Here is a 69,641-nt window from a genome sequence, read left to right on the forward strand (position 1 = left end):
TTGTCCCACGTGGGGCTCACTATCTTAATCCCCATTTTACAGATGAGGGAACTGAGGCACAGAGAAGTTAAGTGACTTGCCCAAAGTCACACAGCTGACCATGGTGGAGCCGGGATTTGAACCCATGACCTCTGACTCCAAACCCGTGCTCTTTCCACTGAGCCACACTGAGGATTTAGTGAAGACTGTAAACTCGTTGTGGGCAGGGAATTTGTCTGTTTAGTGTTGTATTGGAAGAGAAGTAGCGTGGCTCAGTGGAAAGGGCATGTGCTTGGGAGTCAGAGGTCATGGGTTCGAATCCAGGCTCCGCCAATTGTCAGCTGTGTGACTTTGGGCAAGCCACTTCACTTCTCTGGGCCTCAGTTCCCTCATCTGGAAAATGGGGATTAAGACTGTGAGCCCCACGTGGGACAACCTGATCACCTTGTAACCTTCCCAGCACTTAGAACAGTGCTTTGCGCATAGTAAACGCTTAATAAATGCCATTATTATTATTATTATTATTATTTTAGCAATGTTGTGAAGGTTGAGCCGTTAGGATTTAGTGAAGACTGTAAACTCGTTGAGGGCAGGGAATTTGTCTGTTTAGTGCTGTATTGGAAGAGAAGTAGCGTGGCTCGGTGGAAAGGGCACGTGCTTGGGAGTCAGAGGTCATGGATTCAAATCCCAGCTCTGCCAATTGTCAGCTGTGTGACTTTGGGCAAGCCACTTCACTTCTCTGGGCCTCAGTTCCCTCATCTGGAAAATGGGGATTAAGTCTGTGAGCCCCCTGTGGGACAACCTGATCACCCTGTAATCTCCCCACCGCTTAGGACAGTGTTCGGCACATAGTAAGCACTTAATAAATGCTATCATTATTATTATTATCATTGTGCTCTCCCAAGCACTTAGAATAGTGCTCTGCATACAGTAAGCGCTCAATAAATACGACTGAACGAATGAATGAATTAATAAATACTAATAATGGTATTTGTTAAGCGCTTACTATGTGCCAGACACTGTTCTAAGCGCTGAAATGAATAGTGGTAGATTGAATATGTGGGTTGAATGAGAGAGAGGAGTCAAGGATCACTCTATTTATTTTACTTGTACATACTTACTATTCTATTTATTTTCTTTTGTTAATATGTTTTGTTTTGTTGTCTGTCTCCCCCTTCTAGACTGTAAGCCCGTTGTTGGGTAGGGACCGTCTCTAGATGTTGCCAACTTGGACTTCCCAAGCTCTTAGTCCAGTGCTCTGCACACAGTAAGCGCTCAATAAATACGATTGATTGATTGAAGGATAACGCCAAGGTTACGGGCTTGTGAGCCGGTGGTGGTGCCGGCTACAGTGATGGGAAAGTCAAGATATTTTTGTTATTCTGGTCCGCGTCAGGGGGCCGGAGGGTCGACTCATTGCCAGCGGGCCTGCGACGGGGGGTGAGGGGGAACCTGTGTGACTGTTTTGTTTTGTTCTGACGGCTTGACACCCGTACACATGTTTTGTTTTGTTGTCTGTCTCCCCCTTCTAGACTCTAAGCCCGTTGTTGGGTAGGGACCGTCTCTATCATCATCATCATCATCAATCGTATTTATTGAGCGCTTACTATGTGCAGAGCACTGGACTAAGCGCTTGGGAGGTACAAATTGGCAGCATATAGAGACAGTCCCTACCCAACAGTGCACTCACAGCAGTCTAAAAGGGGGAGACAGAGAACAAAACCAAACATACTAACAAAATAAAATACTTTTTTTATTTATTATTATTTATATATTTATATATTATATATATAATATATAGTTATATATTATATTATATATTTATATATTATATATTATATATAATTATATATGTATATATAATTTATATTTTTATACATTATATATAATATAATATATAGTTATATATTATATTATATATTATATATTATATAATTATATACATTATATTATATATTATATATAATATAATATATATATAATTATATATATTATTATTTATAAAGTCTCTATATGTTGCCAACTTGTACTTCCCAAGCTCTGCACACAGTAAGCGCTCAATAAACACCATTAAACGAACGAAAGTCAGGGGGATGACAGAATTTGGGCGGGAAGATACGGAGCTCTGTTTGTGACCTGTTAAGCTTGAGGTGACGGCAGGACCTTTTAGACTGCAAGCCCACTGTTGGGTAGGGACTGTCTCTATATGTTGCCAACTTGTACTTCCCAAGCGCTTAGTACAGTGCTCTGCACACAGTAAGCGCTCAATAAATATGATTGATTGATTGATTGACATCCAAGTAAGGATGTCTTGAAGGCAGGAGGAGATGTGAGACTGCAGAGAGGGGGAGAGAGATCAGGGTGGGAGATGCAGATTTGGGAATCGCCCTCATAGAGGTGGTAGTTGAAGGCGTGGGAGCGAATGAGTTCTCCAAGGGAGTGGGTGGAATTGGAGATGAGAAGGGGATCCAGAACTGCACCTTGAGGGACCCCCACAATTGGGGGGTGGGAGGCAGAGGAGGAGCCCCCAAAAGAAATCTAGAATGAGAGGCCAGAGATAGGAGGAGCACCAGGAGAGGACAGGGGCAGTGAAGCCGCCGTTGGGTGACGTTTCCAGGAGACGGGGATTGGTCCACAGCGTCGAAGGCATCTGAGAGGCCACAGATGATTAGGATGGAGTATAAACCGTCAATCAATCAATCAATCGTATTTATTGAGCGCTTACTGTGTGCAGAGCACCGGACTAAGCGCTTGGGAAGTACAAGTTGGCAACATCTAGAGACGGTCCCTACCCAACAGTGGGCTCAAAGTCTAAAAGGGGGAGACAGAGAACAAAACCAAATATACTAACAAAATAAAATAAATAGAATAGATATATGTACAAGTAAAATAAATAAATAGAGTAATAAATATGTACAAACATATATACATATATACAGGTGCTGTGGGGAAGGGAAGGAGGTAAGATGAGGGGATGGAGAGGGGGACGAGGGGGAGAGGAAGGAAGGGGCTATGTACATATATACATATATACAGGTGCTGTGGGGAAGGGAAGGAGGTAAGATGGGGGGGGTGGAGAGGGGGACGAGGGGGAGAGGAAGGAAGGGGCTAAGTAAGTACGATTGATTGATTGACTGATTTGGGGGTCGGGGGCGATTTGGCATGGAGGAGATCATCTGTGACCTCTGAGAGGGCAGTTTCTGTGAAGTGGAGGGGACAGAAGCCGGATCGGAGGGGATCAAGGAGAGAATTGGAGGAGAGGAACTTGAGACAGCGGGCGTAGACAACTCGCTCAAGGAGTTTGGAGAGGAACGGTAGGAGGGAGATGAGGCGGTAACGGGAGGGAGCTTTGGGGTCAAGGGAAGGTTTTTTTAGGCCGGGGAGACAAGGACACGTTTGAAAGCCATGGGAAAGAAGCCATTGGAGAGCCAACAGTTGAATGTGCACCTAGCTTTACTTCTATTTATTCCGATGACTTGACACCTGTCCACTTGTTTTGTTTTGTTGTCTGTCTTCCCCTTCTAGACGGTGAGCCCGTTGTTGGGTAGGGACCGTCTCTATATGTTGCCATCTTGGACTTTCCAAGTGCTTAGTACAGTTCTCTGTACACAGTCAGTGCTCAATAAATACGATTGAATTAATGAAGGAATGAATGAATGAAGGGGATTGGTCGAAGGCGTCGAAGGCATCTGAGAGGCCACAGAGGGTTAGGATGGAGTATAAACCGTCAGATTTGTCATGGAGGAGATCATCTGTGACCTCTGAGAGGGCAGTTTCTGTGAAGTGGAGGGGACAGATGCCGGATCGGAGGGGGTCAAGGAGAGAACTGGAGGAGAGGAACTTGAGACAGCGGGTGTAGACAACTCGCTCAAGGAGTTTGGAGAGGAACGGTAGGAGGGAGATGAGGCGATAACTGGAGGGAGCTTTGGGGTCAAGGGAAGGTTTTTTTAGGCCGGGGAGACAAGGACACGTTTGAAAGCCGTGGGAAAGAAGCCATTGGAGAGCTAACAGTTGAATGTGCATCTAGCTTTACTTCTATTTATTCCGATGACTTGACACCTGTCCACATGTTTTGTTTTGTTGTCTGTCTCCCCCTTCTAGACGGTGAGCCCGTTACTGGGTAGGGACCGTCTCTATACGTTGCCAACTTGGACTTTCCAAGCGCTTAGTACAGTGCTCTGCACACAGTAAGCACTCAATAAATACGATTGAATGAATGAATGAATGAAGGGGATTGGTCGAAGGCGTCGAAGGCATCTGAGAGGCCACAGAGGGTTAGGATGGAGTATAAACCGTCGGATTTGGCATGGAGGAGATCATCTGTGACCTCTGAGAGGGCAGTTTCTGTGACGTGGAGGGGACAGAAGCCGGATCGGAGGGGGTCAAGGAGAGAATTGGAGGAGAGGAACTTGAGACAGCGGGTGTAGACAACTCGCTCAAGGAGTTTGGAGAGGAACGGTAGGAGGGAGATCAGGCGGTAACGGGAGGGAGCTTTGGGGTCAAGGGAAGGTGTTTTTAGGCCAGGGAGACAAGGACACGTTTGAAAGCCATGGGAAAGAAGCCACTGGAGAGCCAACAGTTGAATGTGCATCTAGCTTTACTTCTATTTATTCCAATGACTTGACACCTGTCCACAAGTTTTGTTCTGTTGTCTGTCTCCCCCTTCTAGACGGTGAGCCTGTTATTGGGTAGGGACCGTCTCTATATGTTGCCGACTTGGACCTCCCAAGCGCTTAGTACAGTGCTCTGCACACAGTAAGCGCTCAATAAATATGATTGAATGAATGAATGAATGAATGAATGAATGAATGAATGAATGAATGAAAGACTGGTTAGGGTGGGAAGAAGGCAGGGAGCAGGTGTTTTGATACGGTGCGAAGGGATGGGGTTGGAGGTACCAATGGAGGGGGTGGATTTGAGAGAAGGCAGATCATTTTTTTTCTCTTGCTCTACTGGAAAGAGCCCAGTCCCGAGAGTCAGAAAACCTGGGTTCTAATCCCAGTTCTGCGATTTGTGGGCCGTGTGACTTGGGTAAATCACTTAATTTCTCTGTGTCTCATTTAACTCACCTGTAATATGGGGAGAAGATTCCTGTTGACCCTGCCTTTTAGACTGTGAGCACAATATGCGGATAAGGGATTGTGTCCAGTTTCGCTTAGTACAACCCCGGAGCTTGGTGCAAACTAAGCGCTTAACAAATGCCATTATCCCCCTCTCCATCCCCCCATCTTACCTCCTTCCCTTCCCCACAGCACCTGTATATATGTATATATGTTTGTACAGATTTATTACTCTATTTATTTATTTATTTATTTATTTTACTTGTATATATCTATTCTATTTATTTTATTTTGTTAGTATGTTTGGTTTTGTCTCCCCCTTTTAGACTGTGAGCCCACTGTTGGGTAGCGACTGTCTCTATATGTTGCCAATTTGTACTTCCCAAGCACTTAGTACAGTGCTCTGCACACAGTAAGCGCTCAATAAATACGATTGATGATGATGATGATCATTATCATTCTCCAATCACCTGTTCCTGCTCCTCTACTGCCCTCTCTTCTTTGACTTTTCTCTGCAAAAAGACCAAAGGTGCGGAGCTGAGAAAGTGGAAATTGATTGATTGATTGACAGAGGCAAGCTAACGGTGTTTGTTAAGTGCTTATTATGTACTTGGCACTGTACTAGGCACTGGAATAGATACAAAATAATCAGATTGGACATAATCCTTGTCCCACAGCTAACAGTCTTAATCCCCATTTTACAGATGAGGTAACAGACACAGAGAAGTGACTTGCCTAGGGTCACACGGCAGACAAGTGTCAGAGCTGGATTTGAACCCGACACCCAGCCCGTGCTCTTGGATTAGGCCATTCTGCTTCAGAAGCAATTAGGAGTACTAATTATGTGTGTAAGTGTGACCTACACATCAAACTACCCACTTATCCAGGGTCTGGGAGCTAAAAGGTACATCCAAGAAATGCCTGGTTGAAGTGTGTGGGGGAGGATAAAAATAAGATAATAATAATGACTGTCGTAGTTGTTAAATGCTTACTATGTGCAAAGCACTGAGCTAAGTGCTGAGGTAGATACAAGAAGACTATAAGCTCATTTTGGGCAGGGGATCTGTCTAATAATAATAATAATAATAATAATAATAATAATAATAATAATCGTGGTATCTGTTAAGGACTTACTATGTTCCAGGCACTGTACTAAGCGCTGGCGGGATACAGGCAAATCAGGTGAGACACAGTCCCTCTCCGACGTGGGGCTCACAGTCCCAAACCCCATTTAACAAATGAGGGAACTGAGGCCCAGAGAAGTGAAGTGATTTGCCCAAGGTCACACAGCAGACGAGTGGCAGAGCCAGATTTATTCATTCATTCATTCAATTGTATTTATTGAGCGCTTACTGTGTGCAGAGCACTGTACTAAGCGCTTGGGAAGTACAAATTGGCAACATATAGAGACAGTCCCTACCCAACAGTGGGCTCACAGTCTAAAAGTCTCTCCCCACTGCAGTTCATACTTCACTCAGTTGCCCTGGTCGTTTTTCTACAGAATCAATCGATCGTATTTATTGAGCGCTTACTGTGTGCAGAGCACTGTACTAAGCGCTTGGGAAGTACAAGTTAGTACAGAAATGTTCAGTCCACGTTTCCTCACGCCTCAAGAACCTCCAGTGGTTACCATCCACCTCCTCCTCAAAGAGAAACTCCTTCCTATTGGATACAGCGCTCAGAACAGTGCTTTGCACAGAGTAAGCGCTTAACAAATGCCATTATTATTATTATTATTATTATTTAAAGCACTGGGTCACTTGTCCCCCTCCTACCTCACCTCACTGGTCTCCTATTTCAACACCGCCCGCCCACACTGCTCCTCTAATGCCATCCTCCTCACGGTCCCTCGATATCATCATCATCATCATCATCATAATGGTATTTGCTAAGCGCTTACTATGTGCCAAGCACCGCTGTAAGCAATGGGGGTAGTTAAAAGGTCATCAGGTTATTCATTCATTCATTCATTCATTCAATCATATTTATTGAGCGCTTACTGTGTGCAGAGCACTGTACTAAGCCCTTGGGAAGTACAAGTTTACAACATGTAGAGACGGTCCCTACCCAACAGCAGGCTCACAGTCTAGAAGGGGGAGACAGACAACAAAACAAAACATATAAACCAAATAAAATAAATAGAATATGTACAAGTGAAATAAATAGAGTAATAAATATGTACAAACATATATACATATATACAGGGGATCACAGTCTTAATCCCCACTTTACAGATGAGGTAACTGAGGCACAGAGAAGTTAAGTGACCTGCCCAAGGTCACACAGCAGACAAGTGGTGGAGCCGGGATTAAAACCCACCTCCTCTGACTCCCAAGCCCGGGCCGTTTCCGCTAAGCCACGTTGCTTCTCTAAAGATAATGATGGTATTTGTGAAGCGCTTACTATTCATTCATTCATTCAATCGTATTTATTGAGCGCTTACTGTGTGCAGAGCACTGGACTAAGCGCTTGGGAGGTACAAGTTGGCAACAGATAGAGACGGTCCCTACCCAACAGCGGGCTCACAGTCTAGAAGGGGGAGACAGAGAACAAAACAAAACATATTAACAAAATAAGTATAATAAATATGTACAAGTAAAATAAATAAATAGAGTAATAAATCCGTACAAACATATATACATATATACAGGTGCTGTGGGGAAGGGAAGGAGGGAAGGCGGGGGGGATTAGACTGTGAGCCCACTGTCGGGTAGGGACTGTCTCTATATGTTGCCAATTTGTACTTCCCAAGTGCTTAGTACAGTGCTCTGCACACAGTAAGCGCTCAATAAATACGATTGATGATGATGATGATGATGGAGAGGGGGAGGAGGGGGAGAGGAAGGAGCAGGCTCAGTCTGGGAAGGCGTCCTAGGTGCCTTCTAGACTGTGAGCCCACTGCTGGGTAGGGACTGTCTCTCTATGTTGCCAACTTGTACTTCCCAAGTGCTTAGTACAGTGCTCTGCACACAGTAAGCGCTCAATAAATACGATTGATTGATTGATTGCCAGGCACTATTCTAAGCGCTGGGGTAGATACAAGGTGATCAGGTTGTCCCACGGGGGGCTCCCAGTCTTAGTCCCCATTTTACAGATGAGGTCACTGAGGCCCAGAGAAGTTAAGTGTCTTGCCCAAAGTCACCCAGCTGACAAGCGGCAGAGCCGGGATTTGTCTAGTCACAACCCCTGACTCCCAAATCCCTGCTCTTTTAGACTGTGAGCCCACTGTTGGGTAGGGACCATCTCTCTATGTTGCCAACTTGGACTTCCCAAGCGCTTAGTCCAGTGCTCTGCACACAGTAAGCTCTCAATAAATACGATTGATGATGATGATGATGATGATGGTCTCTGGGCTCTCGGCCACAACCTGCCTCTGGCCTGGAATGCCCTCCCTCTCAGCGGAAAGAGCCCGGGCTTTGGAGTCAGAGGTCGTGGGTTCGACTCCCGCCTCCACCACAAGTCTGCTGTGTGACCTTGGGCAAGTCACTTCACTTCTCTGCGCCTCAGTTCCCTCATCTGTAAAAATGGGGATGAAGACTGTGAGCCCCGCGGGGGACAACTTGATCACCTTGTATCCCCTCCAGAGCTTAGAACAGTGCTTTGCACATCGTAAGTGCTTAACAAATGCCATCATTATTATTATTATTCACGTCTGACAATTACACGCCTCACCTTCAAAGCCTTATTGAGGTCACACCTCCTCCAAGAGGCCTTCCCCGACTAAGCCCTCATTTCCTCTTCTCCCACTCCCTTCTGTGTCATCTTGATTTGTTCGCTTTATCCACCCCTCCCTCAGCTACACAGCACTTACATCCAAATCTGCCATTTATTCATTTCTATTAATGTCTGTCTTCACCTCTCTACTGTGAGTTCCTGGTGTTAAGGAAATTCATTCATTCATTCAGTCGTATTTATTGAGCGCTTACCGTGTGCAGATATTTATCTTTTTATTTATTTATTTTACTTGTGCGTATCTGTTCTATTTATTTTGTTTTGTTGGTATGTTTGGTTTTGTTCTCTGTCTCCCCCTTTTAGACTGTGAGCCCACTGTTGGGTAGGGACTGTCTCTGTATTTTGCCAACTTGTACTTCCCAAGTGCTTAGTACAGTGCTCTGCACACAGTAAGCGCTCAATAAATACGATTGATGATGATGATGATGATGCAGAGCACTGGACTAAGCGCTTGGGAAGTCCAAGTTGGCGACATACAGAGACGGTCCCTACCCAACAATGGGCTCACAGTCTAGAAGGGGGAGACGGGCAACAAAACAAAACATGTGGACAGGTGGCAAGTCGTCAGAACAAAAAGAATTAAAGCAAAATGCACCTCACTGACAAAATAAATAGAAAAATAAATATGTACAAGGAAATGTGTCGACCCGTCCTGTTGCATTGTACTCTCCCAAGCGCTTAGTACGATGCTCTGCACACAGTAAGCGCTCTATAAATACGACTGATTCCCTTCTAGACTGTGAGCCCACTGTTGGGTAGGGACTGTCTCTATGTGTTGCCAACTTGTACTTCCCAAGCGCTTAGTACAGTGCTCTGCACACAGTAAGTGCTCAACAAATACGACTGATTGATTGATTGACTGATTGGAGACTGGTATTGAATCCCCATTCTGCAGATGAGGGAACTGAGGCCTAGAGAAGGAAAGTGATTTGCCCAAGGTCAGTCGATCGGATTTACCGAGCAGCGTGGCTCAGTGGAAAGAGCACGGGCTTGGGAGTCAGAGGTCATGGGTTCTAATCCCGGCTCCCCCACATGTCTGCTGTGTGACCTTGGGCAAGTCACTTAACTTCTCTGTGCCTCAATTACCTCATCTGTAAAATGGGGATGAAGACTGTGAGCCCCCCGTGGGACAACCCGATCACCTTGTAACCTCCCCGGTGCTTAGAACAGTGCTTTGCACTTAGTAAGCGTTTAACAAATACCATCATCATCATCATTATTATTATTATTATTATTATTATTATAAATACGATTGAGTGACTGATTGGAGACTGTGAGCTTGCTGTTGGGTAGGGACTGTCTCTATATGTTGCCAACTTGTACTTCCCAAGCGCTTAGTACAGAGCTCTGCACACAGTAAGTGCTCAATAAATAATAATAATAATAATAATAATGGCATTTGTTAAGCGCTTACTATGTGCAAAGCACCGTTCTAAGTGCTGGGGGATACAAGGTGATCAGGTTGTCCCACGTGGGGCTCACAGTCAATCCCCATTTTACAGATGAGGTACCTGAAGCTCAGAGAAGTTAAGTGCCTTGCCCAAGGTCACACAGCAGGCATGTGGCGGAGCCGGGATTCGAACCGATGACTTCTGGCTCCAAAGCCCGGGCTCTTCCCACTGAGCCACGCTGCTTCTCATAGAGAAGACTGTGAGCTCCCTGTGGGACAACCTGATTACCTTGTATCCTCCTCAGCGCTTAGAACAGTGCTTTGCACATCGTAAGCGCTTAACAAATTCCAACATTATTATTATCATCATCATCATCATCAATCATATTTATTGAGCGCTTACTGTGTGCAGAGCACTGTACTAAGCGCTTGGGAAGTACAAATTGGCAACATATAGAGACAGTCCCTACCCAACAGTGGGCTCACAGTCTAAAAGACTATATATTTTTATAGTCTAAAAGACTATTTATTATAGATAAATATGATTGAATGAATGAATTGGAGACAGGTATTGAATCCCCATTCTGCAGATGAGGGAACTGAGGCGCAGAGAAGGAAAGCGATCTGCCCAAGGTCAGCCGATCGGATTTACCGAGTGCTTACTGTGTGCAGAGCACTGTACTAAGCGCTTGGGAAGTACAAATTGGCAACATATAGAGACAGTCCCTACCCAACAGTGGGCTCACAGTCGAAAAGACTATTATAGTCTAAAAGACTATATATATTTATATATTTTTATAGTCTAAAAGACTATTTATTATAGATAAATATGATTGAATGAATGAATTGGAGACAGGTATTGAATCCCCATTCTGCAGATGAGGGAACTGAGGCGCAGAGAAGGAAAGCGATCTGCCCAAGGTCAGCCGATCGGATTTACCGAGTGCTTACTGTGCGCAGAGCACTGTACTAAGCGCTTGGGAAGTACAAATTGGCAACATATAGAGACAGTCCCTACCCAACAGTGGGCTCACAGTCGAAAAGACTATTATAGTCTAAAAGACTATATATATTTGTATATTTTTATAGTCTAAAAGACTATTTATTATAGATAAATATGATTGAATGAATGAATTGGAGACAGGTATTGAATCCCCATTCTGCAGATGAGGGAACTGAGGTGCAGAGAAGGAAAGCGATTTGCCCAAGGTCAGCCGATTGGATTTACTGAGCGCTTACTGTGCGCAGAGCACTGTACTAAGCGCTTGGGAAGTACAAATTGGCAACATATAGAGACAGTTCCTACCCAACAGTGGGCTCACAGTCAAAAAGACTATTATAGTCTAAAAGACTATATATTTTTATATATTTTTATAGTCTAAAAGACTATTTATCATAGATAAATATGATTGAATGAATGAATTTGGAGACAGGTATTGAATCCCCATTCTGCAGATGAGGGAACTGAGGCTCAGAGAAGGAAAGAGATCTGCCCAAGGTCAGCCGATCGGATTTACCGAGCGCTTACTGTGTGCAGAGCACTGTACTAAGCGCTTGGGAAGTACAAATTGGCAACATATAGAGACAGTCCCTACCCAACAGTGGGCTCACAGTCGAAAAGACTATGTATATTTATATATTTTTATAGTCTAAAAGACTATTTATCATAGATAAATATGATTGAATGGATGAATTGGAGACAGGTATTGAATCCCCATTCTGCAGATGAGGGAACTGAGGCGCAGAGAAGGAAAGCGATCTGCCCAAGGTCAGCCAATCGGATTTACCGATCGCTTACTGTGCGCAGAGCACTGTACTAAGCGCTTGGGAAGTACAAATTGGCAACATATAGAGACAGTCCCTACCCAACAGTGGGCTCACAGTCGAAAAGACTATAATAATCTAAAAGACTATATAGTTTTATATATTTTTATAGTCTAAAAGACTATTTATTATAGATAAATATGATTGAATGGATGAATTGGAGACAGGTATTGAATCCCCATTCTGCAGATGAGGGAACTGAGGCGCAGAGAAGGGAAGCGATCTGCCCAAGGTCAGCCGATCGGATTTACCGAGCGCTTACTGTGCGCAGAGCACTGTACTAAGCGCTTGGGAAGTACAAATTGGCAACATATAGAGACAGTCCCTACCCAACAGTGGGCTCAGAGTTGAAAAGACTATATAGTTTTATATATTTTTATAGTCTAAAAGACTATTTATCATAGATAAATATGATTGAATGGATGAATTGGAGACAGGTATTGAATCCCCATTCTGCAGATGAGGGAACTGAGGCGCAGAGAAGGAAAGCGATCTGCCCAAGGTCAGCCGATCGGATTTACCGATCGCTTACTGTGCGCAGAGCACTGTACTAAGCGCTTGGGAAGTACAAATTGGCAACATATAGAGACAGTCCCTACCCAACAGTGGGCTCAGAGTCTAAAAGACTATAATAATCTAAAAGACTATATAGTTTTATATATTTTTATAGTCTAAAAGACTATTTATCATAGATAAATATGATTGAATGGATGAATTGGAGACAGGCATTGAATCCCCATTCTGCAGATGAGGGAACTGAGGCGCAGAGAAGGAAAGCAATCTGCCCAAGGTCAGCCGATCGGATTTACCGATCGCTTACTGTGCGCAGAGCACTGTACTAAGCGCTTGGGAAGTACAAATTGGCAACATATAGAGACAGTCCCTACCCAACAGTGGGCTCACAGTCGAAAAGACTATTATAGTCTAAAAGACTATATATTTTTATAGTCTAAAAGACTATTTATTATAGATAAATATGATTGAATGAATGAATTGGAGACAGGTATTGAATCCCCATTCTGCAGATGAGGGAACTGAGGCGCAGAGAAGGAAAGCGATCTGCCCAAGGTCAGCCGATCGGATTTACCGAGTGCTTACTGTGCGCAGAGCACTGTACTAAGCGCTTGGGAAGTACAAATTGGCAACATATAGAGACAGTCCCTACCCAACAGTGGGCTCAGAGTCTAAAAGACTATAATAATCTAAAAGACTATATAGTTTTATATATTTTTATAGTCTAAAAGACTATTTATCATAGATAAATATGATTGAATGGATGAATTGGAGACAGGCATTGAATCCCCATTCTGCAGATGAGGGAACTGAGGCGCAGAGAAGGAAAGCAATCTGCCCAAGGTCAGCCGATCGGATTTACCGATCGCTTACTGTGCGCAGAGCACTGTACTAAGCGCTTGGGAAGTACAAATTGGCAACATATAGAGACAGTCCCTACCAAACAGTGGGCTCACAGTCGAAAAGACTATGTATATTTATATATTTTTATAGTCTAAAAGACTATTTATCATAGATAAATATGATTGAATGGATGAATTGGAGACAGGTATTGAATCCCCATTCTGCAGATGAGGGAACTGAGGCGCAGAGAAGGAAAGCGATCTGCCCAAGGTCAGCCGATCGGATTTACCGAGCGCTTACTGTGCGTAGAGTGCTGCACTTGGGAGAGTACAACCTAAAATATTACACATTCCCTGCCCACAACAAGCTTACAGTCCAGAGGGAGCGTACGGCCTCACACAGCAGGGATGCGGCCGAGGCCGGAGTCGAATTCGGGTCCTCTGACTCCCAGGAACGGGCTCTTCCTTCCCACTTTGGCTATGAATGCGGAAGGGGAGATAATGGGGATAACAAGGATGTGAAGAGGAGAATGAGGCGAAGTCAAAGATTATTCAGAGGGCGTAGGGGGGAAGAGACTCGGGCAAGGAGGACGAGGATGAAGTGGAGAAGAATGAAGAAGAGAATGACGCCGAGGAGACGGAGGACGAGAAGGATGGGTTTGTCGATCTTTACTGAGCACTTACAGTGTGCAGAGCACTGTACTGAACACTTGAGAGCGTACAATATGGACAGACTGTAAGCTTAATGTGGGCAGGAAATGTGTTTACCAACTCCCCACTGTCCCGATCTGCTCCCTTCGCTCTACCCGCCCCCCTCTCCACAGCACTTGTGTATCCATGTACCTATTTATATATACATATATGTACATATGTACATGATCATCATCATCAATCGTATTTATTGAGCGCTTACTGTGTGCAGAGCACTGGACTAAGCGCTTGGGAAGTACAAGCTGGCAGCACATAGAGACGGTCCCTACCCAACAGTGGGCTCACAGTCTAGAAGGGGGAGACAGAGAACAAAACCAAACGTACTAACAAAATAAAATAAATAGAATGGATCTGTACGAGTAAAATAAATAAACAAATAAATAGAGTAATAAATATGTACAAATAAATATGTTCAATAAATATGCTCAAAAAATACAAAAAAAAATATGCTCAATAAATACAATTGATTGATTGATTGATTTATAATTACAATTCTATTTGTTTGTATTAATGTGCATATATCCATAATTCTATTTATTTATAATGATGCTTCTGATGCCCGTTTACTTGTTTTGAGGTCTGTCTTCCCCCTTCTAGACTGTAAGCCCGCTGTTGGGTAGGGACCGTCTCTATGTGTTGCCAACTTGTACTTCCCAAGCGCTTAGTACAGTGCTCTGCACACAGTAAGCGCTCAATAAATACGATTGATTGATTGATTGATTGATTCTAGACTGTGAGCCTGTTGTGGACGGGGATTGTCGCTATTTGTTGCTGCATTGTACTCTCCAAGCGCTGAGAAGCAGCGTGGCTCAATGGAAAGAGCCCGGGCTTTGGAGTCAGAGGTCATGGGTTCAAATCCCAGCTCTGCCACTTGTCAGCTGTGTGACTTTGGGCAAGTCACTCCACTTCTCTGGGCCTCAGTTCCCTCGTCTGTAAAATGGGGATTAAGACTGTGAGCCCCACGTGGGACAACCTGATCACCCTGCACTTAGAACAGAGCTTTGCACATAGTAAGCGCTTAATTAATGTTATCATCATCATTAATACGGTGTTCTGCACACAGTAAGCGCTCAATAAATATGATTGAATGAATGAATGACCACTGTACTCTCCCAAGCATATAGTCCAGTGCTCTGCACACAGAAGCACTCAATAAATCACCTGGCTGTTGCAAGCACCTCTGTGTTTCCCCCCCTGCAATAAAATAGAGTAATTTCTGGCTGAAAAATGCTCCTGATCCCCTCTTTCCCCCATTTCCTGGCCTCAGCTCGGCCATACTCCGTCTCATTTAGTTCTCCGAAAGCTTGTTACATCTAGATCAGTTCCCTCATTTGTAAAACGGGGATTAAGACTGTGAGCCCCCCGTGGGACAACCTGATCACCTTGTAACCTCCCCAGCGCTTAGAACAGTGCTTTGCACATAGTAAGCGCTTAATAAATGCCATCATCATCAATAAATACCACTAGTTGATTAGGGGGAGTGAGAGGAAGATAATGGAAAGAAGGAAGATCATTTCCTAGATGAGAGACTGACAAATATCATCCTTCCAAGTTTCTACATCGCTGTTGGCCCAGGAGGCCAAAGTTGGGTAGCAATCAATCAATCAATCAATCGTATTTATTGAGCGCTTACTATGTGCAGAGCACTGTACTAAGCGCTTGGGAAGTACAAATTGGCAACACATAGTCACTGGTAGCAGTGACTCAGAAGGTGGAAACTAGGCCCAGTTGCCAAAGAGGAGGCCACAGAAACAATGAGCCCTTGAAGGACTAAAATCCCAAAAGCCACACCAAGAAATACAAAGATAAAAAGGCAAAGAGAAAGATGTCCTTTAAGGATACCAGATGTGAGGGAAAAGTTTAATGCTGCCTTTTTATTAGAGGAGAAGGGATTAACACATGGCTCAAAGGCAGAGAGGTTTAATCCTTTTTTTTAAAAAAAAAAGCTCATTCTTTATAAAAGGGATCAGCAGGGATTAGAGAGGGTCACGGGACTGCAAGAGACCTTGAGAAATCGTCTAGCCCATCCCACTAGCCCAGCTAGCCCAGAGAAGCAGCGTAGCATAGTGGAAGGAGCACGGGACCGGGAGTCTAATCCCAGCTCAGTCAATCAATCGTATTTATTGAGCACTTACTGCATGCAGAGCACTGTATTAAGCACTGGGGAGAGTACACTACAACAATAATAATAATAATGATGGTATTTGTTAAGCGCTTACTATGTGCAAAGCACTGTAGATGCTTTCCCTGCCCACAACGAGCTCACAGCCTAGAGGAGGAGGCAGACATTAATAGAAATAAATAAGTTCCGGATATGGACAGAGGTGCTGTCTATTACTCTATTTATTTATTTATTTATTTTACTTATTACTCTATTTATTTATTTATTTATTTATTTTACTTGTACATATCTATCCTATTTATTTTATTTTGTTGGTATGTTTGGTTTTGTTCTCTGTCTCCCCCTTTTAGACTGTGAGCCCACTGTTGGGTAGGGACTGTCTCTATGTGTTGCCAATTTGTACTTCCCAAGCGCTTAGTACAGTGCTCTGCACATAGTAAGCGCTCAATAAATACGATTGATGATGATGATGATGCTGTGGAGCTGAGGGAGGGGTGAATACGGGGAGCAAATCGGGGCGATGCAGAAGGGAGTGGGAAAAGAGGAAATGAGGGCTTAGTCGGGGAGGCCTCTTGGTGGAGGTGTGCCTTCAGTAAGGCTTGGAAGGTGGGAAGAGGAATTATCTGTTGGATGTGAAGAGGGAGGACGTTTCAGGCCAGAGGCAGGACGTGGGGGAGTTAGATGAGCTCAAGATACAGCGATTAGGTTGGAAGGTATAGTCAGTAAGTTGGCGCGATGGTATATATTGAGTGCTTACTGGACACAGAGCACTGTACTAAGTGCTTCGGAGGGTACACAGCGAGCATGCAGTCTAGAGTGGGTGACACACGTAAATAGAAATAAATAAATTATAGATCAATCAATCAATCAATCAATTGTATTTATTGAGCGCTTACTGTGTGCAGAGCACTGTACTAAGCGCTTGGGAAGTACAAGTCGGCAACACATAGAGACAGTCCCTACCCAACAGCGGGCTCACAGTCTAGAAGGGGGAGACAGAGAACAAAACCAAACATACTGACAAAATAAAATAAATAAATCCTGTGGGGCTGAAGGAGGGCTAGATAGAGGGAGCAAAGCCAAACGTAAGGATAATAATGGTATTTATTAAGCGCTTACTATGTGCAAAGCACTGTTCTAAGCGCTGGGAAGGTGATCAAGTTGTCCCACGGGGGGCTCCCAGTCTTAATCCCCCATTTTACAAATGAGGTCAGTGAGGCGCAGAGAAGTGAAGTGACTTGCCCAAAGTCACACAGCTGACAATTGGGGGAAGCCAGGATTTGAACCCATGACCTCTGACTCCATAGCCCGGGCTCTTTCCACTGAGCCACGCCGCTTCTCCAGCACGACGGAGGAGGATGACGTAGGAGGGAGTGGGAGAAGAGGAAATGGAGGGAGTGGGAGAAGAGGAAATGAGGGCTGAGTCAGGGAAGGCCCCTTACAGGAGACGTGCCTTCCAGAAGGCTTTGAAGCGTGGGGAGAGTAATCATCTGTTGGATATGAAGAGGGAGGGCATTCCAGGCCTGAGGCAGGTTTGTGGGTGAGAGGTCAGAGGAGAGCTATCTATTAAACTATAGATAGATAGACAGATAACGAGGTACGGTGAATAGTTCGGCATTAGAGGAGCCAAGTATGTGGGCTGGGTTGTAATAGGAAAGCTCTGAGGGCTTTGGAGCCGATGGTGAGGAATTTCCATTTGATGTGGAGGTGGATGGTTTATGCGCACTCATGCGCAAATCTGTCCATATCTGTCACTTCTTTATTTATATTAATGCCTGTCTTCCCTCTAGACTGCAAGTTCGTTATGGATGGGAAATGTGTCTGCTTATTGTTCCATTGTACTCTGCACACAGTAGACATTCAGTAAATATGATTTGAATTGAATGAAAGGAGGAGATGCGGATTTGGAATCAGCTAAGTAGAGATGGTAGTTGAAGCCAGGAGAGCAACCACTGGAGGTTCTTGAGGAGTGGGAAAACTTGGGCTGAGAGTTTCTGTAGAAAAACGATCCGGGCAGGAGAATCAACTGGAATGGAGGAGGCAGGGAGGTCGGCAAAGAAGTTGATAGGAGTAATCGAAGCGGGATAGGATAAATGCTTGGATTAACGTGGTAGCAGTTTGGAAACGATCTGGGCAGGAGAATCAACTGGAATGGAAGAGGCAGGGAGGCCGGCGAAGAAGTTGATAGAGTAATCGAAGCGGGATAGGATAAATGCTTGGATTCACGTGGTAGCAGTTTGGAAACGATCTGGGCAGGAGAATCAACTGGAATGGAGGAGGCAGGGAGATCAGCAAAGAAGTTGATAAGAGAAATCGAAGCGGGATAGGATAAATGCTTGGATTAACGTGGTAGCAGTTTGGAAACGATCTGGGCAGGAGAATCAACTGGAATGGAGGAGGCAGGGAGGTCGGCAAATAAGTTGATAAGAGTAATTGAAGCAGGATAGGATAAATGCTTGGATTAACGTGGTAGCAGTTTGGAAACGATCTGGGCAGGAGAATCAACTGGAATGGAGGAGGCAGGGAGGTTGGCAAATAAGTTGATAAGAGTAATTGAAGCGGGATAGGATAAATGCTTGGATTAACGTGGTAGCAGTTTGGAAATGATCTGGGCAGGAGAATCAACTGGAATGGAGGAGGCAGGGAAGTCGGCAAAGAAGTTGATAGAGTAATCGAAGCGGGATAGGATAAATGCTTAGATTAACGTGGTAGCAGTTTGGAAACGATCTGGGCAGGAGAATCAACTGGAATGGAGGAGGCAGGGAGGTCGGCAAAGAAGTTGATAGAGTAATCAAAGTGTGATAGGATAAATGCTTGGATTAACGTGGTAGCAGTTTGGACGGAGAGGAAAGGGCAGGTTTTAGCGATGTTGTGAAGGTTCATTCATTCATTCATTCATTCATTCAATTGTATTTATTAGGCGCTTCCTGTGTGCAGAGCACTGGACTAAGCGCTTGGGAAGTACAAGTTGGCAACATCTAGAGATGGTCCCTACCCAACAGCGGGCTCACAGTCTAGAAGGGGGAGACAGAGACCAAAACAAAACATATTAACAAAATAAAATCAATAGAATAAATATGCACAAATAAAATAGAGTAATAAATACGTACAAACATATATACATATATACAGGTGCTGTGGGGAGGGGAAGGAGGTAAGGCGGGGAGGGTGGGGAGGGGGAGGACTGACAGAATTTAGGGACAGATTGAATATGAGGGTTGATGAGGTTACAGGCTTGTGAGACAGAAAGGAGCCCCACAGCACTTATGCACAAATCTGCCCATATCTGTCACTTCTTTATTTATATTAATGCCTGTCTTCCTTCTAGACTGTAAGTTCGTTATTGGTGGGAAATGGGTCTGCTTACTGTTCCACTGTACTCTGCACACAGTAAACATTCAATAAATACGATTTGAATTGAATGAAAGGAGGAGATGCGGATATAGAATCATCCACGTAAAGATGGTAGTTGAAGCCAGAGCAGCAAATGAGTTCTCAAGTCTGCCCCTTGTCTACTTGTGACCTTGGGAAATTCACTTCATTTCTCTGTGCCTCAGTTACCTCATCTGTTCATTCATTCATTCATTCAATCGTATTTATTGAGCGCTTACTGTGTGCAGAGCACTGGACTAAGCGCTTGGGAAGTCCAAGTTGGCAACATATAGAGACGGCCCCTACCCAACAATGGGCTCACAGTCTAGAAGGGGGAGACAGACAACAAAACAAAACATGTGGACAGGTGTCAAGTCATCAGAATAAATAGAAATAAAGCTAGGTGCACATCATTAACAAAATAAATAGAAGAGTAAATATGTACAAGTCAAATAGAGTAATAAATCTGTACAAATATATATACAGGTGTTGTGGGGAGAGGGAGGAGGTAGGGCTTTTAGACTGTGAGCCCACTGTTGGGGAGGGACTGTCTCTATATGTTGTCAATTTGTACTTCACAAGCGCTTAGTACAGTGCTCTGCACACAGTAAGCGCTCAATAAATACGATTGATTGATTGACTGATGATAGGGTGGGGGGATAGGGAGGAGGAGAGGGAAAAGGGGGCTCAGTCTGGGAAGGCCCCTGTAAAATGGGGATTAAGACTGTGAGCCCCACGTGGGACAGGGACTGTGTCCAACCCGATTTGCTTGCATCCACCCCAGAGCTTAGTACAGCGCCTGGCACCTAGTAAGCGCCTAACAAATATCATATTTTTTTTTACTTTTATTATGACCTCATCTGTAAAATGGAGACTAAGACTGTGAGTCCTATGTTTCCTACCTGAGTATATTGTGTGTGCCCCAGCACTTAGTACCACTAGCTGGCACACGGTAAGCACTTAACAAATACCATTTACGATAAAAAATATCCCACTCCTTCTAAGCAAGATCACCCCTAAACTTTAGTAGGCAGATGACAATAATAATAATGGTATTTGTTAAGCGCTTACTTTGTGCCAGGCACTGTACTAAGCACTGGGGTGGATATAAGCAAATTGGGTTGACACAGTCCCTGTCCCACATGGAGCTCACAGTCTCAATCTCCATTTTACAAATGAGGGAATGGAGGTCCGGAGAAGTGAAGTGACTTGCCCAAGGTCACACAGGGGACAAGCGGCGGAGCCGGGATTAGAACCCATGACCTTCTGACTCCAGGCCCGTGCTCTATCCACTAAGCCATGCTGTTTCTCTTTTATGCTTCATCATCCCCGGGAAAGGCAAACCCCATAACCTTCCCCTCCTTGCCCCAGTTACCTAATCCTCACCACCAGGAAGTTCTTCCCTAGATCTAACCTAAATCCCTTCTAATGCAATGTAAACCCATCTCCTTCCATATAGCATTTGATATATCATTCGAGAAGCAGCGTGGCTCAATGGAAAGAGCGCGGGCTTGGGAGTCAGAGGTCACGGGTTCAAATCCCAGCTCTGCCACTTGGCTGTGTGACCTTGGGCAAGTCACTTAACTTCTCTGTGCCCTGGCTACCTCATTTGTAAAATGGGGATTAAAGATTGTGAGCCCCACATAGGAGAACCTGATCACCTTGTATCCCCCCCAGCGCTTAGAACAGTGCTTTGCACATGGTAAGTGCTTAACAAATGCCATTATTATTATTATTATTATATTTGTGAAGTACTTACTATGTGCCAGGCACTGTTTAAAGAGCTGGGGTAGATACAAGATTATCGGGCTGGGCACAGTTCTCCCTGCCTCACCTGAGGCCCATAATCTTCATCATTATATATATATAATATATATTTATATTTATATATATATATCTTCATTATATAGATGTATAAATATAAATATATATTATATATATGTATACACACACACACACACACACACACACACAGTGTAGCAGACGGAGCACGGTCCTGGGTTTCAGAAGGTCATGGGTTCTGATCCCAGCTCTGCCACTTGTCTGCTTGTGTGACCTTGGGCAACTCACTTTACTTCTCTGGGCCTCAGTTCCCTTATCTGTAAAATGGGGATTGAAACTGTGAGCCCCATGTGGGACAGGGACTGTGTCCAACTCGATTTGCTTGCATCCATCCCAGCACTTAGTACAGTGCCTGGCATATAGTAAGTGCTTAACAAACACCTGTCTAGTTGCTTTGTTTTGTTGTCTGTCTCCCCCTTCTAGACTGTGAGCCCATTGTTGGGTAGAGACCATCACTATATGTTGCCGATTTCTACTTTCCAAGCACTTTTCTACACAATTTCTACTTTCCAAGTTCCCTCATCTGTAAAATGGGGATTAAGACTATGAGCCCCACATGGGACAACCTGATCACCCTGTAACCTCCCCAGTGCTTAGAACAGTGCTTTGCACATGGCAAGCGCTTAGTACAGTGCTCTGAACACAGTAAGCACTCAATAAATACGACTGAATGAATGAATGAATAATAAATGCCATTATTATTATTATTAATCCCCATTTTACAGATGAGGCTCAGAGAAGTTAACTTCTCTGTTAACTTCTCAGTCGACTGGTAACTGAGGCTCAGAGAAGTTAAGTGACTTGCCCAAGGTCCATTATTATTACTATTATTATTATTATTATTATTAATCCCCATTTTACAGATGAGGCTCGGAGAAGTTAACTTCTCTGTTAACTTCTCAGTCAACAGGTAACTGAGGCTCAGAGAAGTTAAGTGACTTGCCCAAGGTCCATTATTATTATTATTATTAATCCCCATTTTACAGATTTGGCTCAGAGAAGTTAACTTCTCTGTTAACTTCTCAGCTTCTCTGAGGCTCAGAGAAGTTAAGTGACTTGCCTAAGGTCCCGGAGCAGACAAGTGGAGGAGGCAGGATTAGAACCCGTGACTCTCTGCCTCCTAGACTCCTACACATCAGGTTCAATCAATCATCAATCGTATTTATTGAGCGCTTACTGCGTGCAGAGCACTGTACTAAGCGCTTGGGAAGTACAAGTTGGCAACATATAGAGACAGTCCCTGCCCGACAGTGGGCTCACACTGCAAGGGCGTGCGAGAACAGGTTTCTTAGGCCTTTTTTACAAATGGGTCCCCAGCTTTTTCCTCACCCCTCAAGTCTCTCTCCTCTTGCCCTCTTTCTCCCACTCCCACCCCCAACATCTCCACCCTTCAGGCTCCGGTCCAAGAGGTCGGGTGACTGTGCTGACCGCTCAGTTTCGGTTCCTGGCCTAGCCTGTCCCGTGACCCGCCAGTCCTCCGGACGGACAGCAGCGTCTTTGAGAAAATGCTGAAAATGCTGAGCTGTTCCCTCCAGAGAAGGGGGATCCTCTGCAGGGAGGGGGAAACAGAGGAAGGAGAAGCAGGCGGAGGCAGGGAACGGGGGGAGGAGGACATGGGCCTCGGATATTCCCACGGGAACCTTCTGGGCCGGAGGGAAAGCGGGAGAGCGGCCGGAGGTTTCAAGATTGAACTGGAAATCTGGTTCCGATGTTCACATCATCATCCTCATCATCAATCGCATTTATTGAGCGCTTACCGTGTGCAGAGCACTGGACTAAGCGCTTGGGAAGTCCAAGTTGGCAACATATAGAGACAGTGGGCTCACAGTCTAGAGAGGCAGCGTGGCTCAGTGGAAAGAGCCCGGGCTTTGGAGTCAGAGGTCATGGGTTCAAATCCCGGCTCTGACAATTGTCAGCTGGGTGACTTTGGGCAAGTCACTTCACTTCTCTATGCCTCGGTTACCTCATCTGCAAAATGGGGATTGAAACTGTGAGCCCCATATAGGTCAACTTGATCACCCTGTAACCTACCCAGCGCTTAGAACAGTGCTTTGCACATAGTAAGTGCTTAATAAATGCCATCATTATTATTATTATTATTAAAAGGGGGAGACAGAGAACAAAACCAAACATACTAACAAAATAAAATAAATAGAATAGATATGTACAAGTAAAATAAATAGAGTAATAAATATGTACAAACATATATACAGGTGCTGTGGGGAAGGGAAGGAGGTAAGATGGGGACGATGGAGAGGGGGACGAGGGGGAATTGGGGTCCGTTCCCATACCGGGAGTCGAATCCGGGCCGCCTGGGTGAAAACCAGGAATCCTAACCGCTAGACCATATGGGAGACATCTTCCATATGGGTCACATCTTCCCAAAGAGTAGGGGTCTGAGCCTATGGACGCTTCAGTGAGGAAGGGGCCAGAGAGTGGGGGGGGCGGGGGCCCACTGTTGGGTAGGGACTGTCCCTATATGTTGCCAACTTGTACTTCCCAAGCGCTTAGTCCAGTGCTCTGCACACAGTAAGTGCTCAATAAATACGATTGATTGATTGATTGATTGATTGGGGGAGACCACCGGGGCAGGAAGGGAAATGAGGGGCAGGTCAAACCTTCACGGCTCTCTGTCTTCTGTGTCTCTCTGGGCCCCTTGTACTGTTGGAGGGTCTCTGGGTCTCTCTCCACCTCTGTCTTTTATTCATGTTACTCCCCTCCTCAAAAATCTCCAGTGGCTGCCTGTCAACCTCTGGAATCAAGCAAAAACTCCTCACTCTGGGGTTCAAGGCTGTCCATCCATCCCCTCGCCCCCTCCTACCTCACCTCCCTTCTCTCCTTCTCCTTCTCCTCTGCTCCTCTGCCACTAACCTCCTCACTGGGCCTCGTTCTCACCCATCCCGCCGTCGACCCCCGGCCCACGTCCTCCCCCTGGCCCGGAATGCCCTCCCTGTAAGTCACTTAACTTCTCTGAGCCTCAGTTACCTCATCTGTAAAATGGGGATTGACTGTGAGCCCCACGTGGGACAACCTGATCATGTTGTATCCTCCCCCCCAGCGCTTAGAACAGTGCTTTGCACATAGTAAGCGCTTAACAAACACCATCATCATCACACAGCCACCAAACTAGCTCCCTTCCTCCTTTCAAAGCCCTACTGAGAGCTCACCTCCTCCAGAAGCCTTCCCAGACTGAGCCCCCTTTCCTCTCCTCCTCCCCACCCCCCTGCCCTCCCTTCAGTAAGCGCTCAATAAATACGATTGAATGAATATATATGTTTGTTCATATTTACTACTCTTTGTACATATTTATTCTATTTCTTTTATTTTGTTAATATGTTTTGTTTTGTTGTCTGTCTCCCCCTTCTAGACTGTGAGCCCTTTGTTGGGTAGGGACCGTCTCTAGATGTTGCCAACTTGTACTTCCCAAGCGCTTAGTCCAGTGCTCTGCACACAGTCAGCGCTCAATAAATACGATTGAATGAATGAATGAATGAATGAACAGTGCTTGTATATATGTATATATGTTTGTACATATTTACTACTCTATTTATTTATTTTATTTGTACATATTTATTTTATTTTGTTAATATGTTTTGTTTTGTTGTCTGTCTCCCCCTTCTAGCCTGTGAGCCCGCTGTTGGGTAGGGACCGTCTCTAGATGTTGCCAACTGGGACTTCCCAAGCGCTTAGTCCAGTGCTCTGCACACAGTCAGCGCTCAATAAATACGATTGATTGGATGAATGAACGAATGCTTGGCACATAGGAAGTGTTTAACAAATGCTGTAATTATTACTACTGTTATTATTGAGCCCCTTGCCCGGTTTGGCACTGCCCAAGTAGCCCGGCTGGAGAGATTCTGCTTTTCTCAGAGGGCAAATGAAGCCACCCTCAGAAATTGAAGGGGGTGGGATGGTGGCTCTCTGAGGGGTGATCAGCTCAGCTCCCCGGAGGCCTCGGGGAAATGACTTCGCTCGGGTGGGTTTGGGGGGGATCCATGTGAGCGTGTGGATGAGCCCACGTGGGGATACCCATAGCCCACGAGAAGCAGTGTGGCCTATTAGAAAATGCCCCAGACCGGATTGGCAATCAATCAATCAATATATATATATATAGAGAGAGAGATGGCATTTATTAAGCGCTTACTATGTGCAAAGCACTGTTCTAAGCACTGGGAAAGTTACAAGGAGATCAGGTTGTCCCACGTGGGGCTCACAGTCTTCATCCCCATTTTACAGATGAGGTCACTGAGGCACAGGGAAGCTAAGTGACTTGCCCAAAGTCACCCAGCTGACAAGTGGCGGAGTTGGGATTTGAACCCATGACCTCTAACTCCAAAGCCCGGGCTCTTTCCACTAAGCCACGCTCCCTGGCTATCAATCATATTTATTGAGCGCTTACTGTGTGCAGAGCACTGTACTAAGCGCTTGGGAAGTCCAAGTTGGCAACATATAGAGGCGGTCCCTACCCACCAGTGGGCTCACAGTCTAGAAAACTTGGCAGGACTCCTGGTTTCATTTCCTGCTCTGCCACTTGCCAGCTGTGACAACTGGAACACGACGCCCAATTAATTAGTTCATTCATTCATTCAATCGAATTTATTGAGCACTTACTGTGTGCAGGGCCCTGGACTAAGCGCTTGGGAAGTACAAGCTGAATGTCCCTTTGCCTCTGCTTCTTCATCTGTAAAATGGGAGAAGCCGCGTGGCTCAGTGGAAAGAGCCCGGGCTTCGGAATCAGAGGTCACGGGTTCAAATCCCGGCTCCGCCCCTTGTCAGCTATGTGACTTTGGGTGAGTCACTTCACTTCTCTGGGCCTCAGTTCCCTCATCTGTAAAATGGGATTAAGACTGTGAGCCCCCAGTGGGACAACCTGATCACCTTGTATCCTCCCCAGCGCTTGGAACAGTGCTTTGCACATAGTAAGCGCTTAATAAATGCCATCCTCATCATCAATTTGGCACCTGCGTCCCTCCTCCTTAAATTGTCTGATCTGATTTATCTTTAACAAATCAGTGGCATTTTCTGAGTGCTTACTGTGGGCGAAGCACTGTCCTAAACGCTGGTATCTATCCGGCTCCACCAATTGTCAGCTGTGTGACTTTTGTCAAGTCACTTAACTTCTCTCTGCCTCAGTTCCCTTATCTGTAAAATGGGGATGAAGACTGCGAGCCCCCCGTGGGACAACCTGATCACCTTGTATCCTCCCCAGTGCTTAGAACAGTGCTTTGCACATAGTAAGTGCTTAACAGACGCCATAATATAATAATAATAATAATGCCATCATTGTAATAATAATAATGATGGCATTTATTAAGCGCTTACTATGTGCTAAGCACTTCCACAGCCCTGCTTCACTCTGACAGTGACAGGTAAAGGGTTAGGCCTGGCACTTTCAACTCTGATTCTATTATAGCCTACTCTTTCAAGCGCTTAGTATAGCGTTCTGCGCACGGTAAGCACCCAATAAATAGGATTGATTGAAAACCCAGGTCCTCTGATTCCCAGGCCAGGGTGCTTGCCTGGAGCCCCCAGTGTTGAAAGAAATAATGATAATAATAATAATAATAATAATAATAATAATAATGGTATTTGTTAAGCGCTTACTATGTGCAAAGCACTGTTCTAAGTGCTGGGGGGGATACAAGGTGATCAGGTTGTCCCACGTGGGGCTCACAGTCTTAATCCCCATTTTACAGCTGAGGCAATTGAGGCCCAGAGAAGTGAAGTGACTTGCCCAAAGTCACACGGCTGACAAGTGGCGGAGCCGGGATTAGAACCCACCACCTCTGGCTCCCAAGCCCGGGCTCTTTCCACGGAGCCACGCTGCTTCTCAAAGAAATGAGACGCAGCATGGTCTATAATAATAATGATGGTGTATATTAAGCACTTACTATGTGCAAAGCACTGTTCTAAGCGCTGGGGAGGTTACAAGGTGATCAGGTTGTCCCACGGGGGGCTCACAGTCTTCATCCCCATTTTACAGAGGAGGGAACTGAGGCCCAGAGAATTGAAGTGACTTGCCCAAAGTCACACAGCTGACAATGGGCGGAGCCGGGATTAGAACCCACGACCACCAAGTTAGCTTTCTTCCTCCCTTCAAGGCCCTACTGAGAGCTCACCTCCTCCAGGAGGCCTTCCCAGACTGAGTCCCTTCCTTCCTCTCTTCCTCGTCCCCCTCTCCATCCCCCCCATCTTACCTCCTTCCCTTCCCCACAGCACCTGTATATATGTATATATGTTTGTACATATTTATTACTCTATTTATTTTACTTGTACATATCTATTCTATTGATTTTATTTTGTTAGTATGTTTGGTTTTGTTCTCTGTCTCCCCCTTTTAGACTGTGAGCCCACTGTTGGGTAGGGACTGTCTCTATATGTTGCCAACTTGGACTTCCCAAGCGCTTAGTACAGCGCTCTGCACACAGTAAGCGCTCAATAAATACGATTGATTGATTGATTGATTGACCTCTGGCTCCCAAGCCCGGGCTCTTTCCACTGAACCACGCTGCTTCTCCAAGAAATGAGGCAGAAGGACTTGGGTTCTAATCCAGACTCTGCCACTTGTCTTCTGGGTGACCTTGGGCTACTAACTTCACTTTTCTGTGCCTCAGTTGCCCCTCAGTAACATAGGGATTAAGACGGAGTCCCATGTGGGATCAGGACTGCGTCCAACGTGCTTATCTTGTATTTACCCCAGAGCTTAGTACCGTGCTTGGCACAGAGTAACTGCTTAACAAATACAGAAAAAAAAAGTGGCTCGCTCTCCCCCAGGGCCTCTGTATGATGTGCCTATAGCTATAATTTTATTTCTTCTGACAATTTTGACGCCTGTCTCCGTGTTTTATTTTGCTGTCTGTCTCCCCCTTCTAGACTGTGAGCCCCGTCTCTGTATGTTGCCGGCTCGTACTTCCCAAGCGCTTAGTCCAGTGCTCTGCACACAGTAAGCGCTCAATAAATATGATTGAATGAATGAATGTGCCTATAGCTCTAATAATAATAATAATAATAATGTTGGCATTTGTTAAGCGCTTACTGTGTGCAGAGCACTGTTCTAAGCGCTGGGGGGGATACAAAGTGATCAGGTTGTCCCATGTGGGGTTCACAGTCTTAATTCCCATTTTACAGATGAGGGAACTGAGGCTCAGAGAAGTTAAGCGACTTGCCCAAAGTCACCCAGCTGACAATTGGCGGAGCCGGAATTTGAACCCATGACCTCTGACTCCAAAGCCCGGGCTCTTTCCACTGAGCCACGCTGCGATTTTGACACCTGTCTCCGTGTTTTGTTTTGCTGTCTGTCTCCCCCTTCTAGACTGTGAGCCCGCTCTGTATGTTGCCGGCTTGTACTTCCCAAGCGCTTAGTCCAGTGCTCTGCACACAGTAAGTGCTCAATAAATACGATTGAATGAATGAATGTGCCTATAGCTCTAATTCTATTTGTTCTGACGATTTTGACACCTGTCTCCGTGTTTTGTTTTGCTGTCTGTCTCCCCTTTCTAGACTGTGAGCCCGCTCTGGATGTTGCTGACTTGTACTTCCCAAGCGCTTAAGCCAGTGCTCTGCACACAGTAAGCGCTCAATAAATACAACTGAATGAATGAATGATCTCAGTAAACGCTCAATAAATACAATCGATCGATGGATCGATTCCCAGGTTAATACCTCAAGCCTCCATCTCTCCTGCGTGACTTAGTGGGAAGAGCCCGGGGCTGGGAATCAGAAGGACATGGGTTCTAATTCCGGCTCTGCCATATGTCTGCTGCGTCACCTTGGGCAAGTCACTTCACTTTTCAGGGCCTCGGTTACCTCACCTATAAAATGGGGATTAAGAGTCATCATCATCATCATCATCATCATCAATCGTATTTATTGAGCGCTTACTATGTGCAGAGCACTGTACTAAGCGCTTGGGAAGTACAAATTGGCAACATATAGAGACAATCCCTACCCAACAGTGGGCTCACAGTCTAAAAGGGGGAGACAGAGAACAAAACCAAACATACTAACAAAATAAAATAGAATAGATATGTACAAATAAATTAAATAAATAGAGTAAAACAATATGTACAAACATATATACATATATACAGGAGCCCCATGGGGTCAGGGGCCGTATCCAACCTGATTCACTTGTATCTGCCTCAGCCCTCAGAACAGTGCCTGGCACATATTAAGTGCCAGTAGATCCAGCACAGGCCCGGGAGTCGGAAGTTCACGGGTTCCAATCCCGTCTCTGACACTTTGCTGTGTGATCTTGGGCAAGTTATTTCACTTCTCTGGGCCTCGGTTACCTCGTCTGGAAAATGGGGATTAAGACTGTGAGCCACATGCGGGACAGGGACTGTGAGCTCCTTATCTTCCCTCCCAAACCCTGTCCTCCCCCTTTCCCGTCACTGTAGACGGCGCGACCGCCTTTCCCGTCTCCCGAGCCGCCCGCAACCTCGGTGTCATCCTCGACTCCGCTCTCCCGTTCACCCCACACATCCAATCCGTCACCAAAACCTGCCCATCTCACCTCTACGACATCGCCAAGACCCGCTCTTTCCTCTCCATCCAAACCGCTACCATGTTAGTACAATCACTCATCCTATCCCGACTGGATTACTGCATCAGCCTCCTCTCTGATGTCCCATCCTCCTGCCTCTCCCCGCTTCAGTCTACACTTCACTCTGCTGCCCGGATTATCTTTGTACAGAAACGCTCTGGGAATGTCACTCCCTTCCTCCAAAATCTCCATTGGGTGCCTATCAACTCTTCCGATCAAGCAAAAACTCCTCACTCTCGGCTTCAAGGCCGTCCATCCCCTCGCCCCCTCCTCCCTCCCCTCCCTTCTGTCCTTCTCCAGCCCAGCCGGCACCCTCCGCTCCTCTGCCACTAATCTCCTCACCGTTAGGCCTCGTTCTCGCCCGTCCCGCCATCGACCCCCGGCCCACGTCATCCCCCGGGCCCGGAATGCCCCCAATCCCTCTGCCCATCCGCCAAGCTCGCTCTCTGCCTCCCTTCAAAGCCCTGCTGAGAGCTCACCTCCTCCAAGAGGCCTTCCCAGACTCAGCCTCCCTTTTCCTCAGCCCCTCCTCGTCACCTCAACTCCTTCCCTTTGCTCTCCCCCCTCCCCACCCCACAGCACTTGTGCATATATGTACCTATCCATCATTCCATTTATTTATATTAATGCCTATTTACTTGTTCTGATGTGTATAGATCTCTAATTCTATTTATTTATATTGATGCTACTGATGCCTGTTTACTTGTACTGATGTCTGTCTCCCCCTTCTAGACTGTGAGCCCTTTGTGGGCAGGGATTGTCCCTCTTTATTGCCGACTTGTACTTCCCAAGCGCTTAGTCCAGTGCTCCGCACACAGTAAGCGCTCAATAAATACGACTGAATGAGTGAACTTCTCGGGGCCTCAGTGTGGGGTAGGGACCGTCTCTGTTGCCAACTTGTACTTCCCAAGCGCTTAGTCCAGTGCTCCGCACACAGTAAGCGCTCAATAAATACGACTGAATGAGTGAACTTCTCGGGGCCTCAGTGTGGGGTGGGGACCGTCTCTCTCTGCTGCCGACTTGTACTTCCCAAGCGCTTAGTACAGTGTTCTGCACAAAGTAAGCGCTCGATACATACGATTGAATGAATGAATGATTAGCTTGAAACTCCCCCAGCGCTTAGAACAGTGCTTGGCTTAGTACAGTGTTCTGCACAGAGTAAGCGCTTGATACATATGAGCCCACTGTTGGGTAGGGACTGTCTCTATATGTTGCCATCTTGTACTTCCCAAGCGCTTAGTACAGTGCTCTGCACACAGTAAGTGCTCAATAAATACGATTGATTGATTACATATGATTGAATGAATGAATGATTAGCTTGAAACTCCCCCAGCGCTTAGAACAGTGCTTGGCTTAGCACAGAGCTTTGCACAGAGTAAGCACTCGATACATACAATTGAATGAATGAATGAATGATTAGCTTGAAACTCCCCAAGCGTTTAGAACAGTGCTTGGCATCGTGGCTCAGTGGAAAAGAGCCGGGGCTTTGGAGTCAGAGGTCATGGGTTCAAATCCTGGCTCCCGCACTTGTCAGCTGTGTGACTTTGGGCAAGTCACTTCACTTCTCTGGGCCTCAGTGACCTCATCTGTAAAATGGGGATGAAGACTGTGAGCCCCATGTGGGACAACCTCATGACCTTTTATCTCCCCAGCGCGTAGAACAGTGCTTTGCACATAGTAAGTGCTTAATAAATGTTATTATTATTATTATTATTATTATTATTATTATTATTCTGTAGTGAGCGCTTAACAAATACCATGATGCTGATGATGATGATGAATAAAGAATGCTGCAATGATTATTGTTAGATGGGTTAGTAAGTTGTCAGTTAGAAAGAGAAGCAGCGAGGCTCAGTGACCACAATGACCACACAGTCTAGAGGGGAGGGACTGCCACGTGCTACCCTTGAAGGGGTGGGCACTTCCCAAGCGCTTAGTACAGTGCTCTGAATACAGCAGAGAAGCAGCGTGGCTCAGTGGAACGAGCCCGGGCTTGGGAGTCAGAGGTCATGGGTTCAAATCCCGGCTCCGCCAATTGTCAGCTCGGGGACTTTGGGCAAGTCACTTCGCTTCCCTGGGCCTCAGTTCCCTCATCTGGAAAATGGGGATGAAGACTGGGAGCCCCACTTGGGACAACCTGATCACCCTGTAACCTCCCCAGCTCTTAGAACAGTGCTTTGCACCTAGTAAGCGCTTAACAAATGCCATTATTATTATTAGAACAGTGCTTTGCACATAGGAGACGCTTAACAAATACCATTATTATTATTATTATTAGTAGTAGTAGTAGTAATAGTAGTAGTAGTAGTAGTAATAGTAGTAGTAGTAATAGTAGTAGTAGTAGTAGTAGTAGTAGTAGTAGTAGTAGTAGTAGTAGTAGTAGTGTGGGAGAAGCATGGCAGCCGTGGGAGGGGAGGGCCCGCCCCCTCGTCACTCATAACCACGCCATTCATTCATTCATTCATTCATTCATTCAATCGTATTTATTGAGCGCTTACTGTGCGCAGAGCACTGGACTAAGCGCTTGGGAAGTCCGAGTTGGCCACATCTGGAGACGGTCCCAGCCCAACAGCGGGCTCACAGTCTGGAAAGGGGGAGACAGACGACAAGACAAAACGTATTAACGAAATAAAATAAATAGAATGTGTAGAAGTAAAATAGAGTAATCAATCAATCAATCGTATTTATTGAGCGCTTACTGTGTGCAGAGCACTGTAGTAAGCGCTTGGGAAGTCCGAGTTGGCCACATCTAGAGCCGGTCCCTACCCAACAGCGGGCTCACAGTCTGGAGGGGGGAGACAGACGACAAGACAAAACGTATTAATGAAATAAAATAAATAGAATATGTACAAGTAAAATAGAGTAATCAATCAATCAATCGTCTTTATTGAGCGCTTACTGTGTGCAGAGCACCGTAGTAAGCGTTTGGGAAGTCCGAGTTGGCCACATCTAGAGCCGGTCCCTACCCAACAGCGGGCTCACAGTCTGGAAAGGGGGAGACAGACGACAAGACAAAACGTATTAACGAAATAAAATAAATAGAATATGTACAAGTAAAATAGAGTAATCAATCAATCAATCGTCTTTATTGAGCGCTTACTGTGTGCGGAGCACCGTAGTAAGCGCTTGGGAAGTCCGAGTTGGCCACATCTAGAGCCGGTCCCTACCCAACAGCGGGCTCACAGTCTAGAAGGGGGAGGCAGACGACAAAACCAAACGTATTAACGAAATAATAAAATGAATAGGATAAATATGTACAAGTAAAATAGAGTAATAAATCCGTACAAACATGTATACATTTATCCAGGAGCTGTGGGGAAGGGAAGGAGGGAAGGAGGGGGGGATGGGGAGGCGGAGGAGGGGGAGAGGAAGGAGGGGGTTCAGTCTGGGAAGGCCTCCTGGAGGAGGTGAGCTTAATGTTACAGTGGCGCCCCCCGACTCTCCCGGCCCCGCCCCCTCGACGCCCCCAACCCCTCCCCTCGGGGATCCCGGCCCCGCCCACTAAGAGCCCCGGCCCCGCCCACTGAGAGCCATGGCCCCGCCCCCAGGCTCTCCAGGCCCCGCCCCTTCGATGCACCAGGCCCCGCCCCTCCCACTAAGAGCCCTGGCCCCGCCCCCTCGGCGCTCCAGGCCCCGCCCCTCGACACTCCAGGCTCCGCCCCCTCGACGCTCCAGACCCCGCCCCCTCGGCGCTCCAGGCCCCGCCCCTGCGCTCCTATCCCCGCCCCTCGACGTTCCAGACCCCGCCCCCTCGGCGCTCCAGGCCCCGCCCCTTCGATGCGCCAGGCCCCGCCCCTCGGCGTTCCCTCCCCCTCCCCTTCGACGGTCCTGGCCCCGCCCATCGGCGCTTCAGGGCCCGCCCCCTCGACGCTCCAGGCCCCGCCCCCTCGGCGCTCCAGACCCCGCCCCTCGACGATCCAGGCCCCGCCCCACGGCGCTCCTATCCCCGCCCCTCGACGGTCCAGGCCCCGCCCCCTCGGCGCTCCCGGCCCCGCCCCCTCGGCGCTCCAGGCCCCGCCCCCTCGGCGTTTCCCGGCGGCCGATTGGCGGCGGCGCGGTGACGTCACGGCGCTGGGGTGTAGCCCCTCCCCGCTGCCCCGGAGCCCGGGCCGCCGGCAACGGACCCCCTCCCCCCCCCCCCGACACACACACACACACACACACATTCTGACACCCGACCTTCGACCTCCGACCCCTGCGGCCCCTCCGACCCCCGACATGGTGTCCCCGGTCACCGTGGTGAGACCCGACGAGGGCCCGCGCGCCCGTGTGTGTGTGTCTGTGTGTCTGTGTTGTGTGTCTGTGTTTGTGTGTGTGTGAGTCACTGTGTGTGTCTGTGTTTGTGTCTGTGTGCGTGTGTGTGTGTGAGACTGTGTGTCTGTGTTTGTGTCTGTGTGTCTGTGTTTGTGCGCGTGTGTGTGTGTGTCTCTGTGTTTGTGCGTGTGTGTGTGTGTGTGTGTGTGTCTGTGTGCTGTTTGGGGGGGGCCTCCGGGGGCCGGGGTGGAGGGGGGCGATCCCCGGGGGGACCCCGGGACCGCTGCGGTGTGTGTGTGTGTGTGTGTGTGTGTGTGTGTCTGTGTCTTTGTGTGTTTGTGATGTGTGTGTGTCTGTGTTTGTGATGTTTGTGTGTGTGTTGGGGGGGGGGACGGGTCGGAGGGCCATCCCCAGGGGGAGCCTGGGGCCAGTGCGGTGTGTGTGTGTGTGTGTGTGTGTGTGTGTGTGTTTGTGATGTGTCTGTGTCTGTGTTTGTGTGTGTCTGTGTTTGTGATGTTTGTGTGTGTGTGTGTCGGGGGGGGGGGGACGGGTCGGAGGGCCATCCCCAGGGGAGCCTGGGGCCAGTGCGGTCTGTGTGTGTGTGTGTGTGTGTGTTTGTGATGTGTGTGTGTGTCTGTGTTTGTGTGTGTCTGTGTTTGTGATGTTTGTGTGTGTGTGTCGGGGGGGGGGGACGGGTCGGAGGGCCATCCCCAGGGGGAGCCTGGGGCCAGTGCGGTCTGGGTCTGTGTGTGTGTGTGTGTTTGTGATATGTGTGTCTGTGATATGTGTGTCTGTGTGTGTGTGTGTGTGTCCGTGTTTGTGTGTGTCTGTGTTTGTGATGTTTGTGTGTGTGTGTGTGTGTGTGTGTGTGTGTGTGGGACGGGTCGGAGGGCCATCCCCAGGGGGAGCCTGGGGCCAGTGCGGTCTGTGTGTGTGTGCGTGTGTGTGTGTGTTTGTGATGGGTGTGTGTGTGTGTGTGGGGGGGGGGGTCCTCCCGTCCGGGGCCGGGTGGGTCCGTGACCCTTGGGAAGAACGGGGGAGGTGGGCGGGGGACGGTTGCCTTGGCAACGCGGCGGCCCCCTCCCTCCGTCCGTCCGTCCGCCCGCCCGCCCGTCCGTCCAAGCGGTTCCCACGGGCCGGGCGCCGTTTTGGAAGGAGAACGGTTCAATCCTCATCCTCACCCGGACTGAGCCCCCTCCTTCCTCTCCCCCTCATCCCCCTCTCCATCCCCCCCATCTTACCTCCTTCCCCTCCCCACAGCACCTGTATAGATGGATATATGTTTGTACACATTTATTACTCTATTTATTTATGTATTTTACTTGTACCTAGCTATTCTATTTATTTTATTTTGTTAGTGTGTCTGGTTTTGTTCTCTGTCTCCCCCTTCTAGACTGTGAGCCCACTGTTGGGTAGGGACCGTCTCTAGATGTTGCCAATTTGGACTTCCCAAGCGCTTAGCACAGTGCTCTGCACACAGTAAGCGCTCAATAAATACGATTGATGATGATGATGATGATGATCCTCCGGGGGGGCCGGCCGGGAGACCGAACCGCTGAGAAGCCCGGGGAAGGCCGCTGATTGACCTGAGGACACACACACACACACACACACACACACACACACACACACACACACCCACCCACCCACCCACCCACCCCCCACACACACGGCACCCGGCGGACACGATTTATTACTCTATTATTTTACTTCTCCCTATTTACTAGTCTATTTATGCTGTCGATGATGTGCACCATTCATTTATTCAATCCTATTGATTGAACGCTTACTGTGCGCGGAGCGCTGGACTAAGCGCTTGGGAAAGACAAGCATGGCCGTGGCTCAGTGGAAAGAGCCCGGGCTTTGGAGTCAGAGGTCATGGGTTCAAATCCCGGCTCCGCCACTTGCCAGCTGGGTGACTGTGGGCAAGGCACTTCACTTCTCTGGGCCTCAGTTACCTCATCTGGAAAATGGGGATGAAGACTGGGAGCCCCACGTGGGACAACCTGATCACCTTGTAAATGCCCCAGCGCTTAGAACAGTGCTGTGCACATAGTAAGCGCTTAATAAATGCCATTGTTATTAAGTGGGCGACATAGAGAGACGGTCCCTATTCATTCATTCAATCGTATTTATTGAGCGCTTACTGTGCGCGGAGCACTGGACTAAGCACTTGGGAAGGACAAGTGGGCGACATAGAGAGACGGTCCCTATTCATTCATTCATTCATTCAATCGTATTTATTGAGCGCTTACTGTGCGCGGAGCACTGGACTAAGCGCTTGGGAAGGACAAGTGGGCGACATAGAGAGACGGTCCCTATTCATTCATTCATTCAATCGTATTTATTGAGCGCTTACTGTGCGCGGAGCACTGGACTAAGCACTTGGGAAGTACAAGTGGGCAACATCTAGAGACGGTCCCTATTCATTCATTCATTCAATCGTATTTTGGGGGGGTGGGGGGGTGGGGAGAGGAAGTAGGGGGCTCAGTGTGGGAAGGCCTCCTGGAGGAGGTGAGCTCTCAGTAGGGCTTTGAAGGGAGGAAGAGAGCGAGCTTGGCGGATGGGCGGAGGGAGGGCATGGAGAAGCAGCGTAGCTCAGTGGAAAGAGCCCCAGCTTTGGAGTCAGAGGTCATGGGTTCAAATCCCAGCTCTGCCAATTGTCAGCTGGGTGACTTTGGGCCAGTCACTTCACTTCTCTGGGCCTCAGTTACCTCATCTGTAATATGGGGATGAAGACTGTGAGCCCCCTGTGGGACAACCTGATCACCTTGTAACCTCCCCAGTGCTTAGAACAGTGCTTTGCTGCACATAGTAAGCGCTTAATAAATGCTATTATTATTATTATTATTATTATTATTACAAGTTGGCGACATATAGAGACGGTTCCTATTCATTCATTCATTCGTATTTATTGAACGCTTACTGTGCGCAGAGCACTGGACTAAGCACTTGGGAAGTACAAGTTGGCGACATATAGAGACGGTCCCTCTTCATTCATTCATTCATTCAATCGTATTTATTGAGCGCTTACTGTGCGCGGAGCACTGGACTAAGCGCTTGGGAAGTACAAGTTGGCGACATATAGAGACGGTCCCTATTCATTCATTCAATCGCATTTATTGAGCGCTTACTGTGCACAGAGCACTGGACTAAGCACTTGGGAAGTACAAGTTGGCGACATATAGAGACGGTCCCTATTCATTCATTCATTCATTCCTTCAATCGTATTTATTGAGCGCTTACTGTGCGCAGAGCACTGGACTAAGCACTTGGGAAGTACAAGTTGGCGACATATAGAGACGGTCCCTATTCATTCATTCCTTCAATCGTATTTATTGTGCGCTTACTGTGCTCAGAGCACTGGACTAAGCACTTGGGAAGTACAAGTTGGCGACATATAGAGACAGTCCCTATTCATTCATTCATTCATTCAATCGTATTTATTGAGCGCTTACTGTGCGCAGAGTACTGGACTAAGCACTTGGGAAGTACAAGTTGGCGACATATAGAGACGGTCCCTATTCATTCATTCATTCATTCCTTCAATCGTATTTATTGAGCGCTTACTGTGCGCAGAGCACTGGACTAAGCACTTGGGAAGTACAAGTTGGCGACATATAGAGACGGTCCCTATTCATTCATTCCTTCAATCGTATTTATTGAGCGCTTACTGTGCTCAGAGCACTGGACTAAGCACTTGGGAAGTACAAGTTGGCGACATATAGAGACGGTCCCTATTCATTCATTCATTCATTCCTTCAATCGTATTTATTGAGCGCTTACTGTGCGCAGAGCACTGGACTAAGCACTTGGGAAGTACAAGTTGGCGACATATAGAGACGGTCCCTATTCATTCATTCATTCAATCGCATTTATTGAGCGCTTACTGTGCACAGAGCACTGGACTAAGCGCTTGGGAAGTATAAGTTGGCGACATATAGAGACGGTCCCTATTCGTTCACTCATTCATTCATTCAATCGTATTTATTGAGCGCTTCCTGTGTGCAGAGCACTGGACTAAGCACTCGGGAAGGACAGGTTGGCGACATGTGGAGACAGTCCCTACCCAACAGCGGGCTCACAGTCTAGAAGGGGGAGACAGAGAACAAGACAAAACATATTAACAAAATAAAATAAATAGAATAAATATGTGCAAATAAATAAATGGAGTAATAAATCTGTCCAAACATATATACAGGTGCTGTGGGGAGGGGAAGGAGGTAGGGCGGGGGGGGATGGGGAGGGGGAGAGGAAGGAGGGGGCTCAGTGTGGGAAGGCCTCTTGCTTGCTTTACTTCTATCTATTCTGATGACTTGACACCCGTCCACACGTTTTGTTTTGTTGTCCGTCTCCCCCTTCTAGGCTGTGAGTCCGTTGTCGGGTAGGGACCGTCTCTATATGTTGCCGACTTGGACTTCCCAAGCGCTTAGTCCAGTGCTCTGCACACAGTAAGCGCTCAATAAATACGATTGAATGAATGAATGAATGAATGAAAGACGAAGGAGGGTTACAACCCTAGATCCGACCCCCCAGGCCCGGGCTTTTTCCACTAGGTCCTTCACTTCTCTGGGCCTCAGTTCCCTCATCTGTAAAATGGGGATGAAGACTGTGAGCCCCCTGTGGGACACCCTGATCACCTTGTACCTCCCCAGCGCTTAGAACAGTGCTTTGCACGTAGTAAGCGCTTAATAAATGCCATCATCATCATTATTATTATAATGCTTCTACACCACATACAGCTAGAGTATTCCCTGGCTGTATTTATTCATTCATTCAATCATATTTATTGAGCATTTGCTACTACTACTACTTCTACTACTACTAATGATGATGATGACATTTATTAAGCACTTACTATGTGCAAAGCACTGTTCCAAGCACTGGGGAGGTTACAAGGTGATCAGGTTGCCCCACGGGGGGCTCACAGTCTTCATCCCCATTTTACAGATGAGGTCACTGAGGCCCAGAGAAGTGAAGTGACTCTCCCACAGTCACACAGCTGACAAGTGGCGGAGCTGGGATTTGAACCCATGACCTCTGACTTCAGAGCCCGTACTCTTTCCACTGAGCCATGCTGCTTCTCATAACCAGCGCTTAGAACAGTGCTTTGCACATAGTAAGTATATATTATTATATAATAATAATGCTGGCATTTGTTAAGCGCTTACTAAGTGCCTGGCACATAGTAAGCACTTACCAAACGCCATTATTTATTATTTTACGGTCGATAGGCCTGTGGCCCGTGGAGGGAACACGCTGTACTTTCCTCGAGCTCCCCCAACCCCGGCTGCAGGGCCCGGCCTGATAAAGGAAGCGCTACCCTGGTCTCATTCTGGCCGCTGAAGGCTGGGAGGCCTGGGAGGAGGGGGCAGGACTCCTCCCTCAGTTTCTCAGTCTGGGAAATGGGGGCAAGGACCCTCCCAGGGAGGAAGAGGAAGGTTTTCTCTGCCCCATGCACCAGCCCAAGTCTAGGGGACTTGCCCCCTCCTTCCTCTCCCCCTCCTCATCCCCCCCCGCCTTCCCTCCTTCCCCTCCCCACAGCACCTGTATATATGTTTGTACAGATTTATTACTCTTACTTGTACATATTTATTCTATTTTATTTGATTTATATGTTTTGTTTTGTCGTCTGTCTCCCCCTTCTAGACTGTGAGCCCGCTGTTGGGTAGGGACCGTCTCTATATGTTGCCGACTTGTACTTTCCAAGCACTTAAGTACAGTGCTCTGCACACAGTAAGCGCTCAATAAATACTATTGATTGATTGATTGATTGATTCTGCCGCTGCAGGGGCTGGGAGCTGGGTTTATTGGAGTCTGCTCCCTTCCTGCCGTGGCCCCCAAACCTGGCCCGGGTCCTCCCTGCTTTCCTCCTCTCCCCCAGCCCCCCAGGACCCAGCCAGGCCTTCTCACGATCCTGAGGGGTTTGCCCCTCTCAGAGCTCTTATGGGGTGAGACTGGTTTGGAGGGAAACTGAGGCCCAGGATGACCAATCCCCCTGTCAGCCTGGGGCCGTGCCGCTCTCAGTTCTGGCCCCTTCCATTCATTCATTCATTCATTCATTGGGTAGGGACCGTCTCTATATGTTGCCAACTTATACTTCCCAAGCGCTTAGTACAGTGCTCTGCACACAGTAAGTGCTCAATAAATACGATTGAATGATTGAATGAATTCATATTTAATCAATCAATCAATCGTATTTACTGAGCTCTTACTGTGTGGGAGGCTACAAGGTGATCAGGTTGTCCCATGGGGGGGCTCACAGTCTTCATCCCCATTTTACAGATGAGGGAACTGAGGCCCAGAGAAGTGAAGTGCCTTACCCAAAGTCACCCAGCTGACAATTGGCGGAGCCGGGATTTGAACCCATGACCTCTGACTGCAAAGCCCGGGCTCTTTCCACTGAGCCACGCTGCTTCTCCACTGTATGCAGAGCACTGTACTAAGTGCTTGGGAAGTACCCACCCCTTCTAGGGTAGGTAGCCGGGATTTGAACCCATGACCTCTGACTCCAGAGCCCGGGCTCTTTCCACTGAGCCACGCTGCTTCTCCACTGTATGCAGAGCACTGTACTAAGTGCTTGGGAAGTACCCACCCCTTCTACGGTAGGTAGCCGGGATTTGAACCCATGACCTCTGACTCCAAAGCCCGGGCTCTTTCCACTGAGCCACGCTGCTTCTCTACTGTGTGCAGAGCACTGTACTAAGCGCTTGGGAGAGCACGATATAACAGTAAACAGACCCATTCCTTGCCCACAACGAGTCCTTCAAAGCCCTACTGAGAGCTCACCTCCTCCAGGAGGCCTTCCCAGACTGAGCCCCCTCTTTCCTCTCCCCCTCCCCACCCCCCCGCCCTACCTCCTTCCCCTCCCCACAGCACCTGTATATATGTTTGTACAGATTTGTCACTCTATTTATTTTCCTTGTACGTATTTACTAGTCTATTTATTTTGTTAATGATGTGCCTCTAGCTTTAATTTTATTTGTTTTAACGACTTGACACCTGTCTGCGTGTTTTGTTTTGTTGTCCCTCTCCCTCTTCCAGACTGTGAGCCCTTTGTCGGTAGGGACCGTGTCTAGATGTTGCCGACTTGGACTTTCCAAGCGCTTAGTCCAGTGCTCTGCACACAGTAAGCGCTCAATAAATACGATTGAATGAATGAATGAATGAATGAATGAATGAATGGAGGCCCCTGAGGCTCTCCCCAGTGTCCCCCCAGCCGACAGCTCCAGGGTCAGTGGTTCAAATGGCCTCTCTTTTCCCCCCACCTGTCTTTTTTGCAGGTTTCCCAGTTTGGGGCAGGGGCAGAGGGGTTTCTCTTCCAGAGGAGGGGAGCTCCACATCCTCCTCTTCCCCCACACTTGAATTTCCCAGTTTGCTTAGGACTCTCCCCGTCTTTCCCCTCTTCAAGGCCCTCTCTGGGTGGTCTCTGCCCATCCCCTGCGCGTTGGTGGGTGACAGGCTGCGAGGCCTGGAGATCAGGACTCAATCCTGATCAATCAATCAATCAATCAATCGTATTTATTGAGCGCTTACTGTGTGCAGAGCACTGGACTAAGCGCTTGGGAAGTCCAAGTTGGCAACATCTAGAGACGGTCTCTACCCAACAGTGGGCTCACAGTCTAAAAGGGGGAGACAGAGAACGAAAGACTGTGAGCCCACTGTTGGGTAGGGACCGTCTCTATATGTTCCCAACTTGTACTAATCAATCAGTCAATCGTATTTATTGAGCGCTTACTGTGTGCAGAGCACTGGACTAAGCGCTTGGGAAGTACAAGTTGGCAACATATAGAGACGGTCTCTACGCAACAGTGGGCTCACAGTCTAAAAGGGGGAGACAGAGAACAAAAGGCTGTGAGCCCACTGTTGGGTAGGGACCATCTCTATATGTTCCCAATTTGTAATAATCAATCAATCAATCGTATTTATTGAGCGCTTACTGTGTGCAGAGCACTGGACTAAGCGCTTGGGAAGTCCAAGTTGGCAACATATAGAGACAGTCCCTACCCAACAGTGGGCTCACAGTCTAAATGGGGGAGACAGAGAACGAAAGACTGTGAGCCCACTGTTGGGTAGGGACTGTCTCTATATGTTCCCAACTTGTAATAATAATAATAATAATGATGGCATTTATTCAGCGCTTACTATGTGCAAAGCACTGTTCTAAGCACTGGGGAGGTTACAAGGTGATCAGGTTGTCCCACGGGGGGCTCACAGTCTTCATCCCCGTTTTCCAGATGAGGTAACTGAGGCCCAGAGAAGTGAATTGACTTGCCCAAAGTCACACAGCTGACAATTGGCAGAGCCGGGATTTGAACCCACGACCTCTGACTCCAAAGCCCGGGCTCTTTTCACTGAGCCACGCTGCTTCTCTGTACTTCTACTTGTACTTCCCAAGCACTCAGTACAGTGCTCTGCACACAGTAAGCGCTCAATAAATACGATTGAATGAATGAATGGTTGGGCAGACTTAGTGACCTCCGCCTGGTGCCCACGATGCCCTCAAAATAATAATAATAATAATGATGGCATTACCATAAAGCGCTTACTATGTGCAAAGCGCTGGGGAGGTTGCAAGGCGATCAGGTTGTCCCACAGGGGGCTCACAGTCTTAATCCCCATTTTATAGATGAGGTAGCTGAGGCACAGAGAATAATAATAATAATGATGGCATTTATTAAGCGCTTCTAGACTGTGAGCCCACTGTTGGGTAGGGACCGTCTCTATATGTTGCCAACTTGTACTTCCCCAGCACTTAGTACAGTGCTCTGCACACAGGAAGCGCTCAATAAGTACAATTGATTGATGGATTGATTGATTCCTGGCCTCACCTGGCGTCCGGAGGGGCTGGAGCCGGCTCGCCGGGCCACTGAGGCCGTGACAGCTCTCTGAACTTTCCCTTCCCACTCCTTTCCCCGAGCGGTCAGTCATTCATTCAGTCGTATTTACTGAGCGCTTACTGTGTGCACAGCACTGTGCTAAGCGCTTGGGAGAGTACAACACGACAATAGACGGACACATTTGCCCCTCCCGGGCCCAGTGTCCTCCAGACGGCCCAGTGGGCGGCTCTGCTAAAGACCTGTAAATCCAGCCCCCCTAACCCTCCCTAATAATAATAATAATAATAATGGCATTTATTAAGCGCTTACTGTGTGCACAGCACTGTACTAAGCGCTTGGGAGAGTACAACGGACGATAGACGGACACATTTGCCCCTCCCAGGCCCAGTGTCCTCCAGACGGCCCAGTGGGCGGCTCTGCTAAAGACCTGTAAATCCAGCCCCCCTAACCCTCCCTAATAATAATAATAATAATGATGGCATTTATTAAGCGCTTACTGTGTGCACAGCACTGTACTAAGCGCTTGGGAGAGTACAACGCGACAACAGATGGACACATTTGTCCCTCCCGGGCCCTGTGTCCTCCAGACGGCCCAGTGGGCAGCTCTGCTAAAGACCTATAAATCCAGCCCCCCTAACCCTCCCTAATAATAATAATAATGATGGCATTTATTGAGCGCTTACTATGTGCAAAGCACTGTTCTAAGCGCCTACCCTCCACCCAGACCTGGACGGGTCCTGGGGCAGGGGAGGGGGCAGGGGATGTGAGCCCGTTGTTGGGTAGGGACCGTCTCTATATGTTGCCAACTTGTACTTCCCAAGCGCTTAGTACAGTGCTCTGCACACAGTTAGCGCTCAATAAATACGATTGAATGAATGGAGCGCTGTGGGGGAGGAGATAACAGTAATAATAATTAAGTTACTTAGCGCTGATGGTGGGCTGGCCCAGGCCTCCGTTCCGGAGGCTCCCAGGGGGTCATCATGGGAAGAGAAGGAGTCCGCAAGGATTTTTCAGGATGGCAGTGAGCCCGCTGTTGGGTAGGGACCGTCTCTATATGTTGCCAACTTATACTTCCCAAGCGCTTAGTACAGTGCTCTGCACACAGTAAGCGCTCAATAAATACGATTGAATGAATGAATGATGGATTTCAGACCCCAAATTGTCCTCTGGCCTATCAGGAGGTGGGTGGAGAGTTGGTTTTTCTCCATTGGAATCACTTGGGGGTGTTTAAAGCAGTTTTAATAATAATAATAATAATAATAATAATGGCATTAAGCGCTTACTACTACTACTACTACTAATGATGGCATTTATTAAGCGCTTACTATGTGCAAAGCACTGTTCTAAGCTCTGGGGAGGTTACAAGGTGATCAGGTTGTCCCATGTGGGGCTCACAGTCTTAATCCCCTTTTTGCAGATGAGGGAACTGAGGCCCAGAGAAGTGAAGTGACTTGCCCAAAGTCACACAGCTGACAGTTGGTGGAACTGGGATCTGAACCCATGACCTCCGACTCCAGAGCCCGGGCTCTTTCCACTGAGCCACGCTGCTTCTCTTCTGCTTCTATTATTATTACTACGTGCAAAGCACTGTTCTAAGCGCCGGGGAGGTTACAAGGTGATCGGGCTGTCCCACGGTGGGGCCTCCCAGTCTTCATCCCCATTTTACAGATGAGGGAACTGAGGCCCAGAGAATAAATAATAATAATGTTGGTATTTGTTAATCACTTACTATGTGCCAAGCACTGTTCTAAGCGCTGAGGGGGGGATACATGGTAATCAAGGTTGTCCCACGTGGGGCTCACAGTCTTCATCCCCATTTGACAGATGAGGGAACTGAGGCCCAGAGAAGTGAAGCGACCTGGCCAAAGTCACCCAGCTGACAATTGGTGGAACCAGGACTTGAACCCATGACTTCTGACTCCAAAGCCCGGGCTCTTTCCACTGAGCCACGCTGCTTCTCTTTTTTGAGGTCCTGAGGAACCCCTGCCCAAAGAAGCTCTGGACTTAATACCTCCAGCCCGCCCCCAGCCCGGGGACCTCAGAGGACCAGCCTGGGATGCACTCAATAAATACGATTGATTGATTGATTGATTGATTGACCACGTGGATCTCTCGCCCGCATCCCGCACGCGCCTTTGGGCTCGGCTCGATGCCCCGGGCCCGGACAGGCACTGGGGATTCCAGGGTCCTATTCCCCCGTCTCCTCCGTGGGATCGGCCGGGCTGGTCCCCACTTCAATCCATACTTCATGCTGCTGCCTGGATTATCTTTGTCCAGTAACGCTGTGGGCATATCACTCCCCTCCTCAAAAATCTCCAGTGGCTACCAATCAATCTGCGCATCGGGCAGAAACTCCTCACCCTGGGCTTCAAGGCTGTCCATCACCTCGCCCCCTCCTACCTCACCTCCCTTCTGTCCTTCTCCAGCCCACCCCGCACCCTCCGCTCCTCTGCCGCTAATGTCCTCCCCGTACCTCGTTCTCGCCTGTCCCGCCATCGACCCCCGGCCCACGTCCACCCCCGGGCCTGGAATGCCCCCAATCCCTCTGCCCATCCGCCAAGCTAGCTCTCTTCCTCCCTTCAAGGCCCTACTGAGAGCTCACCTCCTCCAGGAGGCCTTCCCAGACTGAGCCCCTTCCTTCCTCCCCTCTCCATCCCCCCCATCTTACCTCCTTCCCTTCCCCACAGCACCTGTATATATGTATAGATGTTTGTACATATTTATTACTCTATTTTACTTGTACATATCTATTCCATTTATTTTATTTCATTAGTATGTGTGGCTTTGTTCTCTGTCTCCCCCTTTTAGACTGTGAGCCCACTGTTGGGTAGGGACCGTCTCTAGATGTTGCCAACTTGTACTTCCCAAGCGCTTAGTCCAGTGCTCTGCACACAGTAAGCGCTCAATAAATACGATTGACGATGATGATGGTCAGACTGGTCTGGCGTTGAGGCTAGGCGGTGACTGGCCTCAGTTTACTCACTTCAAAAGTGGGCTCCGGTGGCGGGCAGGGTGGGGCCGGGCCATGAGGCATCCGCCCGGGCCCCTCCCGCTGCCGGTGGTGGTAGTAATGGCGTTTTTGGCGCAGGATCAAAGAGCTCCTTCCCCCCCCCGGACCTTCCCCGCCGGCCGGCCTGGGATGGCGGAGAGGGAATCCCCGCCAAACCGCCCCCCGGCCTTGGGGCTGACGAGCCGCCCCCGTGTGTCTCTCCCCCCCAGGTGAAGAGCGAGGGGCCCAAGCTGGTCCCCTTCTTCAAGGCCACGTGCGTCTACTTTGTGCTGTGGCTGCCGTCGGCCAGCCCGTCCTGGTTCAGCGCCCTCATCAAGTGCCTCCCCATCTTCAGCCTGTGGCTCTTCCTGCTGGCCCACGGCTTGGGCTTCCTGCTGGCCCACCCCAGCGCCAGCCGCATCTTCGCCGGCCTCGTCTTCTCCGCCGTGGGCGACGCCTTCCTCATCTGGCAGGACCAGGGCTACTTTGTGCACGGTCAGTGGCGGCCCCCACCCGGACCCCTCGGCGTGGCTCAGTGGCAGGAGGCCGGGCTTGGGTGCGGATCCCGTCAGCTGCGCCCAAAGTCACTCGGCTGCTTTGGGCCTCAGTCGCCTCATCTGTAAAGTGGGGATGAAGACTGTGAGCCCCACGTGGGACAAACCTAATCGTGTATCCCCCCAGCGCTTAGAACATAGTAAGCGCTTAGCAAATACCGTCGTGGTGATTCGGGACAGGACCGGGTCGGGGGTGGGGGTTGGCATCTGACCTCTGACCCCTGACGATTTAGCCGCCCAATGCCCCCGGAGGGCCGGTGGGGGGGACGGGACGCCCCAAGATGCCAACCCCCTCACTTGGCTCCTCTGTCGTCTCTCTCCCCGCCCCCCTCCAGGCCTGCTGATGTTTGTGGTGACCCACGTCCTTTACACCTGGGCCTTCGGCATGCGTCCCCTGGCCCTGCGGCTGGGGCTGGGGATGGCCGCCCTCTCCTGCCTGTGCTACGCGATCCTCTACCCGTACCTGAGCGGCCCCTTCACCTACCTGGTTGGGGGGTACGTGGCGCTGATCGCCTTCATGGGCTGGCGGGCCTTGGCGGGCGTGCGGCCGGGCGGGACCCCGTGGCGCTGGACGGAGCTAGCCGCCGGCGCCGGGGCCATGCTCTTCATCGTCTCAGACATGACCCTCGCCCTCAACAAGTTCTGCTTCCCCGTGCCCTACTCCCGGGTGGTCATCATGGCCACCTACTACGCCGCCCAGATGCTCATCGCCCTGTCTGCGGTGGAGAGCCGGGACCAGGACGGCGGCAAGAGAGACTGAGGCGGGGGGACCCGGCGGGGCCGTTCCCCCGCGCCCCGAGGACCTAGCGGGGACTGGGCTCGGGGAGCTCCGGACGGGTGGAGCGGTCTGGGACCCCCCGGCCCCCGTCCGGGACCGCCGGAAGCCGCTTCCCCGGGATGCCCCTCTCTCCTCCAGTTGAACCCTGGCCCCGATGGCCGGTCCGGGATCCGGAGCGGGAGCAGGCCTCTCCTACTGTCCCCACTCCCGGGACTTGGAAGGGTCTCGATTTAGAAGGGAAGGGCCCTGAAGGGGATCATCCCGGGAGGCCCTGAAGTTGGGGGGAAGGCGCTCATCCTGTCCCTCCCTCTGCCTCCGGACCAGATCCCCCTGCCCCTAGGCCAGGGGAGGGAGATCTGCGGGGGACGTGTGCCCAGAGATTCCCCGATCGCTCCTGGGGAAGAAGGACGAGGCTGGCTGGGCCGGCCCGCGTGTGGACCGGACGCCTGGGGTCCCTGCCCCCTCCGGCCTCCCCCCCTCATCCGTGTTACTTGAACAGAGCTTGGAGCGGGGAGGGGCTCCCCCTGACCAAGGAATGCCGACGCCGGCAGCGATCAAGCTGGTAGCCCCTCGCCAGTCCATCCTGCTCTCCCAGAGGCTTCCCAGCCGTCTCCGTCCCCATCTCCTGAACCTGGGAAGAACCGGGTTCCCATTCCCGGGAGTGGAGAATTCAGGGGGTCTGTCCGCCGTAGCCCCGTCTCCGAGGGGGACGAGGGAAGGCCCGGCCTCCGGACCGTCAAACCGAGGAATCGCCCCTGCTGGGACCTGAGCCTTCCAAGTGGGGGCTTGGAGGCCCACTGAGGGGAGGAGGGAGGGAAGAACCTAGCCTTCCGGAGCCACCCCACCCTGCTCCCATCCCTGCTTTCCTTCCTGCCCCCCCTCAGTGGGTCCACGGCGCCCAGAGCCGGGGGCGGAGGACGCCAAGGCACATACAATGCAAACGGACGGCGGCAGGAAACCCTGCCGCGCTCATGTATGAACAATAAATAATAAACCAGGGCCCGCGGCCCCCCCGCCTCTTGTCCCGTGGCTGGGCTGGGGTGGGGGCCGGCGGGGCCCGCCTTGGAGACGGATTTCCGGGGAAAGGTTGGGGCCTTCGCTGAACCAGGCCCGTAGCCACTGCGAGCGAAAGACTGTGTTGGGTAGGGACTGTCTCTATATGTTGCCAATTTGTACTTCCGAAGCGCTTAGTACAGTGCTCTGCACACAGTAAGCGCTCAATAAATAGGATTGATGATGATGACGATGAGCGAAAGGGTTGGGGTCCCCCTCAGCCCTCCGGCTCGAGGCCTCAGGGACGGTCCTTTCGGTCACACCTTCCCCATCGACTCGGCCAGTCAACCCATCAATCAAGGACATTTATTGAGCACCTAGGGAGTGCGGAGCAACTCTACCGAGCGCTACCGTAATCAATCAATCGTATTTATTGAGCGCTTACTGTGTGCAGAGCACTGGACTAAGCGCTTGGGAAGTCCAAGTCGGCAACATCTAGAGACGGTCCCTACCCAACGGTGAGCTCACAGTCTAGAAGGGGGAGGCAGAGAACAAAACCAAACATATTAACAAAATAAAATCAATAGAATACATATGTACAAGTAAAACTAATAAATAAATAAATAAATGGAGTAATCAATCAATCAATCGTATTTATCGAGCGCTTACTGTGTGCAGAGCACTGGACTAAGCGCTTGGGAAGTCCAAGTTGGCAACATCTAGAGACGGTCCCCACCCAACAGCGGGCTCGCAGTCTAGAAGGGGGAGACAGAGAACAAAACCAAACATTAACAAAATAAAATAATTAGAATAGATATGTACAAGTAAAATAAATAAATAAATGGAGTAATCAATCAATCAATCGTATTTATTGAGCGCTTACTGTGTGCAGGGCACTGGACTAAGCGCTTGGGAAGTCCAAGTTGGCAACATCTAGAGACGGTCCCCACCCAACAGCGGGCTCACAGTCTAGAAGGGGGAGACAGAGAACAAAACCAAACATATTAACAAAATAAAATAAATAGATATGTACAAGTAAAATAAATAAATAAATGGAGTAATCAATCAATCAATCGTATTTATTGAGTGCTTACTGTGTGCAGAGCACTGGACTAAGCGCTTGGGAAGTCCAAGTTGGCAACATCTAGAGACGGTCCCTACCCAACAGTGGACTCACAGTCTAAAAGGGGGAGACAAAACCAAACATACTAACAAAATAAAATCAATAGAATAGATATGTACAAGTAAAACAAACAAATAAATAAATAAATGGAGTAATCAATTGTATTTATTGAGCGCTTACTGTGTTTAGAGCACTGGACTAAGCGCTTGGGAAGTCCAAGTTGGCAACATCTAGAGACGGTCCCTACCCAACTGTGGGCTCACAGTCTAGAAGGGGGAGATGGGGAACAAAACCAAACATATTAACAAAATAAAATCAATAGAATAGATATGTACAAGTAAAATAAATAAATAAATGGAGTAATAAATATGTACAAACATATATACAGGTGCTGTGGGGAAGAGAAGGAGGTAAGACGGGGGGGACGGAGAGAGGGATGAGGGGGAGAGGAACCAGTCCGAAGGGTCCCTCGGCAGCGTGGCTCAGTGGAAAAAGCCCAGGCTTTGGAGTCAGAGGTCATGGGTTCGAATCCCTACTCCGCCACATGTCTGCTGTGTGATCTTGGGCAAGTCACTTAACTTCTCTGAGCCTCAGTTACCCCTTCTGTAAAATGGGGATTAAGACTGTGAGCCCCACGTGGGACAACCTGATCACCCTGTATTGTCCCCAGCGCTTAGAACAGTGCTTTGCACATAGTAAGCGCTTAATAAATGCCAATTATTAATTAACCTCCACCCCGGGTGATGTCAGGGGTCCCCCGAGAGGTGGTCTTCCCTCTCCCCAGGAAAGAGAAAGGGGGTCATCCTGGGAACGGATAATAGTAATTGTAATAATAATAATAATAATAATAATAGCATTTGTTTAGCCCTTACTACGTACCAAGCCCTGTTCTAAGCGCTGGTGTACCTACAAGATAATTCGGCTGGCTTAATGGAAAGAGCCCAGGCCTGGGAGTCCGAGGATGTGGGTTCTAATCCCGGCTCTGCCGCTTTTTTGTCCGCTGTGTGACCTTGGGCAAGCCACTTCACTTTTCTGTGCCTCAGTTCCCTCATCTGTAAAATGGGGATGAAGACTGTGAGCCCCACGTGGGACAACCGGATCGCCTTGGATCTCCCCCAGTGCTTAGTACAGTGCTTGGCACATAGTAAGTACTTAACAAATACCATTATTATTACTATTATTATTAACAGTGCTTGGCACATAGTAAGTGCTTAATAAATACCATAGTTATTATTATTATTATTATTAACAGTGCTTGGCACATAGTAGGCGCTTAACAAATACCATTATTATTATTATTATTAACAACAGTGCTTGGCACATGGTAAGCACTTAACAAATACCATAACTGTTATTATTATTAACAGTGCGTGGCACATAGTAAGCACTTAACAAATACCATAATTATTATTATTAACAGTGTTTGGCACATAGTAAGTGCTTAACAAATACCATAATTATTATTATTATTTACAATGCTTGGCACATAGTAAGCGCTTAATAAATACCATAATAATAATTATTATTATTAACAGTGCTTGGCACATAGTAAGTGCTTAACAAATACCGTTATCATCATTATTATTATTATTATTATTATTGTTAACAACAGTGCTTGGCACATAGTAAGCACTTATATACCATAACTATTATTATTATTAACAGTGCTTGGCACATAGTAAGCGCTTAACAAATACCATAATAATAATAATTATTATTTACAGTGCTTGGCACATAGTAAGCGCTTAACATATACCATAATAATAATAATTATTATTATTATTATTAACAGTGCTTGGCACATAGTAAGCACTGAACAAATACCATAATTATTATTATTATTAACAGTGCTTGGCACATAGTAAGTGCTTAACAAATACCATGGTTATTATTATTATTAACAGTGCTTGGCACATAGTAAACGCTTAACAAATACCATAATAATAATAATTATTATTATTAACAGTGCTTGGCACATAGTAAGTGCTTAACAAATACCATTATCATTATTATTATTATCATTATTATTAACAACAGTGCTTGGCACATAGTAAGCACTTAACAAATACCATAACTATTATTATTATTAACAGTGCTTGGCACATAGTAAGCGCTTAACAAATACCATAATAATAATAATTATTATTTACAGTGCTTGGCACATAGTAAGCGCTTAACATATACCATAATAATAATAATAATTATTATTATTATTAACAGTGCTTGGCACATAGTAAGCACTTAACAAATACCATAATTATTATTATTATTAACAGTGCTTGGCACATAGTAAATGCTTAACAAATACCATGGTTATTATTATTATTAACAGTGCTTGGCACATAGTAAACGCTTAACAAATACCATAGTAATAATAATTATTATTATTAACAGTGCTTGGCACATAGTAAGTGCTTAACAAATACCATAGTTATTATTATTATTAACAGTGCTTGGCACATAGTAAGCGCTTAACAAATATCATACTTTTTATTATTATTAACAGTGCTTGGCACACAGTAAGTGCTTAACAAATACCATAATAATAATTATTATTAACAGTGCTTGGAACATAGTAAGCGCTTAACAAATACCATAATTGTTATTATTATTAACAGTGCTTGGTACATAGTAAGCGCTTAACAAATACCATTATTATTATTATTATTATTATTAACAGTGCTTGGTACATAGTGCTTAACAGATACCATAGTTATTATTATTATTATTACTAACAGTGCTTGGCACATAGTAAGCGCTTAACAAATACCATAGTTATTATTATTATTAACAGTGCTTGGCACATAGTAAGCGCTTAACAAATACCATAGTTATTATTATTATTAGCAGTGCTTGGCACATAGTAAGCGCTTAACAAATACCATAGTTTTTATTATTATTAACAGTGCTTGGCACACAGTAAGTGCTTAACAAATACCATAATAATAATAATTATTAACAGTGCTTGGAACATAGTAAGCGCTTAACAAATACCATAATTATTATTATTATTTACAGTGCTTGGCACATAGTAAGCGCTTAACAAATACCATTATTATTATTATTATTAACAGTGCTTGGTACATAGTGCTTAACAGATACCATAGTTATTATTATTATTATTATTATTATTATTAACAGTGCTTGGCACATAGTAAGCGCTTAACAAATACCATAGTTATTATTATTATTAACAGTGCTTGGCACATAGTAAGTGCTTAACAAATACCATAGTTATTATTATTATTAACAGTGCTTGGCACATAGTAAGCGCTTAACAAATACCATAGTTTTTATTATTATTAACAGTGCTTGGCACATAGTAAGCGCTTAACAAATACCATAGTTATTATTATTATTAACAGTGCTTGGCACATAGCACTTAACAAATACCACAATAATAATAATAATAATAATAATAAATAACAGAGTTTGGCACATAGTAAGCGCTTAACAAATACCATGATGATAATCATTATTAACAGTGCGCGTGGCTCATTGGAAAGAGCCTGGGCTTTGGAGTCAGAGGTCATGGGTTCGAATCCCTGCTCCGCGACATGTCTGCTGTGTGACCTTGGGCAAGTCACTTCACTTCTCTGAGCCTCAGTTCCCTCATCTGTAAAATGGGGGTGAAGACTGTGACCCCCCCGTGGGACAACTTGATCACCTTGTATCCCCCCCCCAGCTCTTAGAACAGTGCTCTGCACATAGTAAGCGCTTAACAAATGCCATTCTTCATTAATTAATTAGTAAGCGTTTGACAAATGCCATTATGATGATGATGATGTTGATTATAGGGCTCCCAGTCTTAATCCCCATTTTACAGGTGAGGGAACTGAGGGCAGAGAAGGGAAATGACTCTTCCAAGGTCAAACAGCTGGCACGAGGCGGAGGCGGAATTAGAACCCATGACCTTCTGACTCACAGGCCTGGGTTCCATCCATTAGGCCGTGCTTCTCCCAGCAGAAATGGATTGATTTTATCCTGGAAGGTGGGGAGGGGGATTCAGGGGGTCTCTGCCCCCCGATTCTGCTGGAGTTGGTTCCTCTAGATGCCCCCCGGGATCCCCCCAAAACCCAACCCTCCTCCGGAGCGGACCAGCAGTTCTTCCCCGGAAGAACCCAGGGAAGCCAAGGATGGTTGTCCATATGTTGCCAACTTGTCCTTCCCAAGCGCTTAGTCCAGTGCTCTGCACACAGTAAGCGCTCAATAAATACGATTGATGATGTCACATGGCGGTTCCCAGTCAATCAATCAATCAATCAATCGTATTTACTGAGCGCTTCCTGTGTGCAGAGCACTGGACCAAGCGCTTGGGAAGTCCAAGTTGGCAACATCTAGAGACGGTCCCTACCCACCGGCGGGCTCACAGTCTAGAAGCGGGAGACGGAGAACAAAACCAAACGTATTAACAAAATCATCATCATCATCATCAATCGTATTTATTGAGCGCTTACTCTGTGCAGAGCACTGTACTAAGCGCTTGGGAAGTACAAATTGGCAACATACAGAGACAGTCCCTACCCAACAGTGGGCTCACAGTCTAAAAGGGGGAGACAGAGAACAAAACCAAACATACTAACAAAATAAAATAAATAGAATAGATATATACAAATAAAATAAATAAATAAATAGAGTAAAAAATATGTACAAACATATATACATATATACAGGTGCTGTGGGGAAGGGAAGGAGGGAAATGGGGGGGATGGAGAGGGGGACGAGGGGGAGAGGAAGGAAGGGGCATATGTTGTCCATATGTTGCCAACTTGTCCTTCCCAAGCGCTTAGTCCAGTGCTCTGCGCACAGTAAGCGCTCAATAAATACGATTGATGATGTCACATGGCGGTTCCCAGTCAATCAATCAATCAATCAATCGTATTTACTGAGCGCTTCCTGTGTGCAGAGCACCGGACCAAGCGCTTGGGAAGTCCAAGTTGGCAGCATCTAGAGACGGTCCCTACCCACCGGCGGGCTCACAGTCTAGAAGCGGGAGACGGAGAACAAAACCAAACGTATTAACAAAATAAAATCAATAGAATTGATATGTACAAGGGAAATAAAGAAATAGAGTAACAGCCCTGGGGCCGGTGTGGAGCCTGTAATTACCATCATCATCATCGATCGTATTTATTGAGCGCTTACTGTGTGCAGAGCACTGGACTAAGCGCTTGGGAAGTACAAATTGGCAACATATAGAGACAGTCCCTACCCAACATTGGGCTCACAGTCTGAAAGGGGGAGACAGAGAACAAAACCAAGCATACTAACAAAATAAAATAAATAAATAACAAATAACAAAACAATAAATAAATAAATAAATAAATAATAAATAAAAATAATAAATAAATAACAAAATAAAATAAAATAAATTACCAGTGCTAATGACTTGCCCAGGTTCTCGAGGGGGAGTGAATTAACCCCAAAAAGCTCAGCTGGGCCTTCCCCAGCTCCAGCGAGCCTCCTGTGGGCCCAATTAGGAGCCTCGGGAGGGCAGAAGTACCATCCACTCCAGTGGGGAGTGGGAATCCCCAGAACCAGTAAGGCCGGGGAATTAATTAACTAATGATGACATTTATTAAGCGCTTACTATGTGCAAGGCACTGTTCTAAGCGCTGGAGAGGTTACAAGGTGATCAGGTTGTCCCACGTGGGGCTCACCGTCTTCATCCCCATTTTACAGATGAGGGAACTGGGGCCCAGAGAAGTGAAAGAACCAGTAAGGCCGGGGAGTTGATTAACTAATGATGGCATTTATTAAGTGCTTTACTACATGAAAAGCACTGTTCTAAACGCTGGGGAGGTTATGAGGTGATCAGGTTGTCCCACGGGGGGCTCACAGTCTTAATCCCCATTTTACAGATGAGGGAACTGGAGCCTAGAGAATGAAAGAACCAGTAAGGCCGGGAAATTAACTAATGATGGCATTTATTAAGTGCTTTACTATATGAAAAGCACTGTTCTAAACGCTGGGGAGGTTACAAGGTGATCAGGTTGTCCTATGGGGGGCTCACAGTCTTAATCCCCATTTTACGAGATAACTGGGGCCCAGAGAAGTGAAAGAATCAGTAAGGCTGGGGAATTAATTAGCTAATGATGGCATTTATTAAGCGCTTACTATGTGCAAAGCACTGTTCAAAGCGCTGGGGAGGTTACAAGGTGATCAGGTTGTCTCACGGGGGGCTCACAGTCTTAATCCCCATTTTACAGATGAGGGAACTGGGGCCCAGAGAAGTAAAAGAACTAGTAAGGCCGGGGAATTAATTAACTAATGATGGCATTTATTCAAGCACTTAGTACAGTGCTCTGCACACAGTAAGCGCTCAATAAATACGATTGAATGAATGAATAAGTGCTTACTATGTGCAAAGCACTGTTCTAAGCGCTGGGGAGGTTACAAGGTGATGAGGTTGTCCCACGGGGGGCTCACAGTCTTAATCCCCATTTTACAGATGAGGGAACTGGGGCCCAGAGAAGCGAAAGAACCAGTAAGGCCAGGGAATTAATTAACTAAGGATGGCATTTATTAAAAGCTTACTATGTGTAAAGCACTGTTCTAAGCGCTGGAGAGGTTGCAAGGTGATGAGGTTGTCCCACGGGAGGCTCACAGTCTTAATCTCCATTTGACAGATGAGGGAACTGAGGCCCAGAGAAGTGAAGTGACTTGCCCAAAGTCACACAGCTGACAAGTGACGGAGTCGGTATTTGAACCCATGACCTCTGACTCCAAAGCCCGGGCTCTTTCCACTGAGCCACGCTGCTTCTCTGGAGAACCTGGAGAACAGTTCCCTGGAGAGCCTCCCGCCCCCGACTCCCGGCTGGAGGCGGGGGGAGGACAAGAAGACCCTTGGAAGAGCCCCTCCAGCCTCTGGGCTGCAGAAGCAGCATGGTGTAATAATAATATTAATATTAATAATAATAATAATAATAACAACAACAACAATAATAATAATAATACTGGTATTTGTGAAGCGCTTACTATGTGCCAAGCACTGTTCTAAGCTCTGGGGTAGATACAAGGTAATTAGGTTGTCCCACATCGGGCTCACAGTCTTAATCCCCATTTTCCAGATGAGGGAACTGAGGCACAGAGAAGTTAAGTGACTGGCCCAAAATCACACAGCTGACAAGTGGCAGAGCCGAAATTAGAACCCACGACCTCTGACTCCCAAGCCCGGGCTCTTTCCATTAGTGGAGAGATCTCCAGCCTGAGAGTCCGAAGAACCTATGTTCTGATTTCGGCTCCTCTACTTGTCTGCTGTGGGACGGTGGCAAGTCACTTCACTTAGTGAAGCGCTTAGTACAGTGCTCTGCACACAGTAAGCACTCAATAAATACGATTGATTGATTCTCTGGGCCTCAGTGACCTCATCTGTCAAATGGGGATTAAGACTGTGAACTCCACGTGGTACAAGGGGCTGCACCCAATCCGATTTGTTTGTATCCATCCCATTCATTCATTCATTTGTATTTATTGAGCGCTTACTGTGTGCAGGGCACTAGACTAAGCGCTTGGGAAGTCCAAGTTGGCAACATCTAGAGACAGTCCCTACCCAACAGCGGGCTCACAGTCTAGAAGGGGGAGACAGAGAACAAAACAAAATATATTAACAAAATAAAATAAATACAATATGTACAAATAACAGTGCTTAGTACAGTGCCTGGTGCATAGTAAGCGCTTAACAAATGACATCATTATTATGCAAGGGAAAATAGCCCAAAGTGCCTCCATTCATTCATTCATTCAATCGTATTGATTGAGCGCTTACTGTGTGCAGAGCACTGGACTAAGCGCTTGGGAAGTCCAAGTTGGCAACATCTAGAGACGGCCCCTACCCAACAACGGGCTCACGGTCTAGAAGGGGGAGACAGACAACAAAACCAAACATGTGGACAGGTGTCCAGGTGAGCAGCAGCGTGGCTCAGTGGAAAGAGCCCGGGCTTTGGAGTCAGAGGTCGTGGGTTCAAATCCCAGCTCCGCCATCCGTCAGCTGTGTGACTTTGGGCAAGTCACTTCACTTCTCTGTGCCTCAGTTACCTCATCTGTAAAATGGGGATTAAAACTGTGAGCCGCCCGTGGGACCACCTGATCACCTTGTAACCTCCCCAGTGCTTAGAACGGTGCTTTGCACATCATCATCATCGTCAATCGTATTTATTGAGCGCTTACTGTGTGCAGAGCACTGTACTAAGCGCTTGGGAAGTACACATTGGCAACATCTAGAGACAGTCCCTACCCAACAGTGGGCTCACAGTCTAAAAGGGGGAGACAGAGAACAAAACCAAACATACTAACAAAATAAAATAAATAGAATAGATATGTACAAATAAAATAAATAAATAAATAGAGTAATAAATATGTACAAACATATATACATATATACAGGTATATACATAGTAAGCACTTAATAAATGCCATTATTATTATTATTATTCCTTCCCACGCCTGGCAGAGACAGCTGCACAGTGACCTTCCAGAGGTCACAGGCCACTCTGTCTCCCCAAGTAACTATGACGTGGTTTCAATCACTCATATTTTTTTTTTTATTGTATTTGTCAAATGCTTACTGTGTGCCAGGCACTGTTCTAAGCAGCATGACCTAGAGGATAGAGCACAGACTGGAGAGTCAGAAGGACCTGGGTTCTAATCCTAGCTCTGCCACTGTTCTGCTGTGTGACCTTGGGCAAGTCACTTCACTTCTCCGGGCCTCAGTTACCTCATCATTAAAATGGGGATTGAGTGTGAGCCCCCTGTGGGACACTGACTGTGTCCAACCTGATTAGCTTGTAGCTGTTCCAGCGTTTATTAATAATATTAATAATAATGGCATTTGTTAAGTATTTACTATGTGTGGCTCAGTGGAAAGAGCCCGGGCTTTGGAGTCAGAGGTCATGGGTTCAAATCCCAGCTCCACCAATTGTCAGCTGTGTGACTTTGGGCAAGTCACTTCACTTCTCTGGGCCTCAGTTACCTCATCTGTAGAATGGGGATGAAGACTGTGAGCCCCAAGTGGGACAACCGGATCACCTTGCATCCTCCCCAGTGCTTAGAACAGTGCTTTGCACATAGTAAGTACTTAACGAATGCCATGATTATTATTATGTGCCAAGCACTGTTGTAAGCGCTGGGACAGATACAAGCCAACTGGGTTGGACACAGTCCCTGTCCCACACGGGGCTCCCAGCCTCAATCTCCATTTTCCAGATGAGGTAACTGAGGCACAGAGAAGTGAAATGACTCGCCCAAGATCATACAGCAGACAAGTGGAGGAGCTGGCATAGAACCCATGACCTCTGACTCCCAAACCCACTGGGCCATGCTGCAGCGCCCGGGGCGCATAGTAAGTCGTGTTGCTCCGACGTGGCACGTCGGCTTCTGAACATTAAGAAGCGGACATTTTAGTCCGCTTTTATTTTAGTCACATTTTAGACTGTGAGCCCACTGTTGGGTAGGGACTGTCTCTATAGGTTGCCAACTTGTACTTCCCAAGCGCTTAGTACAGTGCTCTGCACACAGTAAGCACTCAATATATTCCCCACAGCACCTGTATATATGTATATATGTTTGTACATATTTATTACTCTATTTATTTTACTTGTACATATCTATTCTATTTATTTTATTTTGTTAGTATGTTTGGTTTTGTTCTCTGTCTCCCCCTTTTAGACTGTGAGCCCACTGTTGGGCAGGGAATGTCTCTATATGTTGCCAATTTGTACTTCCCAAGTGCTTAGTACAGTGCTCTGCACAGAGTAAGCGCTCAATAAATACAATTGACGATGATGATGAATAAATACAATTGATTGATTAAGGAGAAAGAAGCAGCTGGACGGAGTTTCCACCCTCTTATCTTAGAGAAGCAGCGTGGCTCAGTGGAAAAGAGCCCGGGCTTTGGAGTCAGAGGTCATGCGTTCGAATTCCGACTCCACCACATGTCTGCTGTGTGACCTTGGGCAAGTCACTTAACTTCTCGGAGCCTCAGTTCCCTCATCTGTAAAATGGGGATTAAGACTGTGAGCCCCACGTGGGACAACTTGATCACCTTGTATCCCCCCAGTGCTTAGAACAATCAATCAATCAATCAATCGTATTTATTGAGCGCTTACTATGTGCAGAGCACTGTGCTAAGCGCTTGGGAAGTACAAATTGGCAACAGATAGAGACAGTCCCTACCCAACAGTGGGCTCACAGTCTAAAAGGGGGAGGCAGAGAACAGAACCAAACATACCAACAAAATAAAATAAATAGGATAGAAATGTACAAGTAAAATAAATAAATAAATAAATAGAGTAATAAATATGTACAACCATATATACATATATACAGGTGCTGTGGGGAAGGGAAGGAGGTAAGACGGGGGGATGGAGAGGGGGACGAGGGGGAGAGGAAAGAAGGGGCTCAGTCTGGGAAGGCCTCCTGGAGGAGGTGAGCTCTCAGCAGGGCCTTGAAGGGAGGAAGAGAGCTAGCTTGGCGGATGGGCAGAGGGAGGCCATTCCAGGCCCGGGGGATGACGTGGGCCGGGGGTCGATGGCGGGACAGGCGAGAACGAGGTACAGTGAGGAGATTAGCGGTGGAGGAGCGGAGGGTGCGGGCTGGGCAGTAGAACAGTGCTCTGGACATAGTAAGAGCTTAATAAATGCCATTATTATCATTATCATTATTTATTATTATTATTATTATTATTATTACTATCTCCAGCCTGGGGCTTCGGTGTCCGGGCTCGGCTTCCCAGGAGTTGGCCCTGCAGGGCTAGGCCCCGGATGAGCGGGGCAAATCCAGGCCTGCTGTCCAGTGCCCGGCAGAAGTCCCCCCTGGCCTCCATCCATGGGCCTGGCTGGTCAAACTCTCAGAAGGGACCGTCCTTGCTGAAAGGGGCAGTCTGTCAGTCAGATCAATCACTCATATCAATCAATCAATCAATCAATCAATCGTATTTATGGAGTTCTTACTGTGTGCAGAGCACTGGACTAAGCGCTTGGGAAGTCCAAGTTGGCAACATATGGAGGCGGTCCCTACCCAACAGTGGGCTCACAGTCTAAAAGGGGGAGACAGGAAACAAAACCAAACGTACTAACAAAATAAAATAAATAGAATAGATAGGTACAAGCAAAATAAATAAATAAATAGAGTAATAAACATGGACATATATACAGGTGCTGTGGGGAAGGGAAGGAGGTAAGATGGGGGGGATGGAGAGGGGGACGAGAGATGGAGGAATCAATCAATCAATCAATCAATCGTATTTATTGAGCGCTTACTGTGTGCAGAGCACTGGACTAAGCGCTGGGGAAGTCCAAGTTGGCAACATATAGAGACGGTTCCTACCCAACAGTGGGCTCACAGTCTAAAAGGGGGAGACAGAGAACAAAACCAAACGTACTAACAAAATAAAATAAATAGAATAGATAGGTACAAGCAAAGTAAATAAATAGAGTAATAAATATGGACATATATACAGGTGCTGTGGGGAAGGGAAGGAGGTAAGATGGGGGGATGGAGAGGGGGACGAGGGGGAGAGGAATCAATCAATCAATCAATCGTATTTATTGAGCGCTTACTGCGTGCAGAGCACTGGACTAAGCGCTGGGGAAGTACAAGTTGACAACATATAGAGACAGTCCCTACCCAACAGTGGGCTCACAGTCTAAAAGGGGGAGACAGAGAACAAAACCAAACGTACTAACAAAATAAAATAAATAGAATAGATAGGTACAAGCAAAATAAATAAATAAATAGAGTAATAAATATGGACATATACACAGGTGCTGTGGGGAAGGGAAGGCGGTAAGATGGGGGGGATGGAGAGGGGGACGAGAGGGAGAGGAATCAATCAATCAATCAATCGTATTTATTGAGCGCTTACTGTGTGCAGAGCACTGTACTAAGCGCTGGGGAAGTACAAGTTGGCAACATATAGAGACAGTCCCTACCCAACAGTGGGCTCACAGTCTAAAAGGGGGAGACAGAGAACAAAACCAAACATACTAACAAAATAAAATAAATAGAATAGATAGGTACAAGCAAAATAAATAAATAGAGTAATAACTATGTACAAACATATGTACATATATACAGGTGCTGTAGGGAAGGGAAGGAGGTAAGATGGGGGGGATGGAGAGGGGGACGAGGGGGAGAGGAAGGAAGGGGCTCAGTCTGGGAAGGCCTCCTGGAGGAGGTGAGCTTTCAGCAGGGCCTTGAAGGGAGGAACACATAGTGCTTGACACATAGTAATAATAATAATAACGGTATTTGTTAAGCGCTTACTATGTGCCAAGAACTGTTCTAAGCACTGGGGGAGATACAAAGTAATCAGGTTGTTCCATGTGGGGCTCACAATCTTAAATCCTCAATTTACAGATGAGGTAACTGAGGCCCAGAGAAGTTAAGTAACTTGCTTAAAGTCTCACAGCTGACAAATGGCAGGACTGGGATTAGAACCCACGACCCCTGACCCCCAAGCTGTTTCCACTGAGCCACGCTGCTTCTCACAAGCGCTTACCAAATACCATCATCATCACTTAATCTAATCCCGACTCCGACACTTTTCTGTTGTGTGACCTTGGGTAAGTAGCTTCACTTCTCTGGGCCTCCGTTTCTTTGCCTTCAAAATGGGAAGTTGAGACTGTGAGCCCCGTGTGAGGCAACCTGATTACCTTGTAGCTATTCCAGCGCTTAGTACAGTGCCCGGCACATAGTAAGTACTTAACGAAGACCATAATTATTATTTATTTATTGAGCACTTACTGTGTGCAGAGCACTGGACTAAGTGCTTGGGAGTGCTCAATAGAACAATAAACAGACACATTCCCTGCCCACAGTGACCTTACAGTCTAGCGGAGGGGACAGACATTAATGTAAATCAATTATAATCAATCAATCGTATTTATTGAGCGCTTACTGTGTGCAGAGCACTGTACTATACAGCTATGTAGCGGACATCACACGCTCGGATTCAGCTCCTCCATCTTCTCGCATCCGGGGCCTTGTCTGCTGAGAGGGGTCTGGAAACGTGGCCGGGTGTAGTGGGCTTCTCAGATTAATAGCATTTATTAAGCGCTTACTATGTGCAAAGCACTGTTCTAAGCGCTGGGGTAGATACAAGGTAATCAAGTTGTCCCACATGGGGCTCACAGACCTAATTCCCCTTTTCCAGATGAGGTAACTGAGGCCCAGAGACTAGTGATAGCATTTATTAAGCACTTACTATGTGCAAAGCACTGTTCTAAGCGCTGGGGAGGTTACAAGGTGATCAGGTTGTCCCACATGAGGCCCACACACTTAATCCCCATTTTCCAGATGAGGTAACTGAGGCCCAGAGAATAGTGATAGCATTTATTAAGCGCTTACTATGTGCAAAGCACTGTTCTAAGCGCTGGGGAGGTTACAAGGTGATGAGGTTGTCCCACGGGGGGCTCACAGTCAATCCCCATTTTCCAGATGAGGTAACTGAGGCCCAGAGAAGTGAAGTGACTTGCCCAAAGTCACACAGCTGACAAGTGGCGGAGCTGGGATTTGAACCCATGACCTCTGACTCCATTCATTCATTCAATCGTATTTATTGAGCGCTTACTGTGTGCAGAGCACTGGACTAAGTGCTTGGGAAGCCCAAGTTGGCAACATATAGAGAATTAATAGACACAGATTAATAGAGAATTAATTAATAGACACATTAATTGGTCATTGTACTCTCCCAGGTGTTTAGTACCAGTAAGTGCTCAATAAATGCGGTCGAATGAATGACTGGCTGGACAGTTGGGCGCCTATCGGTCAGGTCGGGTGGAAGACAGAAGCCACCCTGAGCCAGGGCCTCACGACCACGACCTACTTCGGCGCTTAGAACAGTGCTCAGCGCTTAGAACAGTGCTTTGCACATAGTAAGCGCTTAATAAATGCCATTATTATTCATTCATTCATTCATTCAATCGTATTTATTGAGCGCTTACTGTGTGCAGAGCACTGTACTAAGCGCTTGGGAAGTACAAGTTGGGAACATATAGAGATGGTCCCTACCCAACAGAGGGCTCACTGTCTAGAAGGGGGAGACAGAGAACAAAACAAAACATATTAACAAAATAAAATAAATAGAATATGTACAAATAAAATAGAGTAATAAATCCGTACAAACATATACACATATATACAGGTGCTGTGGGGAGGGGAAGGAGGTAAGGTGGGGGGGGATGGGGATGGGGAGGAAATTTCAGATATATATATATATATATATATATATATATATATATATATATATATATATAAGTGCTGTGGGGCTGGGAAGGGGGAGGAATAAAGGGAGTAAGTCAGGGTGATGCAGAACGGACTGGGAGAAGAGGAAAAGAGGGCTTAGGGAAGGCCTCTGTCCTCTCATCTGTAAAATGGGGATTCGAGGAGATAGGCCTCTTGGAGTAAAGTCACTTAACTTCTCTGCACCTCAGTTACCTCATCTGTAAAATGGAGATTAAGACTGTGAGCCCCACGTGAGACAGGGACTGTGTCCAGCCTGATTACCTTGAATCAACCCCAGGGCTTAGAACAGTGCTTGGCGCATAGTTAGAGAAGCAGCGTGGCTCAGTGGAAAGAGCCCAGGCTTTGGAGTCAGAGGTCGTGGGTTTAAATCCCGGCTCCGCCAACCGTCAGCTGTGTGACTCTGGGCAAGTCATTCAACTTCTCTGTGCCTCAGTTACCTCATCTGGAAAATGGGGGTTAAGACTGTGAGCCCCCCGTGGTACAACCTGATCACCTTGTAACCTCCCCGGCGCTTAGAACAGTGCTTTGCACGTAGTAAGCGCTTAATAAATGCCATCATCATCATCATCATCATCATAGGGCACACAGTCTTAATCCCCATTATTATTATTACTTTCCGGCCACCTTGGGAGACCTTCCTTTCTCCTCCTCCTCCTGGCTGGCCCCATCCTCTTCTGGCTCAAGCATTGGCATCAGAGCCACCCTGCCCCAGGGGCTCCAGTTGAAAATAAAGCCGGAGGAGTTGCCGGGCACCAGATCCCGCCGCGGGCCTAGGGGAGCCCCCCTGCCACACGCTCCCACCCTTACAAGGAAAAAGTCACCACTCCCAGCTGCTGCAGGGACTCACAAAGTTGGAGCCGGGAAGGTGGGGGACGTACAGAGAAGTCCGGGGGGAAGTGTCGGGCAAAGCCCGCGGAGACCCCGACCTCAGAGGAGGTGGGGGCTCAAGTTCAGAGGAGGGCCGTTCTAAGCCCTCAACTATTTTTTTTAATGGTATTTGTTAGGACTGTACTAAGCACTGGAGTAGATACAAACTAATCAGGTTGGACACAGTCCATGTCCCACAGGGGGCTCACGGCCTTAATCCCCATTTTACAGGTGAGGTAACTAAGGCACAGGTCAGCACTTAATAACAGCAGTGGGAAACCAGTAAATACAACTATGGAGAGTTTGCACCTGGCCCTAGGGTGGCAGAGGCAGCCACCAAGGACCCATAACTACCCCAGTACTTAGTACAGTGCCTGGCACATAGTAAGCATTTAAATACCAGAAAAGAAGGCAGTTATGGGGTCCTTATGGGGTCCCGAAACAACCCATCAACTCCTGATCCCAAACTCAGTGGCACATGTCCAACCCCTGTTTCCTGAAGCAACAAACCCAGATTGGCTTAGCCTGGAAGGAAGACCCTTCCGCCCTCAGTAATAATAATCATGGCATTTATTAAGCGCTTACTATGAGCAAAGCACTGTTCGAAGCCCTCAACCAAACCAGCCCTAGGTCAGCACTTAATAACAGCAGTGGGGAAACCAGTAAATACAACTATGGAGAGTTTGCACCTGGCCCTAGGGTGGCAGAGGCAACTACCAAGGACCCATTACTACCCCAGTACTTAGTACAGTGCCAGGCACATAGTAAGCATTTAAATACCATAAAAGAAGGCAGTTTTGGGGTCCTTATGGGGTCCCCAAACAACTCATCAACTCCCGACCCCAGACTCAGCGGCACATGTCCAACCCCTGAAGTCTAAGTCCCTTTTAGACTGTGAGCCCACTGTTGGGTAGGGACTGTCTCTATATGTTGCCAACTTGTACTTCCCAAGTGCTTAGTACAGTGCTCTGCAGTAAGCACTCAATAAATATGATTGATTGATTGATTGATTGAAGCCAGGAAGGAAGACCCTTCTGCCCTCAGTAATAATAATCATGACATTTATTAAGCACTTACTATGTGCAAAGCACCGTTCTAAGCCTTCTACCAAACCAGCCCTAGGTCAGCACTTAATAACAGCAGTGGGAAACTAGTAAATACAACTATGGAGAGTTTGCACCTGGCCCTAGGGTGGCAGAGGCAGCCACCAAGGACCCATAACTACCCCAGTACTTAGTACAGTGCCTGGCACATAGTAAGCATTTAAATACCAGAAAAGAAGGCGGTTATGGGGTCCTTATGGGGTCCCCAAACAACCCATCAACTCCCGACCCCAGACTCAGCGGCACATGTCCCACCCCTGAAGTCTAAGTCCCTTTTGGACTGTGAGCCCACTGTTGGGTAGGGACTGTCTCTATATGTTGCCAACTTGTACTTCCCAAGCGCTTAGTACAGTGCTCTGCACACAGTAAGCGCTCAATAAGTATGATTGATTGATTGATTGATTGAAGCAACAAACCCAGATCGGCTTAGCCTGGAAGGAAGACCCTTCCGCCCTCAGTAATAATAATCGTGGCATTTATTGAGCGCTTACTATGTGCAAAGCAATCAATCAATCAATCAATCGTATTTATTGAGCGCTTACTATGTGCAGAGCACTGTACTAAGCGCTTGGGAAGTACAAATTGGCATCACATAGAGACAGTCCCTACCCAACAGTGGGCTCACAGTCTAAAAGGGGGAGACAGAGAACAGAACCAAACATACCAACAAAATAAAATAAGTAGGATAGAAATGTACAAGTAAAATAAATAAATAAATAAATAGAGTAATAAATATGTACAACCATATATACATATATACAGGTGCTGTGGGGAAGGGAAGGAGGTAAGACGGGGGGATGGAGAGGGGGACGAGGGGGAGAGGAAAGAAGGGGCTCAGTCTGGGAAGGCCTCCTGGAGGAGGTGAGCTCTCAGCAGGGCCTTGAAGGGAGGAAGAGAGCTAGCTTGGCGGATGGGCAGAGGGAGGGCATTCCAGGCCTGGGGGATGACGTGGGCTGGGGGTCGATGGCGGGACAGGCGAGAGCGAGGTACAGTGAGGAGATTAGTGGTGGAGGAGCGGAGGGTGCCGGCTGGGCTGGAGAAGGACAGAAGGGAGGTGAGGTAGGAGGGGGCGAGGTGATGGACAGCCTTGAAGCCCAAGGTGAGGAGTTTCTGCTTGATGCGCAGATTGATCGGTAGCCATTGGAGGTTTTTGAGGAGGGGAGTGATATGTCCAGAGCGTTTCTGGACAAAGATAATCCGGGCAGCAGCATGAAGTATGGATTGAAGTGGAGAGAGACACGAGGATGGGAGATCAGAGAGAAGGCTAGTGCAGTAGTCCAGACGGGATAGGATGAGAGCTTGAATGAGCAGGGTAGCGGTTTGGATGGAGAGGAAAGGGCGGATCTTGGCAATGTTGCGGAGCTGAGACCGGCAGGTTTTGGTGACGGCTTGGATGTGAGGGGTGAATGAGAGAGCGGAGTCGAGGATGACACCAAGGTTGCGGGCTTGTGAGACGGGAAGGATGGTAGTGCCATCAACAGAGATGGGAAAGTCAGGGAGAGGGCAGGGTTTGGGAGGGAAGACAAGGAGCTCAGTCTTCGACATGTTGAGCTTTAGGTGGCGGGCGGACATCCAGATGGAGATGTCCTGAAGGCAGGAGGAGATGCGAGCCTGGAGGGAGGGGGAGAGAGCAGGGGCAGAGATGTAGATCTGGGTGTGATCAGCATAGAGATGATAGTTGAAGCCGTGGGAGCGAATGAGGTCACCAAGGGAGTGAGTGTATATTGAGAACAGAAGGGGACCAAGCACTGAACCTTGGGGAACCCCCACCGTAAGAGAATGGGAGGGGGAGGAGGAGCCTGCAAAAGAGACTGAGAAAGAACGACCGGAGAGATAAGAGGAGAACCAGGAGAGGACGGAGTCTGTGAAGCCAAGGTCAGATAACGTGTTGAGGAGAAGGGGGTGGTCCACAGTGTCAAAGGCAGCTGAGAGGTCGAGGAGGATTAGGACAGAATATGAGCCGTTGGATTTGGCAAGCAGGAGGTCATTGGTGACCTTTGAGAGCGCAGTTTCCGTGGAATGAAGGGGACGGAAGCCAGACTGGAGGGGGTCGAGGAGAGAGTTGTTGTTGAGGAATTCTAGGCAGCGCGTGTAGACAACTCGTTCAAGGAGTTTGGAAAGGAATGGTAGGAGGGATATGGGACGATAACTAGAAGGTGAGGTGGGGTCAAGAGAGGGTTTTTTTAGGATGGGAGAGACATGGGCATGTTTGAAGGCAGAGGGGAAGGAACCAGTGGAGAGTGAGCGGTTGAAGATGGAAGTTAAGGAGGGGAGAAGGGATGGAGCGAGAGATTTCATAAGATGAGAGGGAATGGGGTCAGAAGCACAGGTGGCCGGAGTAGCACTTGAGAGGAGGGAGGAGAGTTCCTCTGAGGATACCGCTGGGAAGGATGGGAGAGTAGCAGAGAGTGTTGAGAGCCGGGGGGTTGGAGAAAGGGGGGAAGCACCGTTCTAAGCCCTCAACCAAACCAGCCCTAGGTCAGCACTTAATAACAGCAGTGGGAAACTAGTAAATACAACTATGGAGAGTTTGCACCTGGCCCTAGGGTGGCAGAGGCAGCAACTAAGGACCCATAACTACCCCAGTACTTAGTACAGTGCCTGGCACATAGTAAGCATTTAAATACCAGAAAAGAAGGCGGTTATGGGGTCCTTATGGGGTCCCCAAACAACCCATCAACTCCCGACCCCAGACTCAGCGGCACAAGTCCAACTCCTGTTTCCTGAAGCAATAAACCCAGATCAGCTTAGCCAAGAAGGAAGACCCTTCCGCCCTCAGTAATAATAATCACGGCATTTATTAAGCGCTTACTATGTGCAAAGCACCGTTCTAAGCCCTCAACCAAACCAGCCCTAGGTCAGCACTTAATAACAGCAGTGGGAACCTAGTAAATACAACTATGAAGTGCCAATCACCACACTAAAACCTGGGTTTTCGACAATATAAGCGGATGGGATACAGCCCTAGATCTTATGGGGATTGAGTGTGAGTCCCCTGTGGGACATTGACTGTGTCCAACCTGATTAGCTTGTAGCTGTCCCAGTGCTTAGTAATAATAATAATAATGGCATTTGTTGACTATTTACACGTCAAGTCATGTCACATCACGTCACATCAAGTCACGTCATTTCTACCCCGTGTTTGCTTCCAATAAGGTCATCCCGCTCCATCTAAGCGGGCGGGAGAACAGGTACTTAACCCCAATTTTTACCAAAGAGCAAGCAGGCACAGCTGAGAAGCAGCGTGGCTTCATAGAGAGAGCACAGGCCTGGGAGTTAGAAGGACCTGGGTTCTAATCTTGCTTGCTGTGTGACCTTGGGCAAGTCACTTAACTTCTTGGCGCCTCGGTTACCTCGTCCGTAAAATGGGGATGAAGACTGTGAGTCCCATGTGAGACAGGGACTGTGTCCAACCTGATTCACTTTTATCAACCCCAGCACTCAGTACAGTGCCTGGAACATAGTAAGCATTTAAATACCAGAAAAGAAGGCAGTTATGTGACCTGTCCAAGGTCACCCAACAGGTAAGTGACAGAGCCAGGATTAAAGCCTGGCTCTCCTCCCTGCCTAGTCCTGTTCTCTTTCCACTAGACAATCAATCAATCAATCGTATTTATTGAGCACTTACTATGTGCAGAGCACTGTACTAAGCGCTTGGGAAGTACAAATTGGCAACACATAGAGACAGTCCCTACCCAACAGTGGGCTCACAGTCTAAAAGAGACTGCTCTTCCTGGACAACACTGCTTCCTGGAGCTGGAGGGGGAAGAGAAAAGCTTTTAACCCTGGTTCTCCAGGGTCCTGGAAGATTATATCCTACAGCAAGAAGCTTGAGTTCTTGTACTAAGTTCTTGAGTTCACTGTACTAAGCGCTTAGTACAGTGCTCTGCCCACAGTAAGCACTCAATAAATATGATTGATGATGATGATGAGTTGGGTTTTTTTTAATAGTATTTGTTAGGAC

The 69,641-nt window shown here is 47.5% G+C and overlaps 1 protein-coding gene and 1 non-coding gene across 2 annotated transcripts; one reads left to right on the forward strand and one right to left on the reverse strand.

The window, feature by feature from the left end:
- Positions 1-23,669: 23,669 nt before the first annotated feature.
- Positions 23,670-23,741, reverse strand: TRNAE-UUC. The gene has a single exon. It is a non-coding gene; the product is annotated as a tRNA-Glu (tRNA).
- Positions 23,742-34,080: 10,339 nt separating this feature from the next.
- On the forward strand, positions 34,081-48,521 carry TMEM86A (transmembrane protein 86A). Its single transcript, XM_038764508.1, has 3 exons — positions 34,081-34,171; positions 46,246-46,510; positions 46,905-48,521. The coding sequence occupies exons 1-3, from the start codon at positions 34,151-34,153 to the stop codon at positions 47,327-47,329; spliced, it is 711 nt and encodes a 236-aa protein (XP_038620436.1). The 5' UTR covers positions 34,081-34,150; the 3' UTR covers positions 47,330-48,521.
- Positions 48,522-69,641: the final 21,120 nt, after the last annotated feature.

Source organism: Tachyglossus aculeatus, chromosome 22, assembly GCF_015852505.1.
Source record: "Tachyglossus aculeatus isolate mTacAcu1 chromosome 22, mTacAcu1.pri, whole genome shotgun sequence".
NCBI classification, from domain to species: domain Eukaryota; kingdom Metazoa; phylum Chordata; class Mammalia; order Monotremata; family Tachyglossidae; genus Tachyglossus; species Tachyglossus aculeatus.

Coding starts and splice junctions, on each gene's coding strand:
- TMEM86A (XM_038764508.1), top strand. CDS start 34,151: ATGGTGTCCCCGGTCACCGTG. Junction 34,172..46,245: donor TGGTGTCCCCGGTCACCGTG/GTGAGACCCGAC, acceptor TCTCCCCCCCAG/GTGAAGAGCGAGGGGCCCAA. Junction 46,511..46,904: donor CCAGGGCTACTTTGTGCACG/GTCAGTGGCGGC, acceptor GCCCCCCTCCAG/GCCTGCTGATGTTTGTGGTG.